The sequence below is a fragment of the Polistes fuscatus genome, unplaced genomic scaffold (assembly GCF_010416935.1).
Source record: "Polistes fuscatus isolate 324 unplaced genomic scaffold, CU_Pfus_HIC Scaffold3, whole genome shotgun sequence".
Lineage (NCBI taxonomy): Eukaryota > Metazoa > Arthropoda > Insecta > Hymenoptera > Vespidae > Polistes > Polistes fuscatus.
This window is the reverse complement of record NW_025113107.1, coordinates 3,761,679-3,833,767: the sequence shown is the minus strand read 5'-3', so window position 1 is coordinate 3,833,767 and position 72,089 is coordinate 3,761,679. Positions and strand designations below refer to the sequence as shown.

General features: G+C 36.7%; 1 long non-coding RNA gene across 1 annotated transcript; it reads right to left on the bottom strand.

Moving 5' to 3' along the window:
* Positions 1-22,132: 22,132 nt before the first annotated feature.
* LOC122520144 lies at positions 22,133-45,546 on the bottom strand. The gene is made up of 2 exons (XR_006304447.1): positions 44,699-45,546; positions 22,133-22,486 (listed from the first exon to the last, which is right to left on the bottom strand). It is a non-coding gene; the product is annotated as an uncharacterized LOC122520144 (long non-coding RNA).
* Positions 45,547-72,089: the final 26,543 nt, after the last annotated feature.

Genomic DNA, 72,089 nt, shown 5'->3' with positions numbered 1-72,089 from the left:
CTTTGGCAAAATAAATAAATAGAAGCTTTTGTATACGCACGCTGTTCACGTTGATTCAATATTTATCTATTTCAATGCTTTCTTCTAGACTTTCACTTTCGTTTTTAAAATTGTGAATATTTTTCGTAGTCACGAGGAACAAAGCTTAACATTTAAATATAACGAAAAAACAATACATTTTTTTTATTTATCTTTCCCTTTTTATTGAAATTTTATTATTCTTTTAGATTTTTATTAAAAGTTAACAAAGTTTTTTCATTCACAAAAATTGATATTGGAAAATATTCAAATAGTAAAAGAAAAGAAAATAAAGAAACAAAATAGGAATGCTGTTGTATTTGTCTTTCAAATGGAGAATCGATGAACGAAAAGCAAACGTTTTTATATGATTAAAGAAATATTGACCGGTAGGAAAAATCTTTCGTAATACGAATCACATCACGTAGTTACTTTTAGCCGAATAGCATAAAAACTTCATGCTAGCAACAAGAGAGTGAGAGAAGATCATAGTATCGAGATTTCTCGCGGTTCGACACCCCGTTCGAGTGCGGCTGCCAATCGGAAGAGGGTGTGGCCACGTAAAAAAAAGAAAAAAGTTTTCCAAGTAGTCTCACCCCTCCGAATTGCCTGTTACCCTCTTCATGAGATTCTACCCCGAGAGACGACGCTATTTGTCAATCGTCGAACAGATTTGAAAGTGCCTGCAGCAATGCAAACCATATTCCAAATGCTTTGAGTAATCGTTTCACGATCGAAACCTTCAATAAATGATTGAATCAAGACTTGAAACTTGATGGAAGAGAGAAAGAGAGAAAGAGAGAGAGAGAGTGAATAAAATTAATATATTGATTTAAAAAGATAAAAAAAAAGAGAGAGAGAGAAAAGATATAACTATCGTCACATATTTATCATTCAACCTCTGTTTGTTCGAGAAGATAAATTTAATCGAACGCTTTTGAACAAATTTGAACGAGAAAGAAAGAGCACATACAGTACAATGTACGTGGGTGGTTTAAAAATAAACAAATCAAATGAAAAGAAAAAAAGGAAAAAAAAGAATAATAAAAATGCAGTAATATACGGTGTTACCTCGCGATGGTTGAATATTTTGGCTATTTCAAAAATGAACAGGCACCTTTACGCGTCGATGGAAAGGTACGCGCGCAGTGTCTGCTACACACACCATCGGTATCTATCAATGAATCGATCGAAAAACAAAGGGTAAAAAAAAAGATAAAAGTAAAAAGGGTACTTTTCACGGTCCTTTTTTTGGAGAGATCGTCAAGCCGACATCCGGTATTCCGATATGACATTCTGCCTTTTCGAATGTCGTCTCGTGAATGTCGAAAAAAAAATCGGAACCTGCACGGAAATTAAATGGTAGGAGGAACGCTGAGCAAACGGAAAAAAAAGAAAGATATATATAGGTATATAGATTTCAACGCTTGCCAGCTATACGTATTCTCGGAGATTATTTTTCTGAACTGATAATAAGGGACGATGGTAATAATAAAAAAAAAAAAGAAAAAAAGTAAAAGATAGAAAGAATGAAAGAAAGAGGGACCGACCGAGTAGGAGGAAATGAGGAAAGTATGGAAGGGATTGGAGCGTTGGTAGCAGTGAGGCGTGATATTGATACTCCACCATTTCTTCGAAGGGTGAAGATTTCCTTTCCCTTTCTGCCCCTTCCAATTCGTCCACGTTCCTTATTCACTCTCTTTTTCACTCTAACCAAAGTCTCGCTTCTTTTAACTTTTTATAATAAAAAAGAAAAAAAATAAGCTACGCGATACAAGGAAAAACGAAGGAAAAGAGAAAGAAAAGGAGAATATTTTGATAGGAAAAATATTAGAGAATCAAGGACGGAGACGTGCACGAAAGTGAGGGATCTAGGATCAATTTCTTATGGGCAGGGGGGGGGAGGTAGGAAATCACGATGGATACTACGTCTGATTCGTGGTTTGACTACGGTAGAACCTTAATTCGACGTTCGTCGTGCTTTCAAGAAGAGAAACGAAGACCAGAAAAAGAGAAAGAGAAGGAGAGAGAGAAATAGAATCTCTTCTTCATCCATCGAATTTTCTTCCCAACTTTCTTTCTTCTTTCCCTTCCTTCTTTTATATTCTTACCCCTCATCGTTCTTTCTAAGTTTTTCTTCTTTTTTTTCTCTCAAAAGAGAGATTAACGATTGTCTGCTTTACTCGTATAATTGGAAAAGTGATAGAAAAAAAACTTACGAATTCTTCGCTCAACGAGAGAAGAAAAAGAAGCAGAAGAAGAAGAAGAAGAAGAAGAGTTGTTTCTCTTTGTCTCTTTCATTTCTTTTTCTACTATTATATTTCTTTTTATTGTTTTCTTTTATTTTTATTTTTCTCTCTCTCTCTCTCTCTCTCTTTCTTTCCGCCGATCTCATTTAAACTTTGCGTTCACTATAAAAGTAAATAATGATTACATACTTGTTTTCTCAACGTTTGTAATTTGGTATTTATAATATTATGACGAGAGATATAGTTAAAGTGTGTCGTATGTTATAAATTTCATTTCGTATTTTGATGCTCGCAGGTCCTAGGAGCAAATGTATGTAGGTATGCGAAGCGGAAAACTTTCCTAATCGTACGGCAGTAAGTATAAGGGGAAGGAGGCCCTTCCCTTCCCTTCGCTTCGCTTTTATCGTACCTCAAAAGTTTCCAAAGTGGTGCAGGATTATGGCCGTCGATAAAAACTGTGAGGGGGCTGTTGCCGAGAAGTGGTGGGGTGGTGGACCACAGGGAGGGATAGATCATCCTTACCCAAGATATTTCTTCGAAGGGATTTTCTACGAAAACGTAAGGGTCAATGATCATACAGGGAACTCGCACCAAATTTTCCTCGGATACGTGATAACCAATTGCGATATATAATATGTACCGTGTTCCTAAGAGCGTGAGATAATTAGCTAATATCTCACGGTGCCAATAATATCCCCTCCCTCACTCTTCCTTTCCTTAGATAATGTAACTCGTGCTAAAGTATAGTCGAAATGAAACCTAATTATTGGGACATTATTATCGATCAATCGATATATTATTCTTTCGTAAAGACTTTTTTTTTTGTATTAAGCTCCTCAGCAGCGAAGTATTATAAATCCAATTTGAAAAAACATTAAATTAATCATTAAACGTAGAATAATTCAGGCTAACGCGTACATAAATCTAACGTTTAAAAATAATATCTCCGCGCAAGATTTGTTCGCATTTTGCACGGCAGTTTATACCTACGTATCTAAACCAAGATAAGTTAATTTAGAAAGCTCGCTCGAAGTCACCCCTCCCTTCCCTTCCTATATGCTCTCCCACCTATCCACCTTCCACCCGCAGTTGCCGTAATTGCATCTGCGTTTCGCTTTCCTATCTCTCTCTCATGCCAGAATGAAGAAAATACGTTCGCGTTGTTGTAAAGCGTATCGCGTACACGCGCGCGCACGCGTTCGTGCATTTTTTTCTTTTTCTTTTCCCGCCTCCCACCCCATCCCCCATGACATCGAACTTCCGTGAGTTTAGCCTTACGGTGCGGTGAACTTCGTGTTATGATATCCACTACTCGTATATTAAAATCAGCTAGCTCGATCAGCTTCCTTTGCAACTGCAAAAAGGCCGATTCGACGTTCGAAAGTCACGAAAAGTTCAAATTACGACGACAACGTTTGCCGAACTCTTTGACTATGAGGAAAAAGTAAATTTAATGTTGAAAGTAAATTATGTTTAAACAACAAAAGCTTGCATTATAGTGACGTAACGGGGGTAGGGGCGGGGGCGGGAGAAAACAAAAGTTCGTTCGAAGAAAGTGAATTAAATTCGTAATTCGGATTATATAGCAAAAAAAAAGGAAAAAAAGTTCATAAAATCTGGCAACAAACAAAATCACCGAAAGGACGAGAGGAAAAGTGACACACGCGGAGAACGGAAGTTGGTAGGTAAAAATTTTGGGGCGTTTTCGTCGACTGCTAAACTGGATTCGGAAAGAGAGAGAGAGAGAGAGAGAGCGAGAGAGAGAAAGAGAGAAAGAGAGAAAGAGGAGATATGAGGGGAGGGTTTGGGGTTGTATTGATCCGTGCTGAACCAAGTGAGGGGGTGGCCTACCGAAGCGGTAGGTAACTTTAGCTGGTGAAGCAACAAACGAAATTCCGACGAGCTTTATGGCCTTAACGAACGAGATTCGCGATTAATGCGTTTCCAAGGGTCGCACAGGGGGCACCACTCCGAGTAGTAACAGAAAACGAGAGCAACACTTCCTAGTTGCAACACTGGAAACAACAACAAACCCGCAAACCCGAGTAAGTCCGGTTCCGTAAGTCTCGTATCGTACAATGAGAAAAGTTGTAAGAAGTAAACGAACAAATGTGTAATATGCAAAGTAAAAGAAAAAAAAAGGAAAAGAAAAAGAGAAAAAAGAAAACAAAGACACAGAAAGTAGAAAACAAAACGAAACGAAACAAAACAAAAAAAAAGACACTGTAGGAAAAAAAAAAAAAAAGAAACAAAAGGAAGCAAGCACGAAAGCTTTTATAAAGCACGAGGAAGTGGGAGTATACGCGGCACGAGTCGAGCGGTTACTTTTATTACCTCGGGGACATTGTAACTAACACCGACACGCGGCCCAGCATGAAGAATTTTCGTTGAAGAAAAGGGAAAGAATAGAAGAAGAAGAAGGGGGGAAAATAGCTCTAAAGCTAAATGAGGAGAAACGAGAACGGGACACGTGAGAGTTAAACGTGAGACATACAGTCAGTTATTAAGCGAAACGATTAATTGGAATATTTTACCATTTGTTATGTATTCGTATGTATGTGAACGTCGATCTTTACGAATAAATCGAACTAGTGTTGGTTAAACGATTACCGAGGATTATAAAATAATTTTTGTTATTTTTTAATTTTACTCATATAAAAAAGTTCTAATAAATTTATATATATATATATATTGTATATTTTGACCTAATTGTAAGATTGATGAGTCGTATTGTTAATTTGAGAAAACAGGAAAATGACTAGTTCGAAAGATTATTAATACTAAAATAATATTTACTTATCGTTAATGAAAGAAGAAATAGAAATCTATCTCATTCGATATAATATTATGTTATATCTATGATATTCTGATCGATTAATACGTGAGACTATTTGATTAGGGTTGAAACGAAATAATACGGGAGAAAGTCACGTACAAGGTTTATTGCGATATTTCCTGACGACTCCGATAAAAAGATTTGATTAGATCGCGTGTTGGTGGAACGTGTTATAAGATCAATATCTTAATGAATTTCTTTCGCTAATTATAGAAACTTTATATTAGTCGTTAGATGCAATAATAATCTTGCATTTGTAATTATTCTAATTAAACGTTAGAGTTATCCTAATCAAGACAATTTAAGATCCCAAAATAAAGCCTCGTATCCTTCTTGGCCTAAGGATGACATCGTCACGTGATTTATTTGTCCCATAGGATCGATTAATCGGCAATCGATTATGGTAAAGGTTAGGAAGAAAATGGAGAGGAGTGGACGATAGCAGAGCTGATTTGGCGCGATCCTAGGCCGGTGCATAGTCTGCACTGCGGATAAAGTCCTTGGGACCTCTGGGAGAGAGCAAGATAGATAGATAGGATAGACAAAGAGAGAAAAAGAGAGAGAGAGAGAGATAGAGAGAAAGCTATGTCGATATATGCTACGTCATCGTTTTTAGGTAATCCACGAAAATCAAAGAAAAAGCAATATATTCCGATAAAACATTACAGCTCATTATCGGTTTATCCTCGATAAAGCTATACGCTTGAAAAAATATTTTTAAGCAAAAAAAAGTTTTATTTAAAATATCTTTTCACCATTTGGTCGAAATTTATTGATCATAAAATAATATCAGTGTATCATAATATCATTTAAGTTTCGGATAAATATAACCAATACGAATAATACGAGAAAGAGCAGGTAGGTAAAAACGGTTAATGACGATGAAACGTGACCAATCGTAGAAAGTAACAATTAGGTCGGCAACGTCGCTACTTAAGAGTCTTGTCCTTGATAGATAACTGCGAAAGAGGTGAAACCGAGGACCATTAGACAGAAGAAAGAGATCTGCAAATTAATCTGGGTCAAAAGTTTCGTTCGAATCTACATAAAAGAACAGATCGAATGCGTGAACGATGATCAATACGAAGTCAGTTCTTCGAAGGTATTACAAACACGAGATCTCAGAAAAGCCGACAGCTTTAGCTTCTTTTCAATCGAATAAAATATCCTTGTTAACTTGGCGACATTCAAATCGTTAAGTTAATATTTCGTTAATTACGACGACAATGATAACTCTGTATTATTTGTATTTTCGTTCGTTTCTTTCTTTTATCTACAAACAAATAATTCCTCGATATCATAATAATATCATCGATGATATTTTATTCAACACTTGAAATCAGATATTCAACTGTAGATTACTTCCCACCCCCTCCCATTCCCGTTCCCAAAAGCAATGTATCAAAAGTTTCGTGCAAATATTCGCCGGGTTATTTTTCTCTGGAATTTCGATAGGAACCATTTGAATCGTTTAATCAGGGAATCATTCGTGCGTCGAGTTCAACCCAGACGGCGAGCCGGTCGGATCGATTAGCCACTTAACCGGCTCATCCAACATTCGCCCTTAAATCTCGAATTTTGTGGCTCTCTTCGATTCGAAAACTTCGAAACGAGAATTATACGGCCTTAATCCGATGTATCGAACAATCTCGCTATTCTACTACGTGATCTTCGACGAGGATTTTCTGTTCTCTCTCTCTCTCTTTCTCTTCAATCCTGAAAACAAGTTAAAAACAGATAGATAGGTTGCGAAAAGAAGGAAAAAGATTCATCCTACGGTTTTACAGCACCTAAGTAGTTACTTTTACAACCGTCCCGAATGTTCGTGTGATTGCTGTTAGGAGAGTGGATATAAGGGAATCTAGGTGTGTCCCTTGTCGCTGGTTGAAAAGAGATGGAGAGATCTAGGGTCGAGAAAAGGGACGATACTGTTTCCTAGCCACTGACCTAAATGGACCATAATCCCAGCCTGCTGACTGGTCACGACTTATAAAAGTGTATTTATTTTCAGATACACGGGGATTACTCTATTCCAACCTATCGGTTAATGATTTCAACCCGAGTTTTTTTTTTCCCCCGAGTTATTTTTATATTTTCTTTTTAGTTAGATAATATATCGTCCCACTTGTTAATAGTAATTTCAAACGCGGTTATTATTACGGTTAAATGATATTGAAAATCTAATAGTGTTTTACCAAATAATAAGAACGTGGTAAAAGATCTTTGAAAGTGACTGTACTCGGTAACAGAGAAGGGTCAAACGATCGTGTGTGTCTATAAGCTATATAACATGGGTTTGAAGTAATGGTTCCTTTGAAACACGATTTCCTTCTAGCCTTTAACGGCGTCTACGTGTCAATGGGTAGGTCACGCGCTTACTTCCAATCGCGTAGCACCTCAACACTACCTTCAAATCCCTCTTTCCATGTCGCTCGATTACTCGCGATGATATACGAGTATATATTATACATATGTATGTAAGTAAGTAAGTAAGTAAATAAGTAAGTAAATACTTACTTATACGTTTACACGCAAAAAGAGAAATTTTGTCTCTCCCTCTGATGATGGTTAAAAGAAGATCACAGAGTACGATTTGGAAACTGGACCCTCTGATAAATCTGAAGACATTCGAGATGTTAATCGATAAACACTAGGTGCTAGAAGGGGAACTTTGGCCAAAGGAAAGTTGTTTGATGAAACACGAGATAGAAAATAAAAAGTGTTCGGTTTCTTGTATTAGAAAAAGTGTATCAAAGATTGGTGAAAGGATTGATATGTGTGAAAAGAAATTTGATCATTTTTCCACCCTTGTGCGTAACCTTAAAAACTGATAAAAAGTCAAACGTTTGAATGATAAAACGAAGTATAATAGAATAAATTATTTAACACGAGTCAAGAGTACAGAAACCTATGTTTAATCAGTGACAGGATGAATCGAGATATCAAATTTATTTCTGGCAAAGAGCATATCTTCGCGTTTTATATTATGATTATTACATTTTCGTGCTGGTCGTATATCTTGTATTGCACATACGAGATTCGACAGAAAAAATGTACAATCATAGGTGTGCGTTGCAGGAGATCCTTTAGGATAAAGCAACGCCGCGGTTAAATAAAGGACGGAATGCAGCGAGCTGAGAAAGAAGGGCTGGGCTGCTGGTTTTGACGGTAAAACTTACGGAGAAGTGGGCGTACCTGCACGTACTACCACGGACAGAGTTTTCCTGGTCCGTTTGGCCCACTATACACACTATATCTCTCTCTCTTTCTCTCTCTTGTACTCTCCTTCACCCCCTACCCCTTTCCATTCTTTTGCACGAATAAATATTAAATCCGAAGCTCGCGGGGATCCTATGCACCCTTCTCTTTTACTTCCTCTCACCATTCCCTTTTTCTTTTCCCGATGCCATGGGAGACGAAGAAAAAGAATCCAACGCCCCATATGCAAAAGGCACAGAACAGGAGTCTGGAATATAACCGGCGAACATTAAAGTGGGCAGGGCGCCCGTTCCCGCTCCACTACACGGGATGAATATTTCAAGGAAAAACCCGACTGTTCAAGTCTGTACTACTATTCCTCGCGAAAAATCGAGGAGACGTCGTAGTGGCCAGCACGTAAGATTGCCCAACAGCTAACTCTAGCGTGAGGTAAAAAGAACGTGAATAAGTAAGACGGAAAATGTAAAGGAAAAGTAAATAAAAATTCGATGAAGAGATCCTCTCCTATCCCCCTCCCCCCAACGTGTGTTTCCATTTAATATTTTTCTCCGAAATATGTCAAGGAAAGGAAAGAGAAATAGGAAAGTTAAAGAGCGAGAGAGAGAGAGAGATTGAGAGAGACAAAAATTCCAACCCCCCTCACCCCTATATAATTTGATCTTCTATCGTACGAGAAAAAAATTTCCAATTGGCTTTCGGCAACGAATTGTCAAGGAAGAGAAATTTTGACAAGTTCTCTCTGATTCCATGGAATCGTAATAGGTTGTTGATCGAATTTTCGTCGATGTGATAAATTCGAAACGATTTTTAGGTTGGACGAGTGTTAAGGTACAATTTTAAGGAGATATCGTTGAGTCTCGGATTTGTCATAGGTATGACTATACCAGGCACGAAAATTATCGTCTCCTGTCACGTATTCTTACAAAAGCATCGATTCTATCTACCATTCGTCGTTCACTTGAATTATTGCGTATCCTGTTATCTGGAATATTCCCGAGACAGCTCGGAAAATATTCGAAAGATCATCGTACGCATCCTCGCGCGGAATTTAATTCCCGACGACCTATTTTCATATATATATATATAGAGAGAGAGAGGAAGAAAAAGAGGATAGTAAGCCTTCGACAAATTGAAAAAACAAATATCGAAATGTGTGAGCAACGTCAATTTATCTAAATCTATTATTCTTTATGGGATAATATATGTACCCTTTTTTATAGTAAGAGATTTTATTCAATCGTATATCTATCTACAAGAAGAAGAACATATTTTGATTAAAGTTATGTAAAAAAGAAAAAGAAAGAAAAACCTGACGTTAAAGAAAATAAGGTAAAAGATGGAAAAAGTAGAATTGTAAGACTGGCTGATAAATTAAAATTACGATGTGAAACGCAAGCAAAAGGACTATGCACCAACGATCAAAGGATTCTCTCTACGCGGAGACTCGAGAACCCTTCATGTCATTTACGACCAATGTAAGTCACGCGCTCTTACTCTCTCTCTCTCTCTCTCTCCCTCTCTCTCTCTGAGAACCATTAAATGTCGTAGAAAATACGAGAGAAAGAAAAAAAGGGCAACGCGCTCTTTAGGTCTCGGTAATTCACAGCAGGGCAGTCAGTCAGTCAGTTGCAGCACTTTCGATCTCACTCGATTGTTTTGCCAAAAGAATTTATATTTACAACGTAATCCGCTTAAAACTATTTTAAAACTATAATTAATAATAATAATAATAATAATAAAAAACCCCTTTTCAGTTTTATACACGGTCGTATTACGAGCTTTAAAAGAACAAAATGAAATGGGAAAAAAAATTAATCGATTTTAATTATTACTTTGTAATTCGTTTCAATCAATAAAGAATATTAATTAAAATTGTAATTAATACTAATAATGGAACGAAAATAATAATAAAAATAATAATAATAATCGTCTAGTCGACAAAGTAATTACGCAAATCGACGTATATGAGAAAATAGATTTTATTTTTCGGATTATATATAATTTTGTAAGTGTACGCTAAAGAAAAACAAATTAATAACCAAGGAACGAATTAAAAATTCACTCTTTAATTATTATTATTATTATTATTATATACCTTTTAACTTACATGAATTTTCAGGTCAACGAATGAAATACGTACGCGTAGAAATGAAAAAAGTAAAATGTTAAAAAAAAAAAAAGAAAAGAAAAAAAGAGAGAGAAAGAAGAGGAATGGCCAGAATAAGATAGAAGCAGAGCTGTTGGTGCTGGTGCTGCAGTAGGAAACAGACGAAATGAAAATGTAAAGGGAGGTTTCATAGCCCAAGATCTCACGCAAAAGCCAGTGATATTACCGGGGATGTTAGAGGCGGAGTTTAAGACGCAGGGATGAATGAGAAAGGGCTTGCAAGTGATAGAAGAAAGAAAAAGCCATGAAGAGGTAGAGATAGAAATGAGAGGGGGGAGAAAACGAAAGAGAGAGAAAGGAAGAGAAAAAGAAAGAAAGAAAGAAAGAAAGATAGATAGATAGATTGAGAAAGAAGGAAAAAAGGGTAAGAAGTAGGAGGGTGGGAGGGAAGGGGTGGATAGAAAGGAGAAAAGTTCATACATGTCTGCAAACGAGACCACAGATGTGCTAGGTGATAAGAGACGATGGAAAGTGGCTCGTGAAAAGAGCCATCGCGATACAACCTATTTGCAGACGGAAGGACGCTAGCTAGCTGTAGCTGCAGCTGCAGCTGCAGTTGCAACTATCTAGGAAGTTGCTTCCGTTGAATAAGCATTGAACTTGCTATAAAATGAGAAGTGGAATGAGGAAGAAAAGAAAGAGAGAGAGAGAGAGAGAGAGAGAGGATAAAGGAAAAAGTGAGTTGTATGGACGTTTAGAGGAAGAAACGAGTACTTACTTTATGCGATCGCACGTTTAGATCGTACTAACAAAGTGGCCTACCTTTTGCAATTTATTCGAGTGAGAGATAAAAAGAATGAGAAGGAAATAGAGAGAGAGAGAGAATATACGTTTCTTCTTCGGTTCAAGATTTTCAATACCTCATCGAGCATCTCGTTTCGAAACACGATTGAATTTCCCATCGAACGTAAAAGATTTCTGTTTGATTCTTCAAAGAAGAATTCTTTCAATTTTTATTTCAACAACATTCATGTCAAAACTGCAAGTTGTTATAATAGCGTTTAGAGATGATTAACAATGTCAAAGACAACTTGACAAAAAAAAAAGGAAAACAAGTAAATTTTATTAAATTTTCATATTCCTCGACAGTTTGGTAAGCAGGTAAATAATGATTAAAATTTCATAATGTATGGGAATCGCGGTTGCATTTAACACTAGATTTACGGATATTTTGTTCATTATTTTTTTAATAACTTACAAAGATTATTTGAATGGCGGATTGAGTAAAGGAGAGGAATTAATATTTACGTATATTTCATTAAATAACTAAAAACCAACATATGTTTTTAAAAAATAATATTTAAGTTATATATATATGGTAAACAAATTTTTGTAATGAGTCAAATTGGCTCAGTCCGTAAATCTAGTGTTAAATGGGTTTGAGAAAATCTATGGTAAATCTTTATCGATGGTGATCCTAATACCGTCCGAAGAGTTCCCCGGAGATTCGCGCGTATTTTCGTTGGAGAAATTAATTAAGATTTTGGTCATTTCAATCGATCGATAGGTGGTAAATAGATAGATAGATAGATAGAAAGAGAGAAAGAGAAAGAGAAAGAGAGAGAGAGAGAATGTTAGTAAGACGAAATGGAAGCTTTCAAGATTTGCCATCTTGGTAATTGAAAACTGGCCGGAGTTTCGAGGCGTGGAACGTTTAATAGCCAAAGTTAGTCGCGTTTCTATGCAAATTAAATGCTTATAGCTATCGAGAGGTGAGATCCGTAGGTTGTTGGTGGGGTACCGGTTACTGGTTTCTGGTAGTGTTAGTGAAGGTGATCGCTCCCCTTGTTATTTATCAACCCAGAGGAGGTTCTTGGCCTTCTACTCGTAACGCAAGTAGTTAGTGCCAGTATCCTGCGACGAACAGGCAACGTGTGCGGAATAACGATAAGCTTCTAATGCCACTGAACAAGAGTTCATATTTATGTGTCTCGCATGTACGTATAAGCTCGTATGTTCTACCTTTTTCTATATAATATAGTGAAAGACGAGAGAGAAAGAGAGAAAATGACCGAGTTCATGCTTTTGGACCCAACGAAAACGGATAAAGCACGCACCGTTCTTCTCTGTCCCTACCGAGGTTAACCCCTCTGTTAAAGGATCATTTTGGGAACAATGCTCGTCGACAAATTCAAAATGGAAAAAGGTTTTACCAAAGTATTCAACCGTGAGGAATCATATTGAATCATTTGTGTTAATTAAAAATATAATTAGTTAGTTCATTCGTTATTTATCTCGGTGTAAAGCGTTGTAAGTCTTGGAAATATTTAAATTCAACTAGAAATGATTACTTTGGTTAATTGAAATACTATGTACACAAGGGCAACACGTGATCGTGATATTTAAAAAAAAATTCAATCAGTACTATACACGTGCTAGTTATATTTAGCTATCGTATTACAGAGTAGTTCCCTCTCATCAAGCTAACAATTTTAACTCGGTCGTTATTTCGATAGATAGAAATCAAGTCTACATTCTTCGTTGACCCCGCCCAATAAGGAAGAAGAAAATCGTATGGCCATCTTAAATGGGAAAAGGGGATGGATCGTCGTACAACAACCCGTTTGGAAGTAGGTACTGTTTACATTTAACTTTATTGCTTTCTTGGCTAAATGCGTTGTGTTGGGCTGAGTCACATTGCGAATAGGAAGAGATGAAAAGGACATTAAAACCCCTTTCGTGAGGTGCGGCTATCAGTTGTCTCTGATCAGTGTCCCCAACCTTAGAAGAGAAGGAAAATCGAGAAAGAGACAGAAGTCTTGAAGGGTGGTAGTTGCGAGAGAAGTTAGAGCAAAGAAGAAGGGGTGCCTTAAAGCGTCAGCCTATTCGACTATTCGTTTTTCGAAGGCACCCCTTGGTAACACCAAAGTAGAGTCCGTCAGGACGTAAACATAAGCTTGTTTGAGAAGGCTACGCTTGATATCAGAGTAGGTCTCCCTTCGAACACGTGCGGACCAGCAATATTCTTTTCCTCTACGCCAACACGATGGCCTATGAACGATAAGAATCGGCTCGTTGGAGTGCCCTTCTTATTCCCTTCAATCGATATATCCAACCACCAATGTTACACGCGTCCAATGTTATAACGAAAATAAAATAAAAGTATACACAAATAACTTTGACTTCTTTACTTTTCTTTTCTTTCTTTTTTTTTCTTACGTTAATATGTACACAGTTTAAATGTTGAATATTTCTTATCGTCGTCATTTTAATCGTCATAACAGATGCACGTTCATTGAAAAGCTCTTCCATTTCGCGCTACTACCGAAGATCAATCGATATAAATTATACAAGCTTGTCTACGTTGCTCGGAGGTACCTCAATGGTTAAATTCAAAAGTTTTGAAGCAAAGTTCCCTCTAGGCGATGGGAAAATGTTCAGCCGCTAAATTATCGAATGCTTTGCCGTGGATTCCGTAATTTAAAGTTCCTGAGAAGCTGTACGCTCGACTGCCGGTAATGTTCCTGAAATTTGTCAGCGATAAAGCTACCTTGAATCGGCTGTGAAATATTAATCGAGCGTCTTGATAAGCTTACCAAATACGAATTATCGAAGATTATAAGTATGATTATCATTTTATATAATGGAGATGATTAAGTTCATCTAACGTAATCCGTGAACTACTCGAAATTATAATCACAGTTGGATAATATTTAAACGTACGTTTGTAATAAATAAAATTCTATGCCCTAATTATTCTATTATTCTCTCGTCGATGTTATATTATTTCATATGCGCAAATGAAAATTACATTTATCGAGAAATGTTATCGCAGTAACATAATAAGCATACCTTTCGTAATTTTCCGTTAATAAGTAAGAATATTAAATAAATTAAAGCGAATTTACTGTAATAACGTATAACGTACTACTTTTATTACATTTGTAATTAAATATATTTGCTGAGGAAAAAATAAAACAAAAAAAAAATTCGAGATTTAGAGAAGTCCGAGTAATATTCATTTCGTCATCAAATTAAAAATATATTAAATCAATTTAATAAGTTTCTCTTTGTATAATTACTTATGCGCAATCCAACTCTTTAATTGTAACTCGTTAAAACCTACAGATATTAAAATTAATGATCAAATTCATATACACATAAAATTCCACCGTAATTCGCGTGCGCGAATTTTTGGACGATTATCGCAGGGTTTTGATTGATAAAAGAAAAAAAAGAAAAGAAAATTAGGAATTGTAATAAATAAATAGAAAAAGGATGAAAGTAATTAGGAAGATCATGATCTTTGTTAGTAATGACGTCGTATTGTACGATAATCGTTACGGAGGTTAATCCATTTACCGGTAATGTTATCATTACATTTCCAGGCATCAAATCATCCTAGAAAATTACGTGAAACGATCGATTGGTACAGTTTGCAAAGAAAGAGTGGACAAGTAAGTAAATCCATTACGGTCTACCTTTGCCGGGGACAAAAGAAGACAAAGAAAAGAGAAGAAAATAGAAAAAGAACTAGAAGAAGAAGAAGAGAAAGAAATAACGAAATCTCTTGGAACTCTTTACTGAAGAGAATAATATTACCAATAATCAACCAATCGTTGAAAAGAAACTCGATCTCGTACCTCGAGCGTGAGTGAATGTGTATTTGTCTAGTCAATGTGTGTGTGTGCGTGTAAATATATATTTCCATACATAAGACAAGAAGACATCCATAAAAAGACAAGATGACGAGAATAAGAAAAAAAAACTGAAAGCAAATTCTCGTAACGATTCACTTTCTCATTATTTTCTCTTTCGACGTAGAGAAAAATAAAAATGATTTCTCTTGTTCTTTTAATTTTCCATCATTTCTCACATTCATCGAAGACTTTTCAATCTCGTCCTATTCTTTTATTTATCTCTTCTACATTATTCTCATCCCAGTCTTGCATCTTTATTAATTCTCTGTCCGATCGTTTCTTTTATTCCGTAGAAAAAGTATGTCATAAACAAATGAGAGGACGATGAACCTGTGAATAAAGAACGGAATTAGACTTGTAAAAGTACGATACAAGAGGAATTACCATATTTAAATCGAGGAGTAAAGAATACTGAAATATCCTTTTTATTTTGTATTTTTCTTTCTCTCTTTCTCTCTCACTCATTTCATCATCATGATTAAAGTAATGAATATCTTTCAAGGAAAAAGCAAACTTTCAACATAAGTTAGATTAAAATTGACATATATAATATTATTCGTTCTCTCTTTCCTCCTTCCGTAATAATAATAAGTTCGAGATAACGATGCGTTATCATAAAGAGAAAAAAGAGAGAAGAAAAAAGGGGTTGAAGTTTGAGAACATGTTTTTGCGGAAAATCATATCCGCATTACTATATACCGAAATAACCGGTGCGCAGATATGAAAGTGGATTTAACGTTTTCCGCGCGACTTGACACACATCCCGAAAACGATCGGCAACCGTGAACGTCCGAATATAATCCGAAGGTTTATGATTTATGCGAACGTGATTGTGCGTTTCATCGCATGGCGCGATGATTGGAATCTGTGAGCTGGTTTGTCTATTATTGGCAGCACGCTGATAGTAATGACTACGTATATACAAGAACCCTCTTCTGCATTCCCCTTTTAACCCTACTACACCATCATCCCTCAACTCTCGCCACTTCTTTCCGTCCATTTTCCAACGGTTAAACGACTGCACCACAACTACGGATGCATAAAAGGTAAATCATTCCTTTCGCAATGTTCGCTAGACTATTATTGTCAATTAGAACAGAATGAGATAATTGTCGATCAAAGAAACTGACATTATGGACTCATTTTATAATGTCATTTGATTTGAAGTGTAACAATATTGTTGATAATGAAATATAAAAAAAGAGAAAAAAGAAAAAGAAGAAACAAGTAGATTATAAAATTTGTCTAACGTTCATAAGCGTCGTTACAAAAGTTTCTCTCGTATCCGGATTATCTCTTTTGTAGATTATTATCACGCGCTAATTCGAAAATGTTAAAAATCGCGAAGCATTAAGCCGACTTCAAAGTAAAAACCATCTAGTCTCTCATAACTTTTCAAGAGATTGAGAATATTTTCCTTTTCGAAATGCCATTGAAGTTTGAGAAAACCGAAAAAGCTTTGCAATTCAATGGACTATTTAGTACGATTGAGAAGTAGTCGTCGGATAATTAATAAGCGCTTGCCTCGCGGATTAAACAAAAGTTAATTTTCTATTTTCTCGCTCTTTCCCAGTAAAGTAACTGTCTGCATATGTACGAAGGGAAAGGGCAGGAGGGGAGACGGGGAGTAAAGTAAATCCTAGGAGTTTGACTTTCTCAACCGAGGCAAGTAATGCGAGCGCGGTTGGGTTCTATACTGGTAAAGCTTTTGTTAGAAAATCGTGAATTCTTTTGTAGAATCTTCATCTCTCATCTTCTTTTTTCCGTCCGTCCGTCCATCCGTTGTGTCGAGGTAGCTTTTATAATTTGATCGTCGTCTCTTTACTTTCCTTACCTTTCTACCTTTCTACCTTTCTTCCTTCCTTCCTTCCTTCCTTCCTTCGCGTTTTCATTCGCAATTTTCTTTTCCCCTTTGCAATCCACCTAACCACTTGAACCAAAGCTTTCACTCCACCCACCGGTGAAGCTAGGCAAGCAGTGTCGTGCTTCAACGATAACTTAGTATGCAAGCGTCCCTCGCGATTCCACCACGCGAGTTTGCGCATGCAAATTTTCTACAACTCGGTCGCGTAACAAGCAACGGACTCGAAACCAACGTAATAAATTAACTGTCCGATCTCTGTTGCTGTTTGAACTCACGCTTCTCAACCCCAACCACCATCCCTTCTTCCCCACCCTTTTTATCTCTCTCTCTCTCTCTTTCTCTCTCTCCCCCATCAGCGCGCACTTATTGTTAGTAGTTTGCTACTAGAATTTCATAGCAAATTTGTTGCTTCTTTTAATACTTCAATCCTCTTACTCCTCCTTCTCATCCTTCTTAGTTTTCATTGACCTACATTTCTCAAGCACCATTAGAGAAACTACGATCTTTAAAATTTTTCTCGAAAACGAACATACTCGGTTTCTAATCATTTTTCAAATTATAATTGAATTTTTGAAGATTTTCCCTTATTACGAGTTTCAAGATTTGTAATATCTCTTGAGCCCTAAATCGTCGTCGTCGTCGTCGTCGTCGTCCTACTAACCGATAAAATGCAATTCAAATAGGAATTCGAACGTAGTAGAAAGGGATCGTAGAGAAAACTCCTGACGAAGGCAGGAATCACGAAACTTAAAGGGCCACCACCACCACCACCACCACCACCGGTGAGGTTCCCGTGCACGCTAACTTCCCTCGAATGGGTCGATTTTGCCAAAGGCGAGCCTTTCGAGGCCAATAAAAAGAGAAAGAAAAGGATGAAAGAGAGAATAAGTGCATAACACGTGAGAAAGAGAGATATTTAAGCTTTTTATATCAACGATCGTTTAAGCTCGTTTATGCTCGCTCAATTGGAATCTCGCGATCGTTGAAAATTTTCATTGGATAAAATCACACAAAAGAAGAAAAGAAAGCATATCATATCTCGCTACTTATATTTCATCGTTATTGTCAAAAGAATTTCCTCTATTCTTAAGAAATTCATTTATTATAATTGTATACGCAAGCTTATTTACGAAGTTTCATGCATAATCGTCAAGTAAAATGAAAACATTAAAAATAAAAATTAAAAGAAATCAAAATAATGATATATATATATATATATATATATATATATAACGATAAAGAACTTTTATCTTTGAATATATATACTTTCTATAGAATGTATTTTGCATTTCTCATGCAAAGATAACGTTTAATACTTTTAATTGTTATTAATAAAGCAATACCAATGAATAATAATTACGTTCCACCGTCGTCTATTGTGATATGATAATGATATCTTTTTTCAATTAGCTTTTTTTCAAATGTTTAACAAAAGTCAATTTATTACGATGATACATTATCATATCTATGGTTACGAAATAATTCCTTTCCTTTCTATTTTTAAATAATAAAAAGAAAAAATATCTTACGTGCAGAAGAACCGTGAAAACCGTGAGATTGTTCGATAAAGCTAAAATAGAGTTTATTCGCAGAGAGAAAGTAATCATTTTTATGCACACCATCTACGTTAGTTCACGTTTTAATAGCACTATTAATGCTCGAATAGACACGTTAATACCGTAATACACGTATGAGTACATTTCTTCTTTAATAGGTCTGTAGAATACGTCGTAAAAAATACATTGAGATAATAACTATCTATCTGATAAGCTTCCATCCCGATATATCAATACAATTTTCTTGGATCTTTCGTAATATAAATACACGTTGATAGATCGTACAGTAAATGCATCCGATGCAACGTGTTAGAGAAAAAGAGATATATTTATAATATTTAAAATTTAATTCACTGTAAAAGTATTACGACAAAAATGTGTTTCCTTTTTAAATGATATTAATAATATACTAGAGATAGAGATATAATTTTATTTTCCTTTTTAATTTTCTTCCTTTTTTTTCTCTCTCCTTCTTTTTCTTCTTCTTCTTCTTAACATTTCGTATTCGTACTAAAAAATACTCAGGAACGATATTCACGATGAATATAATAACGGAGAACGTCTCCAAGAGTATCTCTTTTGTATGCAGATACGATCGACTCTCGAGTTTACCAGAACGCTACAATGCGTTCGCCTTTACATCTGTCTTTTACTCGCTCTTTCGTTTCTTTTTTTTTCTTTCAACCTTCACGACACTTTCCTAGCCTTTTCTCTATTTCCATCATAGACCCAAGCTCTCGATTCAATTTAACTCGCGATAAGATCGTACGTTTCTCTAAGCTTTCGACTTGGATAAATACGAAGGTCCAAAGGGAGAAGACCTTGGCCCTTTGTACACGTCGATAGGTACATTCCTATCTAGAGAGAGAGAGAGAGAATTTTCGTAAAAACATTCTAGACGGGAAAGAAGATTAGATTTTCCAAGCGGTATATTTAACTATTAAGAAAATTCAAGAAGGGCGTACGACCCCTTCCGGCTATTCAAATTGATTTACGACCGATGTTATTCATTTGACGTAAATAGGATAGCCCTTTTTTTTTTTAACAGAGTACCGAATGAAAGTTATTCCAAAAGAAAATGCTTTTATTTCTTAGCGAAAATTTATTTCTTAAACACCTTAATTATATTAATATTAGATATCTATTCAACGTTTACTAAAGGCACACTTTATTTCAAAGTTAAATAATTCCAACAATTATATATACAATTGTGAATTCGAATGAATAATATTAAATTTATATTAGCACAATGATATTTTGAAAGATAAAAATGAATAAAGAATCTTTCTTATTGACATTTTACTCGGGAGATATCAAGCTTCTCGAACCAATCCCTAAGACGATTTCAAACAAAATTGGATCTCGCTTATCAAGAGAAAGAAGAGAAAGGGAAAGAAAAAAAAAAAAAAAAGTAGGAGAAAAGAAAAAAAAATAGCGAAAGAAAATGGGCTGTGTGGAGCAGCTGACCTATCTAGAGCCGATCGGCGAATAAAAAAAAAAGGAAAAAAAAGAGGAACTTACGAGAAGGACAACGATGAAGGCATTCGACCTATCTCTAGACCCTCGTAAGCGTATCGTATCAATTAAAATTGGTTCCGCTTTAGGTCAAAGCAATTTCGAAACGGACACAAAAGAGATTCAGTAAGAGTTGTTGGGTAAAGTCGAACGAACGATCGATAAGGTTAAAGAAGGTACAAGAGAGTAGTATCCCTAAGAAAAAAAAGGATACAACGAGTTAGATCGTAAAATAAAGATTTCAGTTAAGAAGGCTAAGGGAAGTAGATAGTCTTGTATTTGAAGGATTTTCCTTTCTTTGTGTACCTTGCAGTTATATACAAAAAATCAATGTGGACCCATATCAGCTTTTAACATCTAACATCGTGACTTTTTATCTCATAGAACAAGTTCTCATCCTACTTAGTCCTTTTCAACAGGCACATTCGATATACGCGTGATTCGCACGTTAGATGTTATGATACATATAAGAAGCGTGTATTCGCATGTTTATATATCTATGCGCATATGTGTTTGTGTGTGCATGCGTATTCTTCTATGGGTAGAAGCATGGATGAGAGAGGCGGATCGGCCAGGTTCAACCTGAATACTGATTCTCGACTGACGCATACATTATCTCTCGTGGATAAAAGATATTTGCATTTTGATGGACCGCGCCGAGTGCATTTGACGTTTCGTATGCATTTTTCACGAGTGCGTGTACGCGAGCGTATACGCGCGAGAGCAACAGAGAAAACGAGGGAGAAAGAGGGTAAGAGAGAGAGAGAGGGAGAGAGAGGGTGGATGGTTCGCGAGCCTCTGGATAACTCGTCCTTCCAGCCGCTCTTTATTTATAGCAGAGGATATATATATATATAAGCGAGTATTTTGCGTTTATTCGTGCCGTCCTTACGACCCTTTTGAATATCACCGCTGAGTGTTTCGCTGCTCTTACGTAGAGAGACGAACGGTTACTTTTCAGATCGTCCTTGTTCGAGAACTTTTCATTATTACCACTACTCTTTATCATTTATTCAGCTGTTTTTTCTCTCTCTCTCTTTCTTTTTGTTCTTCCTATTTGCTCGCTCCGTATAAAATTCTAAATTAATGAATTTACTTATAATTTACTACTTAAAAGATCAATAAAATATCTTTTTAAATAGATGTATTACATCGTCCGTTAAAATATTTCACAAAATCCTGAAATTACGATAACTACACTTGTATATATATATATAATTTGCCAATATTATATAACAGAAATATAACACACACATACAAAATCCTTATAAAATATCCGACGAAAAAAGAAACACATTTCATTAAAAAGCGAATGATGAAAATACGATAGTCAAGTTGTTCCGAACATGGAAAATATTCTATTAAAACAGTAGAATCTTTTTTACTGTTATGTATATATGCTCACCTCTCTCTCTCTCTCTCACACACACATTCTTTCTTTCGACTAAAAAGCTCGCGACAAAATCAATTGCCGAAATTGCCCGGGGTCGAAAGCTGGATAAGCGCTGGGATAGCGCGTACAAAGGTACGAAAAAAGTGGCAAATTGAAAAATCACCGACGCGTAAGAGTACCGTAAGTGAGAGATGTCGTCCTTTATGTCACTATCTCCCTTCCTCTTTTTCCCTTCGATCCGAACTCACCACTTTTCTCTCGTTCTATCTCTCTCTCTCTCTTTCTCTCTCTTTCTCTTCGTACGCTGTGTTTAAAGCTGCAAGGGTAAGCACATACGCATATTTTCAAGTGGATTCTACCGTCTTTCATCGAAAGAGGAGTGAACCCCCATAATACATATAGCAATAACGTCTGCAATAACCGATAATTCAGATTCAAATCCGTTTCTCGACCCTTCGCGATAACGACAAAGGAAAATCTTGCGATTTTTCACCCCTCTGAGAAAGAAACGAGAGAAATATACAGGGTGGAAGGGAAAGGGAAGGAGAAAAAAAGGAGATTATTATTCGCGTTACGCGCGTCCAAAAGAAATTCAAACTTACCATTTTGTTGTTATTGTTGTTGTCGTTGTTATTTTTTTTATCTTTCTTTGATGTTTCTTTTTTCCTTTTTTTCACTTTCTTCAGACCTTCTCGTAGTTTCTCTTTCTTAGTTCGTAGGGACTTACCGAACTTAGACACGCGAACTATATCAAGTAAGTATTTGAATCGCTAATGAATAACAATAATAATCACGCACACTACCCTTTGCTTATTTTACACAATTTCTCCCACGAATCGTGTCATCACAGTTGTCATAGTCTTAGTCGTAGTCGTAGTCGTAGTAATTGTCGTAGTTATCGTAGTCGTAGTCGTAGTCGTAATCGTAATCGTCGTCGTCGTTGTCGTTTTCGTCACACTGCACTTTTACGTCGATGTAAATGCACCACCGTGGCAGTCATCCGTCGACACTCGTTTAAAACTCTCATGACTGAAAACAGAAAGAAAAAAAGAGAATGAGGATTAATAATAAATAATCGAGTGCTTGGATATATTAAATAAAACATAATATCGTATCAAGTTTTCATGTTCTTGTGAACATGAATGCGTGATGAACAATCTTCGTGATTGTAAATGCGTAAGAGGTTAAACGTAAAGATAGACAGCAAGGATAAAAGTGAAATTGTTCCTTCCTTTTCCTTCGCTCCTTTCATTCGCACAACTGAGAGAGAGAGAGAGTTAGAAAATATTATTCAAAGTGAATACATAAATATCACTGAAAAGATAAAGGAATAAAGTACACGAGGAAGACTTAGAGAATTCCTCGTGAGAAATTTACGAGAACCGAAGTGTCGTGTCGCGCGAAAAGAAGGGACGGACAGCTTCTTCTCGCTTAAGGGCAAAATTCCGTTAACAGTCACGGGCCTGGGATCCGAGAGAAAAGGGAAAAGGGAAAGGGAAGAAGAAGCTTAACAAGCGACGGTAAGCTTTCTCCAGCGAGATAGAAGCATTATCCGTCTTTTACAAACGAATAATCGCGGTAAAGTTTCTAGTAGGAAATAATAAAATGATTCCTTTGACGCATGAGTACGGATAGTAGAAGATGAAAAAAAAAAAAAAAACAAGAAAAACCCCACCGATGGACCAAGGGAGAAACGAGCAAATAAGCGAACGTATAGAAGAGTTGAGTTAGAGGGGGGAGGGCTCACGATGATGCCTGTGCAGTAGTTGGGAGGGTAAAACTCTGAGTAAAACTTGCGAACCCAAGGGAACGCTTGTGAAGCTTTACAACTTCGACAACCTTAAATCGACAGAACTACTAACGCGAAGCCTTCTCTCGTACTCGTTGCTTTCTTCTATAAGGATGGAGAAAACGAAAACTAGGTGGATGATGGAGCTAAAGAGAAGAGAAAAGTAGGTACATGTACTCGATACTAAAGCAAGAACGATTCGGGAACCTTTTCGTACCTTCCACTGCGATGAGAAGCTCCGTTTACTGCTACTACTACTACTACTTATTGGCAAGTTTTTCACCATTTGTAACTTTTTGATCATAACGTGTATGTATGACGCAACAATCGTCTATGGTCTTTCACCCTACGTTATCGGTTCACCCTAAAATATAGACACGCGAGTAAAGGTAAGGTAAATGTCCTTGACCTATAAATACCTGCGAGTATGGATATATGTTTATTGTGCGTGTAGGAAAAAAAAGGAAGAAGGGGAGAAAATCGACGAAGATAGTGGAGTGGAAACACGGTAAAAGGAACGTAATTAAATTTTACAGGAAAAAAGATAGTTAACGAAGCTAACGCGATTACCCTCTTTTCCTTTCCTTCCCTTTCTCTCTTTCTCTTCGAGGAATGATACTGGAACATTTATTTACGTTTACGTTAACATGGAAGACACCGGTTCATGGTTTAATGACTTCTAATTATATGTAATAGTGATGCATGGTGAGTCGGAAAAGAAGAGAACTGGAATACTCCACGCTGAACGAGCATGAATTTACAAGGGCTTCTACATTGTTCAACAACGCACGACCGTTCATTTACTGTGTTTTTACATACCATCGTCCTGTCTTTTTAAATGAAAGATTTTATCTCTTCGCTTCTATCGTCCTTCTAAATATATATATAGAAAGACATTTAACTGGAACATCGTTATAATTGTCATCTACGTTTAATTAACCGAACATCATGTCGTTAAAATTACAAATTGCTTGGGTCAATGTGATCTAAAACATTTAACGCGCATCCAATGATAATTTCTCACCCTTTTACGATTTCATGAATTTCCAAAGACAATAGGGAGAATCAATCGGGCCACGCCTATAGACCAATCCCTAACGATTTACATGTTCGAACAAGTTGGAAGAAGGAACGATCGACAAGGAGGGACCTTGATAACTTGGACTCCCTTCGAAATTCTGCCGCGTCTGCCGGCAGTCCGAGACTAATTTCCAGTAACTTCCGAGCCACCATCCCTTTCGCTGTCCTATCCCCTAACCCTCTCTCTCTCTCGTTCTCCCTTTCCGACCAAAAGACAGACAGACGTCTCCAGAATTCCAGAAAAGGGAGAAAGAGAGCGGAGCAAAAGAGTCGACGTTCCGCGTTAATTTAATGAAAAATCGACATTTCTCTTGCGTGCTAACGTCGCACGATCGCAACCCCTTCTTTTCTATCCGAGGCGTCGAAGAATCACCCTGCCGAAGGAGTCAAAAGTACGCGCGGAATTAATGGCGAACATTCCACCCTCTCGATCGTCTCGATAGCTAACTCTTTTTTTTCTTTTCTTTACTCTTTTTTTACTATCATATATCACGCGTAGATATACACGTATACACCTTTCACTCGTTGTATCGACGCAGAGTAAAGAAAAGAAAAAAAAGAAAATATGAAGGGAAGGGTGAATAACGTTAAAAAAAACACAGGTAGATATGCACCGAGAATGTGACAATTGAAAAGAGTGCGAGTCGTGACGCACAGCATGTGGAAATGAAAAAGAGAAAGATGCACTCTGGATAGTAGTCTGTCCCCAAGGATGGAAAAGATAGGGACAGGGGGTAGGTACTGGGTTCTGGGATTGAGTAGACTCGGAAAATACCTAGACACACCCCTCGAACCACCTTCCTCACCCAACAACTCCAGACCCGATCCCTTGTTTCGAATCGAAAAGTCGCGTCGGGGGTCGTGACGTTCATCGTACGAGCCTCAACTACCCCTATCTCGTTCCCAACACCCTTTCCTTCCTTCCTTCCTTCCTTCCCTCCCTCCTCCCTCTCTTCCTTTTTTTTCTCCGATACCAGTAGCAACAGCAACAGATACGCCAGGCAGCAATAGCAGCAGCAGTAGCAGTTCTCTTCTCGAGTTTTGCCAGCACAGCTCCGTGCTTCCAACGTAACGTAACGTCATCGTCCCTTCGAAAGAAAGAAAGTGAAAAAAAAAAAAGAGAAAAAAAAAATAACTCGGCTTGTATTTCAGTAAAGAGCCAACCCATCCGCGTGCATGGACAATGGGACGAGACGCCCTGGTAGACGGGCCGACAACGCCCTTTCTTTCGACACGCGTGTCTGCGTTTTATACGGCCGCAGTGTGTGAGTACATATACCTTTATCTCTATATCTGTATCTTTCCCTCTCTCTCTCTCTTTCTTTCAGTCTCTCTCACTCTCGCACAAAAAGGGGGATGAACACGTTCCTCCTTCTTTCTCCACGCACCAGCGACGGGAAAAAGGGTGACACACTCGTCGATCCTCTTCTCCACTTCCGTCGCGTCGCGTGGGTTGACTCACGCATACAACTACACACACACACGCACACACTCACACGGATGATGATGGATGCATAGTCGTATACAGTAGCGTAGTGGAAAACGATTTGACGAGAGGTAGAAGCTTTGACATTGACTTCGAACATCCTGCTCCTTTTCTCTTTCCAACAACTCGTCATCGTCATCATCGTCGTCGTCGTCGTTGTCGTCATCGTCAAGGTCGTAAATTCGTGTTAGTCTCGGTTTAAATCGGCCGCTTGGCATATACCTACGACGAGACATTGCGGATTTAATGAGTTTGCTTCGACTCCCTTCTCCTCTCCTTCGAAGGGAGTGCATCCGTGGATAAAAATTGCATAGACTTCTGTCGTCCTGCCGATACGACCGTAACCAGAAATGATATTTACTTCGAAAGCGAGGAGACGCCTGAATTGGGTGATGGTTTGAGGGATGCGAGAGAGGGAGGGCCAGAGAGGGGGTACGGGTGGAGACCGAGACGGTATCGCGATTCGATGCTTCGAGGCTTTCAACTACGGGGGTTGATTTCAGTTGGGGTGGATTTTCTCTATAGGTCTCGCACGCTTTTTTTCCCTACGCCCCCGCCCTCCGCCAACCCGTTCCTTTTTTGAAGTGCAGATTTTTCAGGGAGATATCTTTTTTAATTATACCCCTACAACGTATGTATGCACCGTCGGCGCGCTGCATTTATCTATACCGTTAACGGCGGGTTCTCGCGAATGGTTGCCAGTTAATTTTATTAAAAAGTTTCTTTGCAAATTACTATTAGCTCTTTTTATAGCATTGTTTATTTTATATATATGTATGAAAAAAAAATAGAACGCAATATTTAATACGATTCTTAACGATTAATCGGGGGCGGGGAGGGAGGAAAAAAAAGAAAAGAAAATTTTTATCTTTGGTATTATTATATAAAATAGCAGCTACGGAACAACCGATTGTAATAAATTCTATTTCGATGATATCAATTAACGTTTCGAATACAAAAGGAAGATAAGATCTTAAGGAACTATCACTTAGTAATAATATCGAATCGAATTAGTGGTATAAAGTTATTTCACGATTTTCACCCAGTTTTCCTATAGCCCTAAGGCATCGTCCCTTTTCAAACTATTGCTGGCTGGCTCTACGCCACTGTATTTCAAGAGACTACTCTACGTGGGCCGTGAGCATTTACGAAACTACAGGCATTCGCACCTTTCGTGTATGAGCCGAGTAGAGTACGCCTAGAGCTGAACGTTGCGAAACGGGGGAAATATTCACGGCTTCTTTTGTCTTTTGGTTCATCCCTTCTCTCATCCCCCTTCGAGATACTCTCTTGCTCATCCCTACAGACGACACTTGCAATCTCGCAGACTCTCATTTGTTCTTCTTCTACAATTTTGTTTTTTATCTTTTCGTTTTTTTTCCCAGTCAACGAATACTCGAATAGTTTATTTTCTTTTTCTTATCATTCGGATAATTTCGATTTATTATTAATCGCGTTAACGTTCGTTGTGATAAATAAAAGTATCAACGTAGAATTCGTATGATTGGAAATGAGAAAAGGGAATATGGGTTGATAGGTGCGCAGTGAAAGATTCGTCGATGAAAATGAAGGAAGAGGATAGGTAGAGGCGAGAGGGTGAAACTTTCCGGCTTGCGTGAAACAAAAGCATCGTATAGGAATTTCTCACTCACCCTCGTACGAGCCAAAGCTTTTTCTCGCGTCGCGTAATTTTTTTTTCTTTTCTTTTTTATTTCTTTTTAGAATGCGAGACGCATTACTGTGTAAAATCTTTCCTCCCAAATCATTTCCATTTACTTCCGAGAAGTTACAAAGTTTAGAAACCGGGCTTCATTGTGTTAATTAAGCTGTCGTGCACTGGTACAAGTGAAAATTGTTAATTAACGTAAGTTAAGCTCGAAAGTTTAGACGAGAAACATTTTCAATAACGAAACTTTTGTTTTATACAATGACCAAAGTTTTACGATTTCGTATCCATATATTTATTTTATGCGTTGAACGATATTTAAAAAACAAAGGAAAGAATTATTTATTTTTTTTATTGAAAACCAAACATTTTCCGCGGCTGTACAATCGAAATTAACAAAGAAAAACGTCGTCGTTCCTTGTTCGTACTCAGAGATTCGTCACGCGTTCATCGGGTACGATGAATTCATAATCTCGAGGATATTTTAGAAATAATGAGTCTCGTGAATATTATTATATCTCAAGCTGAAAGATATCGAATTGGTGAATCTAATGGGGGGGGGGAGGATGGATTGTATAAGTACGGAGAATGCGTATTCATTGATTTCTTTGCACAGCACAAAACTCTTTTCCCCTTTCTTTCTCTGCTTCTCTTTATGAAATCTGTCATGGTATTATTTTTTCTTTTTATTTTTTATTATTTTCAGTATTTTTTTTTCTATCGAATGATACGGGAAAAGAAAAAGATCACTATTGTTGGAGAGTCGCACAATATAAAGTAATGAGTTGCTTGATTCGACCTAAGAATGGATAGAATGAGAAAGAGAGAAAGAGGAATGGTGGATCCTCCCGAACGGTTCACCTCTCCCTAAATGTAATAATAAATTCCATTCACGAGTTCCCGACGTATTCGATTGCGGCCGATATATATCCGTGACTATACCGGGTGTCTCGTTAGAATTGGCCCACTGGCTACATCCGCAGAAACCTGACGTGAGAACACTGCAAACGCAACTATACAACTTCTCTGTATTAGTTTCTTTTTCTTTTTTTCAAGAAAATCTGATAAAATATTCCACGAGCGTGAAATTTGCTCGTTTAATTTCTACGAGCGCATATTGTTAAATTAACATGCTTAATCTAATCGTATATATTCGACTTAATATAAACGGACGATGTATTAGACGACGCGAATATAAAAATGAAACAAGGAAGAGGATGAAAAGTTGATCGAAAATATTTTTCCCTGTACCTATACTTTTTCAAAATAAATATGAACCCGTAGAGAGAAGAGGATTTCAAGGAGACGATCAGTCATACGTTATATCCGTGTGACGGCCGATCATTTTTCTTCTTGGAAGTGCATTGCGACTACTGTACTCTATGTATATATCCATTTACCTACCTACCAACCTACCTATCTACCTACCTACCTACCTAGCTAGCAAGCTACCAACGTTACGATATCCAAATAAGAATATCAACTCTTTGTCGGTGAATAAGAAAAATAATCGAACAGTTGAAAAAGGACAATGAGAAAATAATAAATATAACTTTGTAATCCGAATATCATAAAAGGTGTATCGATTCGTCGACAAGTAGGCATATTTTAAATGATAACAGGAATGAATCACGCAGATTGAAGACCAATTCCTTCAATAAAAGATATCCATTCTTCTACAAAATATCTCCCTCCCCCCCCACCCTGAAAAAGAGAAGAAAAAGAAAAGAATAATAATAATCATTCTTGAAAGCGTCTACTCGGAAAAAGAAATGGTACTGTTAGATCGAATGTCCCATGGTGGCTGTATGAAAAAGATGAAAAGCAAGAAGGGGGAAACGAAACGTTGTCGTCGTCGTCGTGAACGTTCACAAACCTTCAAGTAAGCGCTACGTGTTCTTCCATATTCGGCAGAACCGAAAAGCTTTCTCATATATTAATGATACCCAGAAGCTCGGAGGCCGGCCATTGTGTCGGAGGATCTATCATCGAGGATTTGATGGGTTCCTCGTTGGTGAATCTCTATAATACCCAAGTTACAAGAGGTTCGCGCTCACCTTCGGCCGCCCCTTGACAATAGTTCAATTAGTTCTGGCTTAACGGGTCTCTCAGTTCCGGCAACTCGTGACCAGAATCTCGGACAATTATTTTTCTTTACGTCCCTTTTTTTCTGACTTATCTACTTCCCGAATTTTTCTATCATATTTATTTTCTTCAAATTCTTCGACGTTTATATTATATAACGTTTGAAAGTAACGATCTATCTAAATTTTCCTCATCGATGAATCGTTGAAAATTGTTCATCGACAATGATCTTAAGTGACAAATATAATCAATGAAGAAGACATTATTCTCTATTTACATTTTATTACAATTAACAAACTATTTTTAAATGTATCGTATAAAAGAAAAATATATAATATATAATTACATATTTTATTAACGAATAATTCAAACAATTTAAAATGAATCAATTAACCAAGTCGTTAAGTTGAATCAATGCCAGGGGTAATTAGAAACATTAAGAGAAATATCGAGAACGTTCAAAGGATTAATCGTGATTTTCGAGAATTAAGATAGACTAAAAGGACTAAAGGAGAGGAAAACTGAAGTGTACCGACAAGTCGAGAGCACCTTAATGTGTTTACCTCTAGCAAGTGCCTATCCAGAAGCGTCTCTAGGAAATGAAATACCGTTGCGTACGTAAACGAGCTGTTGGAGTACTACTCGCAAGTAAATAACGAACTTTCTTGGCTCGTATAACGCCTTAAACCGTTACGAAGAGCTCATTACAAGCGTTCATCTTCCACTTCCTGTTTACGTTCCAACGGTAACGCGACATTCTCAACGTTTTCCTTTAGGAAAATTTTAGTCCGGGTAAACTGTAGCACGCGCGTTCACCTATGACTTTTAATTCAATAATTAAAGCTTGTATCAACGAAAGTTAAATGTTAACGTCATTACTCATCGATTCTCTTTCTCGTCTTGCGAATATATATATTGTTTTATTTATTCAACAATTTTGACTAGGATACGTATTCAAAAGATAGAAAGTAATTAAGAGAGAAAGAAGATAAATTAAACGTCAAAGAATAATTTTCTGCAACGACGACGACGACAGATAAAGTAAGAAATATTCTTTTTTTACGCGACAAGGATTTATGAATGCTAGTGTATATATACTTTCATTTGAATTCCAACGAAAATTGTTCTTAACCGTGGAAACGGAGTGTGTTGATAAAAAGTTGCTTATAAAATGAGACGGAAAGGAGACTAAAAGTTCGGACAATTACGTACTGTCAACGAACTTAAAAATGAATTACCTAAATACTGCGAAATAAATTGTCACGTGTCACTAGTATATTTAATAGAAAAAGAACGTTTTCCTGGTCTGGCGTTGTTTCTATTTTATTTTTTTTTTATTTTATTCGAACACGTTGTCACAAATATTTTTGAACACGCAAAGACAGATCAGAAAATTAACTCGGATCTATATTTTATACATATTTACTATTTTATATTTGATCTTCTCGACTTTGAGTCTATTAATTCAGTTAAAATACGTAACACGTCAACGTTGGTTGAAAAGCAAAATCGAGAAGTGTATAAGCTCAAAGGAATTTTATTCATAAACGAAGCGTCCTTTAAAAATGATTAACGGGTAGTGGAGGGTTGAGAGGATAAAGCCTATCAAACGAGAGGACGATTCTCTTATTAATTATTCTTTTTGCAAGCTCAACTTAAAACGGATCGAGCCATCATCGCTTTCCTATATCCAACTTTCTGTTCACCGCACAGTTCGTTTCTCGGTTAAAACCATCCTAGCAGGAAAAGCAAGGAAAAGGAAACCGAACGTACACGAATTATACGTCAATATCTAATTCGCATTAGTGCCGATGAAACGCAAACGTTTCAGGACGCTTTTAGCACAGGTCATCATATATTCACACACACTGCTACCAGTTTCCCTTAAGTAGCTAACTCACTTATTTTTGACGTTGAAGAGATTATGAAAATTTCACTTTGCGTTGTGTACGTTTTAAACTTGTCGAACGAATAATAAAGAACCAAAAAATTATTGATAGTTAACTTCAATTTTATCTTTAAAATTATACGATGTCATATATACAATAATGTTGTTTTTTTATAAATATATTATCTTATCGTATTATTTTCTGATTAGATCTTTTAAATTTAACAAGATTCTCTTATTCTTATTCTTATGATTTTTCTTCCTCGATTAAAACGAAATTTGAATCCTTGAATAAACTTTTCAAATGAGAGCTACTTTCCCTCAAACGTTCGTATTATTATTATCAACCGAATGAAAAAAGAAGAATCAACTTTTCCTGTCACCTGCTACTCGACATTCTTAACTTGAAAGTTCTCACTTAATTCCCACCGACTTTCTTTCTTTCTCTTCTCGTTCCTCTCTCTTATTTTTTTCTTTTTTTTTTTACTAAGCTCGCATTTTCTCAATTTTTCCGGCCCCCATTATCGGTCGGATTACTTAGCAGAAAAGTTTTGCCGAATCAATAAAAGTAATTAACTTTTCAGTTGAATCGGATAGGACTGTTTAATTCGACGCATCCAACAATTCTCGTGTTATCTACGAATTATCTTGAAAATGATTAAAAAACGAATAAGTAATCGTTTAAAAGTCCGATATTACTAATATCCTTTTCAGCTTGAAAAAAATCCTCGCAGGAAGTATTTTATTAAACGAAGAAGATTTTCTAAAAAAAGAAAGATAATAATCCGAAAAAAGAACACGTAGTTGTACAATACGGTTAAGCATTGGGTACAAAATTTTCACAACGAAATATCAACTCTAAATATTTCACGGTTAGCGGCTTATAATAATAATAATAATAATAATAATGATAATGATAATAATAAGAGTGTATTATATTATGTAGAAAAGAAAAAGGAATCTTTCGGGATTCTACATCTTTTGCATAAATTACCGCCGTAAAAAAAAAAAGAAAAAAGAACGTATGAAAAATTTGTAGGGGGAAAGAAGAAAAATACAGAAGAACGAACGAATATAAATAATCAAATGATGATGCATCGAAAGATGAAAGGGCCATATCTATTTTGAGATTTGGGAGAGATAAAAGGCAGATACGATAACAGATTGGCCGTGGATGGGTAAGCTCCTAAGCCTAAAAGAAGGAACAGGAAGAAGAAGAAGAAGAAGAAGAGAAAGAGAAGGAGGAGGAGGAGATTCTTCCATGAAGGTTTGGAATCGATCTAAAGGTGGTAAAAGAGAAGAAAAAAAGAGAAGAAGGAGAAAAAAAGAAAATGAAGAAAATAAGGGTCGAGACCAAGAGATGGCTTATGGATTCTTTGCCTTTTCACCCTTTCTCCACTCACCCTCCTTTTCTTCTTCTTCATCTCTTACACTCCCTTTTTCCGAAAGTTTCACGCGGTAACCCTTCGAATAAAAGGTTGCATGGTGTCGGGGACAGTCAGGTCGTAGACGTGATTCGAGAGTTCGCTTGGAACCAAGCTATCCCCATTTGTACGGGGAATTACATCCGCTATGTTAGACGAAGATCAAGGAAAGAACAAATATTTCAATGGCTGTGTTCACGTTATCAAAGACGAATTAAAAATAAAAGTTGAAAAAGTTAGAAAATCGTTAATTAACAAGTGTTCGATGTAAACGTATAACGTTGATTAGGATAATTTTCATATATTAGATTGTACCAAAAGTTCGTGCATTTATTGTTTTATTAATTATTATAAACTGTATAATGGATTATTTGTATAAAATTTAATTTTGAAAATAATAAAAATCGCACGAAATTTTGGTTCACCCTAATATACCGTACCAACAGAACATATCAAATTTCATCTACTTCATAATGATTGTTCCCAGCGAGGTGAAGAAATGATAATCAATATTCATGATAAAGTGATTCGAAGATGAACGATAATGAGGTGTAAAAGGAAAAAGAGAACTAAATCGAAAGATTTCTTACGGCCGATTTAACGACGTATCTTCGTTTTTATTTCAGTCGATTTGACACGTTACCCCTATCGATGTTACTAATAGGTCTTTTATTTCGCATAGAAATACATACATAGATAGCTACATATATATTTGTACATCGATTATATAGATATACTTACGTATATAAGATTTATACATTCGAAGAAGAAAAACATTATTCTCTTTTATCGCTAGTCAGTCCGTTTCAACGTGTTACTAAAAGGAGTATCGAAGATTGATCGATGGTAAATTCGTGATTTTAAGACATGCGAGAATTTATGCGTTAGGAAAAAAAGGGTCTGAAAGAGTAAGAGAGAAAGAGAGAGAGAGAGAGAGTTGGAAAAAGAGAAAAAGAAGTGGTTGATAAAAAGAGACGAGCAGACTGGAAACGACGAGGTTTTCCGTACGCGACAAGAGTTTACCCCTTTGGTCCTTACAACCCTTGGCACGCGGCACCCTTGCTGTGATTTTTAACGACCTTCGTCGTCGACATTGTCGTATGCAGTAGTCGTCATCGTTGTTGTCGTCGTCGTCGTTGTCGTCGTCATTTTTTTTCTCTCGAGGACGTAACCGTGACGAAAGTAGGTTCAAGGTAAGCGCCACCGACTGCCGTATGATTTATGAATGGGAAAGAGGAAAAATAACGCGCGGCTATTCGAAAAAAAGAAAGAACAAAAAACATAAAAGTAAAGAGGGGATAGAAAAAAAAGAAATAATAAGAGGAAAAGAGGGTAAAACTCGCGAGCAAGCTGCCAAGCGTTAAAACATTTTTGTTTGAATAGACAATACGTTAAACAAACGTGAAACTCACTTGCTTATATGTGATACGGTTTACCTGTTTTTATCGTACAAGTAAACGTACGAAGTGTTATAAAAAAAAAACAAAAGTGCTTTTTTGATAATGCTCATCGTCAAAGTACTCGACTTTTGAGAGCTTTTCGTTGAAAAAAATAAACAAGAAGAAAAAAGATGGAAAGAAAAATCGAAAGTCCCATCAAATATTACATATTAATTACGTTTGCATTTTTATAGTAATTATATAATTATATATTTATAACGAACATCGTTGATCATTACATTTTTGTTGGACAATAAATCGAAGAAATGAAAAACATTTCGAAGATAAAGGATCATTGAATTTGTAGCATTCTCTGTTTATAAATTGAAAAATCGAGCGATAAAGAAAGATAAAAGGGATTAAAATCGAGAAATAGAGAAAGAAATAAAATGATAAAGTGCATATAAAGGGCACGAATTGCACGCTTTAGTCCTTTGCGTTTCCAATGAAATTGTTTCTCGAACAAACGAATGAACGAGCGAACAAGCGAAATGAAGCTTTGATCTTTTCTCTTGTAACGTGACATATGAGTACCTCGGGTGAACCGACGACGTTGGATATTAATCGTAATCACAATTCAATTTCGTACCAGTCAAAAGAAACATCGTTCTTCCCGATATAACAACGCTAGAAGCTTTAGCTAGCTAGTTCTACGTCCTACGTTTTACGTCCTTCGATCTTCGTCCTACATTCGTAACCCGTATTTGATTGCAAATTTAAAACGGGATCGTTGAAATCTGAAAATTGAATTTCCATTCGTTCGGAAGCAATTAATTTCTATCCTGGCGAAATGATCTCTCTGTGAAATACCCAAAATAACGTGGTCAAATTTTAATACTAATTGAAAAAAAAAAACCTATAAAATTATCCTACAATTTGTATGAAGAACGATTCGTGGAAAAAGTAAAATTGTAGTAAAGCAAGTATCCCTTAAAATCATTCACTGTTAAGTTTATTAGATTTTTTGTTTTAAATATTATTAAATACAGTATCTGAAATGAAGAACATTTATAAATAAATACATTAGTATAATTTAATTGTATATTTAATGAGTTTCATTTGAAAGCTTTATAGATAACAAGTCAATTAAACAAATACGAAAATACTTTAAAATTGTACGTGTTGGGATAATTTTAAAAAACAGGAAGAATAACAGTTATCTTTTTCGTGTTTAACAGTTGGTTGTCCTTTGTTTTTACTGTTATTTCAATGTTTTTTAGTATCAAAATTAGTTAACACCTATGAAAGTAAGAATAATAAACAAAGAATACTTGTATAAAAATTACACATACATCGAGTAAACAATTTCGATCTGTAATTTTATTTAATGAAAATGTTCAATTAAAAATCATCGCTGATCCATGAACGTTAAAAAAAAGATATATTAGTTTAAACAATCCAAAATATTAATAGAGTACAGTATTGTGTTCAATTTGCCTTAATTGATTGATAATTAATTAAAGAAAATGTATATTGTTATCCAGAAGCACCGAGTATAAGTTCGACGTACCTTCCTCTTTGAAATCCAACGATAAACTAATTAAATAGTCTTCTATTGAAAGTTCTTTTATTGAATGTTGTTTATATGACTTTCCGAAGTAATAAATTCTATTTATTCCGAATACTTTTTTTCATTAAGTATACATATGTAGCTTTCGAAAAGTCATATATAAACAAAAATCAATAAAAGAAGTTTAAATGACTTCAACAGATGACAACGAATCAGTTTACTGTTAGATTTCGTTTAAATACTTAACTTAAAGATTTTGTTTCTTTATTAAACACATTAAATATATAATTATGGTATATAAATGTATCTTATTTTTTAAATTTTCTCTATCCCATCGATAATTTTCAAGCAAAAATCTGGTAAACGTAACAATGTACGATTTAACAAAAAAAAAATCACTCGCTATATGTAAGCCTGTCGATAGTTTAAATTAAAAACGAACAATTTATTTTCTTCCCCATGTTCACTTTAGCGGGGGAACGGTGAAAATGTTTATCTCAAACGATAGATCGAAGAAAACCCGAAGAAAATCTAACCTTCTATCATTCTCTTTCACTTTAGATTCTTTCCCTTCTCGCGAAGGTAAACGCCATATTTTACAGTATCAATCATAGCACGCAATAAACGGCTCCGTGATATAAGAGAGTGAGAGAGAGTGAGAGAGAGAGAGAAGGGGGTCAGGTTGCCAAGATACAGAAGCAGTTAATAGCACTATTACATCTAGGCTGGCCGGTTTCTAAACCGAGGCCAGGAAGGAAGGACACGAGGGCTTCGTGCACGTGTACGAAGGGTGCTAAGAGGGAGATAGATAAAGAGGAATAGGAGTAGGAAAAGGAGGATTAGAGAAGGTGGTAGAGGGGATGACGATGTGCCTTATTCGGTGCCCGAAGGGACGATGTCATCGCAACGTGCTACCAGCTGTGACATAACGTATCACGATGTGCAGGAACAACCAGGACTAGTACAACGTTGTTGCCCAACGGGTGGCCGTCAAAACTGAGCCGTTCGTTCAATAACTTGTGATTTATCGAAAAAGAGAAATAGAGTGAAACGAAGAAAGAGAGGAAAGGTAGGAGGAGAGGAGAAAATATTCGTTCGCCTGCAACACCGTTTTAAACTGTTATTTTTTTGGTTGACTCCTCTTCTAATAATAAGCTACATACGCCGAAAAAAGATATAGATTTTTTTTATTAAAGTCCTATAATCTTTTGGTAAAGGAAGGGGCTGCTCAAGGTACGAGGGGAAAGGTAGGGAGGATTACCAACATGAGAGATTTATCAGACATTAAAACACTATGTGTACTCTATTTTACGTTTACTTCAATGAATTCTCGATTGGGTAAATAAATCGGGTGGTGTTTTTAGCAGCTTGAGGGATCTTTGATGAACGAGTTTAAGTACTTTTAGAAAAAGAACAGGAAAAAAATAGAAAGGAAAAACACAGGAAACGTTTTCAATGTGTTTCGTGTGCTAGTTTTTCGACGTTCTTAAGGTATATATAATATGTATGTGAGAAGTTTTGTCTTATAGAAAATCTAATTTGTCATAAAGAGATTCAAAAAAGATCTTAAATCATTTTAATTACGCTAATCTCGTCCTATGGGGCTGCGATTAATTTTGAAAAACTAGGTGACGGTTATGAAGTTCTAAAGCAAAAAGAACATTCTTAGGATGGTTTTTGAATATGCTAGGTTAGGTAGGTACCATGTTTGCCTTACTAGAAAATTTGTTGAAGCACATTTTGAAGTAGCACTCGCGGGAACAGATCAAAGGCTTGCTTCCTCTTGGCTGGATGAATACGCGACGAAAGTTTATCGTCCAAAGTTATAAGCTGTTTCTTAACCTCGATTCCGAGGTATAAAGGGAACCGTCGATCGTTATAACAACTTTTTCTCCTGTGTTACGAAGAAGGCATACCTTTTGAAAACTTCCTTTCGTATATCGAAAGTGAATCATTTCTTGTTGCTCATTTTCTCTATTCCCCTGGATAAATATTTACAAATTATTAATTATTAACTTTCTAAGTAACAAGTTTTCATAATAATATTACTAAATGAAATTTTTGTAAGATAATAGATAAAAAAAAAGAAAAAACGATTGTCCCTAATTGCAAGAAACAAATGGATAAGATAAATAGTAATACGTTAAAGTACCTGGTTTACAAATTTCTAATGAAACAAACTCGCTAACAGATAAACGTATTTTTGTTTCCGATGTTATAAAAAATTGAATACAAAAAAATAAAAAAGGAAAAAAGTCTAGCAACAAACGTACGCATTGAAAATACACATTTCCGTTTTCTGTATCGTACTTTATTGTTTTCTTCAGATAAAGTTTAAAAACGATTGAGAATAAAAACAGTCTGCAATACTGAAGTACTATTGGCAGATTAAACCGTCGTTCATTTGCACGTCTGCTACTTGAAAAGTAATTACCCCGTTGTCATCGACAGACCACCACCACCATCATCAGCATTGGACTCGAATCGCGAGGGGGGAAAACACAATGGCTGCGAGAGGGTGAGCCTCTTCATTATTTTCCAATACTTTTACTCTACGAATCGCTATCTCTCTAACGAAAATAAGAGAGAGAAATAGATAAATCGTTTGTTTCGTTGCTATATATCCCGATACGAATCAAATGCAACACCGATGAAAATTTTTTTTAACAATATATCCGTTGAAGTCAATTGAACTAAACCGCTAGTTAACTTGTGCAAAAGTAAAACCACTATTTTTATCTCGAATCTCGATAGAATAAAAATATAAAAATATGTAAAAAATATATATATATATTCGTAAGGAATTATCATTTTTTATAAAGTCCAAAGATAAAAAGAAAATGAATTCCGCGTTATCTTCGTCGTCCCGTTAAAAAAAAAAGATCAAAAGAAGAAGGTCAAAAGATAAAAAAATGATTGCGTTTAATAATGTATCCTTAACGCAAGACTTGTAATCTGTATCCTTTGATAATATTCAGGTTCGTGCAACGAGAGAAAAGGATCGAAAGCAAATGGTCATGACCAAAGGGAAGGATAACACTGGTTGGATAATACCATTCTTTCACGAAGCAAAAGATAAGTCTTTTTCCGGTACGAAGGAACCTCATTCGGAGAAAAGACTGCATCCTATTCTACTACGCTGAAAACGAAGAAAGTAAGAAAGCTCTATCTCTAGTGGCTGTAATTCTCCAGAATATCAGTGAGTCGTTAATTCTGATAACGACGAGCAGTTGGATCTTTTTAGAACATCGTCCAAATCGCTTGTCACTTTAGTTCTACATGGTAAACATCAGGGTCGATCCTATCATGCGATTCTTTACGATTTCTTCCCACTTTTTTTGGGTTTTTTCTTTTTTCTTTTTACTATATATCTGATTGACCCATAGAGATCGTTTTAATTAACTTGATTTATTTGTTATTTTTTTTCCATTTTTTATTTTTTTTTCATTTATACATCGATTTTTTACCTCGCAATTTATTCCACAGGTAAAAGTGAAATATCGTTACCCCCATATCAAAATGATTTATATTTTATTTAGAAAAATAACGATAAATAAAATAACCTTGCTATAAAACATTTTAATTATACTACTTGTGATTACATAAGCGAAAGGAAAAAAAAAATATTTGAAACGTCAATCAAGTTAGATCGAGCAGCCACACAGGTACACACACTGTATACAGTATACCACCTACCCACCTACCTACCTACCTACATAATATGCACACGATAAAACGTAGCGATCCCTTTTTCCCTTGGATTTCCTATTTCTCTCAGGCGAGTAAACGTTTCGAGCATGCACACTTTGAAGTTGCTCGTTGGTTAAACAGCCCGCCGGGCCAGAATGGCCACGTTGCCTTCGAATCAAAATACCCTACAACTGTATTTAGAAGAGATTGCCTGATATATCCAGCTTTCTACTACGTGAGCACGGGATACACCACCATGACAGATAGGAATGAGCATTAGCAAGATTTAACGAACGTGCGCTCAAAATTATATTAGACTCGCGAGGGTTCTAAAGACTTGCCTGATTAGAAGTGAAATCGTGCGATAGAAGAAAGTAATCGTATAGAAACGAATATATACGAATTTGTACTTAATGTTTTCCTTGCTCTTATTACGTATATATATATATATATATATAATGTTCTTTAAAAATTGTTATAACATTTCTTGATAAAAAAAGAACAATTAATTAATATCATAATGATTATGAATAATAATAATACGTATTTAAACTAATACTTTTATTCGAAAGAATTTTATTGAAAACTAATACAACGTTAAACAAAGTTCGTCCGATTTCAAAGAACTTAGAAACAATAAAAAAGGCCCTTAACATTGTAACCTTTGAAAATGAACTTCCTCTATGCTTAGTTTTTTTTTTCTCTCCTATTCCTTCGCGAGCAAGCTAAAGAAAGGCACCTAAAGCAATTTCGAGGAAAATCGAGGCAAAAGCTTGATTACCAGCGTGACTAACGAGACTTCATTCTTTCGTTTAAACGAGAATGGCCCGATCTCGTTCGAACCTACCTACTATCTGAGCGTAGAATCGATTTAGCAACGTGGAGTCGGTTTGCTTGCTAGCAGCAGTCGGCCTCGGCAATTCCTCGACAATGAGAGAGAGAGAGAGAGAGAGAGAGATCGATTTCACATTTGTAATCGGGCGAACGCGACGTCAAACATTCTCCTCGAAACTCATCGAATATTGCCTTCTTCTCTCTCTTTCTATCTCTCTTTCCAGTTGATAAAAAGGTACAAGATAGACTGATAACGAAGTTTGAAAGAAGAAAAAAAAAATATCCGACAAAGAGCATTGTTAACGGTTACGACAACGTGGATTCGCGAATACATTGAGTACTTTGAGATTTTTGAAAGAATCCTTTACGTCGTTATTTTACCTTTTCGCTCCTGTCACAATGAAGGATAAATCAAATGAAAAAGAGAAATTCGATTATATTAATTCAATCGTAACAGAGAAAAATCAACAATTAATTATCTAAATTGGCTCGAATTAATTCTATACGGCACTCGAAAAAATTGGTTATAGGAATAAAAATGATGTTAACTATGAAAAAAAAAAAAAGATGACTTAAATTTAAGATAATAATGATGTATACATTTTCCTTGTGTATACAACACGGTAAATATCTTAAGCCTATCACTTAAGATGTTCAAATAAGAAGGGAAAGGGAATGGGGGAGGGGAGAATGAGATAGAACGAGATAGAAGATGGTGTAACAAATTGTCGTAAAATCGATAAGTTGTACCGAGAAAAGTGATACTAGGTACAAGAAAGGGTGTGTCAAAGTTTTTTAAACGAAATTCGAGAGAAGCTCGTTTCTTTCCTCCTACTCGCACCTTCTTCCTTTCTATACTTCTTTCTTAGGGAAGAAAAAGAAAGGAAAAAAAAACAAAAAAGAAGAAGAAGAAGAAGAAGAAAAAAAACACCTAGGAGAAAGGTGGAAGGAAATTGATGAAGAGGTTATATACCCTCTCTCTGGTTAAGCTGCTCACGAGAATTACATACAAGTATCATAATTACAAGCGGTGATTTTGGAAGCCGTGTTAACGTGTCAGTTCGGTAAAAATCGAAGGATTTCAAAGGTTTCGATCGTGTGAGCCAAACGGGGAAAGAAAAAAGGGCGAGTATTAAGAGTTAATTCTTCTCGCCTTCTTTACTTCGTTCGTTTAATAGGATATTCGACGCGAGAAAATAAGGGGTTGCTCGTGAAACGCGAGTGTGTGTGTGTATGTGTGCGTGTGGTGTAATATCATTGAAAAAAAAACGTTTTCTTTTCGTTGTTTTTTTTTTTTATCTTCATAACCACCATATCCTATTTTCTTGCAGCTAATTTAAAAAGTGATTCTAATTACATTATCACGATTAAAACATACTTAATGTTAAAGTAAACAAATAAATGTCATTTATAAAACGAAAAAAAAGGCATGGAGTGTATTCATCAGTAACATTTGGTTTATAATTATGTAAATATGTGAAAGATAGAGAGAGAGAGAGAGAGAGAGGGGGGGGAAGAGAGAGAGCAAATTTTTATTATTTATCGCGTTAAATCGTTTTCCCACGCTATCAGCCAAGCGAGTAAATCATATTTGCATTCTCGTTTCTACTAGTAACGTGAGAGATATCGAAAATCCATTACGTAGCCGGCCAACAGCAGCAGCAGCAGTACCAGCAAGGGTAGAAGCAGCAGCAGTAGCAAGCAGGCACGATGCGGGCTGCAAGAAAAATCGTGGTAAATGCAAACGGTATAATAAATTTTTTCCCTTGTCCGTTTAAAAACCCTCTCCGATCTATGCAATTTAGCGTAGAAAGAGGCAGCGGCAGCTCTATCGTAAAAGCAAGAATGGTCAAGCAAACACTTTAAGTACAATTTAATGGCTCGTTACTCTTGAAAACTCGCGAATCCTTCTTCTTCGATAGTTTGCTCGTACATATATAAAAATATATATATATATATATATATATAGGTATGTATAGATATGTATACATGTTTCCGTAATTATGAACAAAGTATCATAAATTTTAATAAACCACAAGACAAACATTTTTCGATCGTCTCGTATCTGATTCCCTTATTCATACATTTTCTAAAGTAATGCAAATGTTTACGAAGAATGACTTCGTCATAAAATAATCGTAGGAGGTAACTCATTGAAATAAGTGAAAATGGACAATAGGAAGCCTCTACTATATTTATACGTGATTGCTAAAGTAGATAGGTGGTGAGGGGCATCAGGTGGAGTGAGTGAAAGATCGAAAAAGAGACAGAGATATACGTTGATAGATATAAAAGAGTAAAATAAAAAGAGAAAGAAAGAGAGAGAGAGAGAGAGAGATACAAGTAAAAGGCAGTAGCTGGAAATTCGCGTTCACGATGAAAAGGACACAGAAAAGAGATACACGAGCGGTTGAAAGGTAGTCAACGCTCGTCGGGGGTGTATTCTTCTTCCTGTTCACCTTCGTTTCGCTTCGTGCATGCCTCCTGTGCTGTGTGTGTATGTGTTATGAAAAGGTTTGATATGTCGACGAGGGCGATGCTATTTGATACATAAGTACATACGTCGAGCAATAAGCACGGTAAATACACTGAAATCTCATATTCCACCCTTCTCCGAGACCGCCCCACGCATCCCCTTTCCGTTTCGCTGATAAAAAGGATAGCCTTGCTAGCTGTGCTATTTTTATTTATCTAACTTCAATTATACCTTTTGCTTGTACATCCAATAACACGAATTTTATTATATATTATATTATATTTTATTTATTATTTTATATATTATAAACATTATTTTACGATCGTGAATAATCGTACGATTGGTGCTATGTAGAAGTTTAAATAAAATCTGTCAGTATCTGCGATCGAAATAAAATATATGTTATCCTGATACATTCAAAATAACGTATATTTAGAAATATAAACAATAGCATAAATGATTATCTTGGCTATGCAACCATCGGTTTTTTGAAAAAAGAAAACATCGCAAAAAAAAAGTTGAAACGGGACTTGTCAGTTTTTTCTTAGTTTTACCTACTTTAATAATCATTAAAGAAAACTTCTTTTCTTAGGAAGTGCTCGTAAAAAGACGGAACGAGAATGTAAACGAATTTCGTATGGCAAATTCGCTTAACTACACGGTCGTAAGACGCAATGCGACAGCACGGATGTAGGCGCGAATAGTGTTTCTATAGTAGGTAGAAAAAGAAAAACACAGAGAGAGAGAGAGAGAGAGAAAGAAAGAGAAAGATAGAAAATAACTTTTGGCTGGCACCTTCCTGTGTAAAATGTGGGCCACCGCGAAACAAGCGAGCATGAATAAAACAAATATGAACGTTTTTATCGTTCGTATGCGCATCTCTCTCTCTCTCTCTCTCTCTGTCGTTGATTTTAATTAAATTTTAATTATCGTTGAACGAGCAAACGAGCAAATGCGAACCGTGAAATAAATATAAACAAAATATATAAAACACAAGTTTTTTTTTTTTTATAACAGACCTCGAAATGGTTCACGTTGGTAGAACTTACAGCAATAGTGTTTTCCTTCCTAGTCGATGATATTTTCGTCGATCTCCTCGTATTCCAAAAGAACACTGATAATAACACGATACATGTATGTATATATGTATATACGTATATATAAATATCTCTACATATATATGATATATGTTATATCACACGTTATACGTTACAGCAAAAATCGCGCGCGAAACCATCGAGTACACGTTCAAAAACGTACCCCGAGAAACATCCAAAGTTTTTTCTTCCTTTTCTTTTATCGATTTATTTATTTAATACAACGATTAAATAATAAAACACGCACTGAAAACGAATGTCTTCTTGTCTATCTCTACGACGCGGCAATATTTTTTTGGTTAATTTCACGCCACGAGAGCACAAAGCGCGTGATTGTTACAACGAAGACATTATTTCCACCTTTCTCACAGTGCTTGCTCTCTCTCTCTCTCTATCTATCTCTCTCTCTCTCACACCCTTTCTCTATAATACCTTCCTCCCCCTCTCTTCCGTTGTTATAAAAAAGAACAGAGGAAATATCTTTCTCTCTTTCTTTATTGTTATTTTCCAAAATATTCTGGTCCTTTTATTCTCTTCTCTTCATAACTCGGTCACGATTCGTAAGGTAGAAAACGTCGGCGAGTTCTCGCTCGACCGCCATCGATCCCACGAAGCTTGCTTGCTGCGCGAGAAAATGAGAGAGAGTAGGTAGGACAAAGAGAGATTATAATGGAAAATTAGTGTGGGAGAGATGCACAGTGTGAACGTTATATATGTATGTATGTACGTATATATCTATATCTTTATATATATATATCTTAAGATTTATTTATTTACCCGCGTGGACGTGTTACCACGTTCCTCCTCGTCATGTTTTTTTTTCCTTCCGTCATTTTCATAAACACGAGAAAGGTGTTGAATTTTCTTCGACATTTAAATCGATCAACGATAACAACGAAACAACACAACGAACTGCACGATCGAGTTAAATATATTCCCCCGACATGTGCACGTACAGAGGAAAAACAATCATTCCAATCGGTACGATTATTTTAAATGACTACTCTTTCGTAAGTTGCTGCTGCTGCTACTGCTGCTGCTGCTGCTGCTCTCCTGCAGCCGACGTAGGACATGTGATCGTTTAGAAAGTGGGCCATGTTAATTCAACGTGAAATACGTTTGTATATGTGAGGATAAAGGAGGAAAAACTTCTAGTTCCATCTATCTCTTTCCCTTTCTCTCCCTCTCTCTCTCTCTCTTTCTCTCTTACACAGATACACGCATATCACTTGTGTTATCGAAACGTAACGTCATACAAAGTGTCAACTTATTTCTCTGAACATTTTCGTTAATAAACGAACCTGGAACACGTACGGCGAACACCTTTCTTCCTTCAGAGAGAGATCGATAAGCTTCTCTTTATTTTTCTTTCTCTCCTTTTCTTCATTCGAAAGAACACAAAAACACGAACAGTACGAAATGAAACGTGAGGATTACGATAAAAAAAATTGAACGGGGGTTAAAAGAAAATAGAACTTACTGACTGGACTTATCCCCCGTTGAAACGGAAAAAAAAAGCGGGGACGTTATTTAGCGGTAGGTCACACACAACCGCGGAGAGAAAAGGCGCGGAATCCCTACGCTCGCGAATCGGTCGGGTGACTGAATCGAGCGACGTTAGAGGGGGGAGGGTGAGGAGTGAGGCGGCGGTAGAAGCGCGCCCGCCGAAAGGAGTGGGGGTATACAGAGAGAGGGGAGAACGAAGATACACCCATGCCTCGCGCATGCGTGTCTCTCCCTACTATCTATTTTCTCTCTCCCTATTCTTACGGGTTGCCAGCTACTACCACCACTAACCAAACCAACCACCCACCCACCCATCTAGTTTTATCCTTGTCGCACTCGTTTACTCTCTCTTATTTTCTTTCTCTCTCCACTTTCTTTTTTTCTTCTCTCTCTCTCTCTTTCTCTCACTCACCCCCTCTCCCACTCTTCTCCTTCTTCTTTTTCTATTACTTTCGTATCTTTTTCGTAGCTTTTCTTCAACTTTCGTGTGATCGGATAGGTAACTTATTTTCTTTAATACTTATTGCTTACGAAGAAATGTTTAACATTTTAACACAGAGCGAGTTGGAAAGAGATGGAGAGAGAGAGAGAGAGAGAGAGAGAGAGAGAAAAGCTATAAATTAATTTAACGTGTTAAATAAAAACTCACTCTTTCTATTTCACAATTATTTTCTTCTCCTTCCATTCTTTTTCTTCTCCTTTCTCATTTTTTCCTACCACCCTCCCTTCCTGCAGTTCATTTTTCTTTCAGCTCTATATAATTTTTGTCGAAAGAGAAAAAGAAGTAAAAAATAATATCGCCTGAAAGAGGGGAAATAGAAACGAGGAATCAATGCAGCGGTGACACTTAATTGATATATCGCGTTAATCACGTAGAATTTGAAATTCGCTGAGAGTGGATTTTATATTCCAATAAAAGTGCATCACAAGCACACAATGACTGCGCGTTTGATATACATATATGTTATATACGTTTATATAATCGTGTATGTATTTGTATATGTAACCATCTATATATGTATTCTCGTAGCACTGTGTAAAAGCTCATGGGACATCTACGAGCGCTTTAAGAGCGGACCGCTGGTCTAGACGAAACATAAAGCGAATATTTCGTTTAATATTTAACACCTTTTATGAAGATCGATGTTGTAGGTATTGGATATTGAACATCAACGTTGATATCGCTATCGCCATAGATAGAGAAAGCGAATATTTGATCATGATATAAGTACGACAGGTTTTCCTACTAAGCTTTGTTTGTTCTCTTTCTCTCTTCCTTTCTTTTCTATCTACCTTTCTTTCTCTTGCCCTTTTTTATTAATTTTCTTTGGCCCTTTTGTACTCGTTGGGACAGATAGAATTTGCAGAATGTAAAGCAGAATGGATCGCTTACGATTTAAAGAATTTGAATATCGTTACGAGCGGAATACTTTGCTAAATGACGGGGATACTATTAGCGTGAAAATTCGTGCTAATTTTATCGATTATCTATTTTCATTACTTAAATATTTCATTAACCTACTTAAAGATATATGTTTGAATGAGAGAAACAGAGAAAGGAAGGAGACCGCTATATATAGTAAAAAAATATCAATTCGAAATAAACATTTGAAAATGAAGGACAACAAACGATTTTTCTATACATTTTTACGAATATATCATTGGATGCAATATTTTATTAATCATGTGACCGACATCGTCCAATTCGCGGTTAATGCATTTATCTGAAATATAAAACAATAAACAAATTTAACACACTTATACAATCTTATTATCTTTTTATCCAAACTCAATTATAATCGCAACAAATCATCGTAATAATATATGTATAATACATCGTTTAAGATCGTCATAATAGCTAACGTTGATATACGTAACACTACTTCTCTACGTTTAATTTGTAACAACGATCAAGTTGTCAAGACCGACACGTAGCTAGAGAATAGTGCAACAATAGCCGAAAATCCTCTCAAACGGCTAACCATCCGCCCACCTACCCCTAACCCCCAACCCCTCTCTCCCTCCCACCTCATCCATAGCATCCACGCAGCATCCAAACGTTCGTCGAATTTCTCCGACTGCTTGCTGGTTGTGTTGTCCGACTCTGGTGGTTGTTTTGTCCCTGCGTATATGAGAGTGCGATAATCGCGATACAACCGGCGAAACACCGGATGCATAATAGTTGACAGGCTCGAGCATTAGTCGCGGTCGAACGGCTATTATAGACGCACAAGGCGTTGGCTGAATACGATCGATAGGTCGTGACGTGTCCGCAATACTCGACGTATTTTTGAAGGGCCGGGTTTTAGTTCTGTGACGAATCGATTTGTTTCCAGGAATTCGATTATATGCGATTTTCCACCATATTCACCAATTTCGTATTAGTCCATCGAGATCTTATCGTACGCGTACTTCTTTTTCACGATGATTTCGAAACAATTCAATAATTACGAATTGTTTTTTTTTTTTTTTTCAAGAAAGAAAATTATCAACTTATCATTTCGAGAACTTATCTCGTCTAAGTTACGAATCATATTTACACTTTCGCAAATTCGTTTATTACTTATGCTTCGATCGAAGTTTCTCTATATTCGAGAATATAGAGAAGAAAGATATTTAATAGATTCTCTTGTAGGATTCGTGAAAAAATTGGGCCGTTGGTCCGACTGAACCGGGACTCGAACCCGGATCTTCTGCTTTTCGAGCGACTGCTCTTTAACCATTGAGCTATCCAGGGCCCACCGTCCATCTCCTCACGAATGCCTATTTAAGTTTGGCTTGGAGGCGCTCGCATCCCACACTTTTATCTTGTTTTTTTTTTTTTAAGAAGAATTCGTTATGATTTTCGCATTTGATCATCATCGATAGTCACTGTCAATTTAACGTGTTATTTTTTGGGACAATAGTAAATGGAACGATTGACGTTTTTAGCGATATAACGCACAGGCATGATTTTTGTAGAAAGAGATGCATGAATATCACTTTGGAAATTCAAACCAACGCGAGATATTCCGGTTGTGTTCACAAAGCAAATTTACGCGAAGAAACGAACGATGGAGTAAGTGCGCATGCTTGTGTGTATGTGTGTGAATGTGTGTATGCACGTCTCTAGCTGCATTGAATGTATTGCTCGTTGTATATTTATAAGTACGTTGCTAGGAGTCTTTGCGTGAACGGTAGTCGATGGTTTTTGTACCGAACAAAAGAAATCCTTATACCGAGGTAGGAAGAATCCTCTCTCTGTGAGATACGCTCTCTACCATCGAAGGAATACTAACGCTATCGCGTTATATTTCCGTACCTTTGAAAATCGCAAGTGTAACAGAGCAACTGGGATGGAGAAACGGTGGATGCTTTCTTCTTCCTCCGTACTACCTTCGATATTCTGTCAAAAGATTAAAATAGAACGGTAGGTATGTATGAATGTATAGATAGTTTGTTAAAAAAAATCGTGTTACCATCTTTATCACTTTATATTTATTTTTTCTCTCACCTTCGTCTTTTACAACCTCTAACGAAACGATGAAAATTTCAAGATATCGTTTTACGAAGTTAAACATTGTCGAAGCGAGTAGTAAAACTACAAGGGACAAAATTAAATAACCGAGAAAAAAGGATTAGTAAAAATGTGCGAACAAACTTCCGATACATCGAACAGGCAAATCGTTTCGTTATGTTTGCGGACGTAAAAAAGTACACGACATGTATATATATATATATATATAGTCTACGCAAAAGCGAATTATTCTCGTCACCTCTGTGATTTGATAGAAACGATTGTGGCATGAGGGAGTTGTTCCCTATCTATTCATATACATATGTACGTACACGTGCATACGTGTACATAGTCGTGTACGCTCGACCATCGGAAATAGGATTGTCTTCCATGAGCCTTTATCCGATATCGCGATTCCAACACGATATCCTGAATGAATGAACGAACGAACGAATGAACGAGACAAGCGAACGAAGGTACACCGAGTACGAAACAAAGAAGCTCAAGTTTTAATTAAAAACCATTCAATTACGCAGATTCTCTCTTCGTATACTGCTCTGCCATGCTCACTCCATTGCGATCGTCTACAGTCTATCTGCAAAATAAACACGATTGTCTCAGTCATTACGTAAGCTAGAACCATTTTCTTACAGGATCATCCAAAAAAATTGTCTAAGAAATGAAGATCTTTTAGAAGGGTGTGCGAAAACCGGACAATATTTTTCTCTCGGATCATTTTTAAATCCTCGTTAATATACCGGATAAGATTTTAAATGGAGAAAGACACCACAAGCGAGTTTGATAAAAATCTTTTGCAATGAGATTAAGTAGATTTACATATATCATTCGATTTCTACCATTCCTTACACTTTTGCCACAGCAAAATAAATGGATTCTGGTGCACGTACCTACGTTGGTATCTTCTCTTCTTCTTCTGATCTTATTCAAAATGCTGATTAGGCAAATAACAAGAAGAGAAAGGAAAAGAACAAAGAGAGGGATAGAGAGAGAAATGAAGAAAGTACATCAGCAGAGGTAAATCCTCCGAGACCGTACATCCGGCCCATTTCTCATCCGTACTGCATAATTATTTTCACGCGTAGAAGTATTCCATCTTTTCACAGTCGCTTACGTTCGCATTTCGTCTAAACCGTCTTTTCCATTAGTGATTCGTCCTATTCCAGCTACTGAGAGAGAGAAAGAGTAAGAGGTAGAATGAACGGGTTGCAAGGGGTCGAGCAAACGTAATTAGTCGACGAGATCGGACCGAGAAAGCGTGGTTGTAGCTTCGCAGCCCATGAAACTCCATTTTTCCAGCAAAAAGATCAGGGTCGAGGAAAAACCGTTCGTTCGGTCCTTCCTTCCTCTCTTTCTCTCTCTTTTTTTCTCGTACACGTACCACACATACACAAAACGTATACATAGACTGCTTGGTCCGACATCTTCCTTCCTTCTCTCTTTTTATTTTCTCTCTCTCTCTCTTTTGTAGCCAACAACCGACTCTCTCTCTCATCGTTTCGCCAAGCTTTCTCTCGCTCGTACCCTTCGTTTTCCTCGTTGCCGCCGCAGTGTCGGTATTTATAGCACCGAGAAACCACAGAGCCTCGGGAAAAGCTGCCCAGCAGGGTAGAAATTGCCGGCCGAATCGTCCACGAAACTATCCCCCCGTTTTCTTCTTCCTACCTCTCTTTCTCGACGACGACAACAACGACAACAACAACGACAACAACAACAACAACTACTACTACTACTACTACTATTACTACGACGACTACAACAGTCCGAACGAGTTTCTTCTTTCTCTCTCACACCCACACACATACATACACATACGTATACACAATCCTAGCTTCTTGTTTTCTCCTTACACGCATTGCGGAAGGAACGGCAGCGCACATGGAGCCGTTATTTTGAGCTAAAAGCCTTAATCGCCGTTTTTACTCGTTTTCTTTTCGGCGAAGAAAGGAATTACCGAGCAACGCGGACGTTGCTACGTACTTACCTTCCTATTGCAATAACTACTACCTTCGACTTCGTAGCCAGCTTCGTAGAAAGCTCCGAACGAGCTCATGGTTTTCTTTCACCATGAAACGAACCAACTTCTTACTCAACCACCATCCTTCTTTTCTTTTTCTTGAGTTACCCGCGTCTGTAGTTGAAGGGCTGCCGCATTACGTCGCTTCTATCTTCTTCTTTCTATCTTTATAACGTATATTTTTCTACGGTGAGACTTCTTAAACGCCATGAAAAACCGACTTTGTAATATTCTTTCTGCTCCTTTCCTTCCTCCTTATTTTTTCTTCTTCTTTTTACATCATCGAATCATAGAATATGAACAACGTGAACCGTTTCTGAGCCATTTACACACACACAAATATAGTATTATTATTATTAAAGTATACGAAACATCGGTATAACAAATGAATTATTTTATTATTTATCGTCAGGTTTATTAACTATCCCTCTTGTTTTTGGTATCTTTCGTAGATTTTTCATACGTTATCACCGGCAAATACGTTTCATTTAATATCGCGGTTTATGTTGTTGGTAGTTTTACCCCTCCCCCATCATGGTTAACGATCCTCTTTTCGGGAATGACCGCAGACAAAAAAGAGAGATAGAAAGAGAAAGAGAAACGTAGAGAGAGAGAGGGATATTTGAGTAACATCGTTCGCATGTGGATTCACCGGTATTCGTATGAGCGAGAGAAAAGAGCGGCAGAGGGAAGGAGGGAGGGAGGGAGGGGGGAGGCAGACAGAGAGAAAATGAGTCCATCGTCGAGGACACGCGTCGACGCTCGATTTCGACGCTTGTTTTTCCGGTGGCGATAAAATTTCATTCGTAGCCCAGCAGCCACCCCGACACCACCCCCAGACCACTCCCATCCTACTCGATGATAGCTACACGCGGCAATATTCACCATCCGCAGCCGACTAACCATTTACCCTTCCATTATTTTCACGAACATTCCAACGGTTAATATTGGATTCCTTCCAAGTATTTTCACAATTCAGATGGCATCTTCACCTCCTATCTTCCACTTTTCTTCTCGTGCCCAATATAAACGGTCTTTTGCATATCTCTAATTGCGCTTCTATTATACAGAAATGGTAGAATGTCTTAATGAATTGGTCCCTTATAAACGTGAGGTGGTGTCGTCGTTTAAGCGATATCGTTGCAGCAAAATGATACGAGAAAATTGAAAACACTAATTGTAAGAGAGAGAGAGAGAGAGAAATACAACAATCTTTCTAATGGGGATCAGTTTTAATAATTAATAATTACTACTTATACTTCTATTTAATAGAACGAATCAAACGTTCTACGAAGTATACAATTTAAACGTTGCGTTTGTTATTCCAAGAGAAAAATAAAAATGTAGACGTTTTCTTCTTGAACATGGAAAAATTTCCAAGCGCTCGGCGGTGTCTACTCTGTTGGATAGAAGAAAGACGTTTCAGCATTTTTATAACGAGTTGAGAGTAACTAAGATTCCAAGACGCGATATACTCGTGCGCATTGTTGCTTTGACATTCACTCGAGCGCAGACACGGCTGAACAGGTTCTGAACAGGTCTGAACGTACGTGTACTTGTGGGTACATGGGCTCCTTGCTTGTACGTTGTTCAGACGTATTCTCGTTACATATACTTCCACCCCCTCCCCCATACATAAGCTTACCGCACATGGCTAGCCAACAGACCCTCGGTTATCGTAGGACCACTCGAGACGGCTGTTAGCATGTTGACTTAAGTACCTACAAGGATTAACAAACCAGCCACTTTTTGTCCGGCGGCTCACATTTTTACAGAGACGAGGGACGAATCTTAATTATGACCTTACCATCCAGTATCTTAACAATGGTTCTCTTTCCTGTTTCTACTCGCTGATTCTTCTACTCGCTGCTACATGATAAATAACTTAACGAGTTTCTCTTGTTATTATAAAGGAACAACTTTAGTCGGAGAAGTAACAAGTTTCCCAAACAAGTTGTAAGGGCCAAAACTTTCCTCCGGATATTTTTCTCTTTTTATAATATATATGTATATTTATATGAAATAAAAGGAAAAAAATAGAAGAAGGGATCACGTATACATGTAAAACGTCTTTGTTTTCCTCGAATTTCCTGACTCTCGGATGTCCAAAAGTTTCACGCGAGAGAACGGGGTCTTCGCGTTCGAGCATAGAAGGTAGAAGTAGATGGGCTGTCAAGTTAGCGATGTTTCCTTTGGGACCCGTCAAACCTACAGAACGATAGCAAACCTCCTTTCCTACGGCCTCGGATGTCTCCGCACTCCCTCGGGGCCAGTGATAAAAAGCAGGACCAGTCAGCATTCGACAATGAAAGAACCTTTACCATTCTCGTCTCTTTCGACAAAAGGTTTTCATCGTCGGTAGGTTTCGATTTCTACGACAACTCGTAAACTTCTCAACGATCATCATCGGTGATTCGTGAAATAAAAGAAAAAAATAATCATAGATAAAATTTTCACGCTAGACTTGAGTAACAGTCTTAACAATTTTCAACGTTCAATTTTGTTGCAAAATACAAATGTTAATCCGTATTAAATAAAACTTATCCATTTATAAACGAGAAAGTAATATTTCATTTAGCTTTGTGAAATAATTTAATCGAGAAATGGTAAAGCTTTGTCTATACTGAAGCATATCCAATTGTAACCGTGATAAATCCAAATGGTCGACAGCGATATACGTTCGTTCGTCGAGAGAAAGAGCAAATACGAGGAACGCTCGGGATGGCATAGAGCTATAAGGAATCCGTGAATGAGAGGGCTTGCTTTCACCCCTCTCACACCGCTCCAGGTCACGATGAGTAGATAGGATTGGAATTCGGAGATTTTGATAATAGGGGAATAGATGGGTAGGAAACTAGGTAAACCGATATCCTTTGTTAATAGTATATTTTGGCCGATTGCTCATCTGTCTGATTGATCTAATGAGAAAAAGACTAACTTACTAATAATCGAATAAATTGATCTGTCGAATTTTCATTATTTTTAATAAAAAGAACAACAAAATAAGCGAAAGTTAAACTAACTAAATCTATCGAATAATTTAGAAAGCGTTATTTAAATTATTTTCTCATTGACGCCATGAGAGAATTACTGATCCAAGAAGACTTCCTCCGAGTAAGTTCTCATTTTGTCATACTCGCAAAAGCTTTCAATCACGGGCCAGGTATCTCCGACGAAAGCTCGAGAACTCGACGCGCTATTCATCGGGATGTGTGAGGGGTTTTAAGATGAGAGAGAGAGAGAGAGAGAGGAGAGGAAGATTTGAGGAAGGTAGAAAAGAGATTGGGTAGCACGTCAAAGCTTTTCCAAAGATTCTTTACGGGATTTTCTCGCGTACGTCGATAAGAATACATTATCGTCGTCACTCGTGGTAAGATCGCGAGTTGGTTGGTTCTCTTCTCTTTTCTTCTCTTCTCTTCGTGTAAAAAAAGTCTGTCGAGAATAGAGGAGAAAGAACACATGCATCCTTGATCGATTACACCGTTTTATTTCCTCGACGTGGGATACTTTATCGCGATAACTCGTTTGCTAATCGCGATTCGATTCTGTCTTCGAAGTAGGAAGAGACAAACGGTGGAAGAAGGCGTTGAGAATTCACGTTCCCTTCGGGTTCGTAAGTTATCGTTCTTTACCTAGAAGGAAGATAGGAAGAGAAGAAAGAAAGAGAATGATGGTTATCGGATTCCGGAATAAATAAAGTAACTTTTCCATTAAAGACCGTTTAATTAAATTTTACCGTGCAAGTACGACGAGCACCGTCATTAATCGGAAAGACGAAGACTATATATACACGTAGAAAAAGAAAAAAAAGAGAGAGAGAGAGAGAGAAAGAAAGAAAAAAGAAAGATTAGACTTCAAGCAGAGAATGTAAAGACAGTTGCCAAAAAGACATTTCACTTTCTTACCGTTCCTTTTTAAACCCTCACCCACTCTTTCCTAGTTGTACACGCTTTTCTATACTTGTAAAAGCAAGAATTGGGGAGAACAAAAAAGAAGAAAAAAAGAAGAAGAATTTCATCAGAAAAATCTTCCAACTTTTCGGTTCAGTTTCTTCTCCTCGTGTTCTTTTATTTTAGCAATGCGCACCCGATTTTCCGAGGCTGTATTTATAGATTCTGTAATCGTAACGAGAGAAACTGTGCAGCGACCGATTCAATTTCGCACCCGGCTGAAACCGGCAGCCAGAGGAATCCAAAGGCCCCTGCGTTGAGAGTTTATTTGAGAATCTAGTTACCGAGTTTGTTCGTTCGAACGATTAATATTACGAAACTTCTCAATTTGGCGAAACTATGGGGTACAGTAGTGGGGGGGGGAGAATGCTGGTGAAGGTTGCCGAGAGTATGAGGGTTAGAGAAAGGGATCGGTGGAGGGGCTGGAAAACAGTGATATCTGAAATCGATAATGTCATGCAGCGTTCGTTGCACTTTCCTAGGGAGCACACTGGTTAGGTTACCGACGCGTACCACGTTACAGCCAACGATGTACGATTGTTCGCTAATTACTAATCATGCTGATAATCCTTTGATTTAGTATACCCGAAAGTAGCTCTGATGATACTTATACGAAAAACAAATTCGCGAGCTCTTGATTACCTTATAATATAATCGATATACAAAAAAATAGAAAACAAAAATTTAATACGGTTACAAGCGATCAATTATAACGATACATTACGAAACACGAGAAAATAATCATTTTCTCGTTCTTTTACGTTCTACTCTATTATATAGAAAGAGAAAAAAGAAAAGCTGTAATTTTAAGCTTAACAATAGATCAACAAACGTTGTGGTAACATAGTTAGGCGGAAACGAGGCCGGATAATGAAGGTGAATATCGCTCGTCGCTCCTTTGATGCATCGTTTGCTTTCATATAACGTTATTATTGGAAAACGATCGAACGGGTATTAACTCAATTACAATTTTAACTTGGTGTTTTCGAGTATAAGCGATTATAAAGTGTCAGATGTCTTTGTCATATTATCTTTCTCATTCTTTTTCGAACCGTTTTCTCTCTCTCTCTCTCTCTCTCTCTTTCTCCCTTTTAGAATCTTTTTATTCTTCTTTTTTTTCTACGTAAGTTTTCTTCTTTCATCCTCGACCAGAAATAACAATGGCACTTGGAATAATGACATTAGGAAGGAATCGTTGCGATGCGATAGAGTAGAGATTTACGTTCGCTTCCATCATTCCGCTCAATGACGCGTCAAACGCAATCAGACTAGAGATTATCTCAAACGAGGCCTGGAGGTTCGCACTTCCCATAACTATATCCTACCGATAATCCAACCAATTATTATAGTTCGCAGCGCGACAACACGATCGAAAAGGGCTTCAGTCAGTTGGACTGAGAAACATCTCTCTGAGATATTATTTCCGGCTCGTCTACTACTACTAATACGCCCACATCCTTTCTTCACTGCCTACTTAACTTTGAATTACGCGGAACATTGACTACGTGACTCTACCACCGTAAGGTAATTTCCATACTCAACACGATGACGACAAAACCGGTTACGTTTTGTGGAAGGAAAATTGATGAGCGGAGAATTAATATGAGATTAAAACAACGAATCATCGTCGCTCTAATGGATATTAACATCGAATTGATATTATTTGATAAAGTAACGGATACCTACTCTTTCTGTCGTTGTGCAATTATTTATTAACGTTAAACATTTTTCTCTAAGAAAAATATAGAGTATAATGGCAAGGGGTAAAGGAAACACTTAAAATATCGTAATAATATATAGTTTCAATTATGGTTATTAATAAATATACAATAATTGTAAATACAAAATTAAAGCTTAGCTTTATTGTAAATCTGTTGAAACAAGATAATGACCATTTATTATATCAGACTGAAACAAGATTATCACGTCTAACTTCGATAGCCGTCAAGCCTTACGTGGTTTAATCTAGGACAACGATAAGACGTATAATTTGTCACGAAATTACTCTTAATCATTCTAATAGAAAGTTTTAGTTGCTGCTGGCTACTATCATTATATGCTAACGCGCCAATCATTGTTGCGCCAGTATTTCGCGTGTTTAGATATATTTTAACTGCTTCAGATGATCTTTAATCTTTATAGAATAATGTTTGTTATTTTAAAAGCGTGTGAAATATTGAAATTACTTTTTATACTACAATAGGACGTTAGTTATAATATCGAATATTAAAAGTGAGAATATTTATCGTTGCCTTCTTTTTATGTGTTTTTTTTTTTGTGTTTTCTTCTTTTGTAAACTATTTTCCTCTTAATTACAATTTACAAGGTGAATTTGTCGTTGACTCGACTGACCGTTTTGTCGAAACGTTTTCAATCTCGTAAAAGCGTAGTAACCGAGAGAACTAAACTGATTCCTCGTACTCTGGCCTAATTGGCCAAGCCCCCGCTTGATTATCTACTTCCCTTTCGTATACGAGAAACAGGCTGGTCTGTCCTGCTAGTTTCCAAATCACTCGGCGAATCCGCCTCTAATTAAATCTTCCCTCGAAATGTCTCTCTGTCTCTCTGACGTTGGGTATATCAAAGATTTTTGCCGGTGTAACTGAGAATATCAATCCGTAAGGTGATTAAAAGGGGAAATGTTTGAAGTAATACAAGTCTACGAAATAATCCATTAAAAAGTAATTAAAATATTCATATTACTTCGTTCTATCAAAATATTTCCACGTATTACAATTTTTTCCCCTGAAAAATATGAAAATAAGTAATAGGAAATACTCGACACACATTTTTATCGTTTTTAATAAAAGCGGTAGACGATTCGAAAATTTCGATTATATGTATATTATTATATTCTTATGCATATGTATATAATATATAATTCATAATCTACTCTTTCTCATTAACTACATCGGTATTCCTTCGGCAATTAGTAGTTGTTAACGAAATTGGGCCAACACTGTGAGAATAATGAAACGGTTGCTTGATATTCAAAGGTTCGTTACGAAAACTGGAACGCTCGATGTTCCATGTCGATGATACTGAAAAGAAGAAGAAGGAGATGGAGAATTAGAAGGAGGAGCAAGAGGTATGAGGAAACAAGAAGGTGGTATAATCTGATATTACAACGACAACGACAACGACGACGATGAAATACGATAAAACAACGTAAATTTTTACAAAGAGAAGAGAGAATGGAAGTAAAGAAAAGCCAGTCTTTCGAGAAGTTTTTTTTGAATAGCGGATAGAACGTACTCGACATTTTTTACTGCTGGTGGGATGGAAAAAGCAAAAAAGAAAAAGAAAAAGGAAAAAAAAAAAGAAAGGAAGATCGAACGTAAAAGTCGAATAAAAGAGAATCGATCTTGAAGAAAGGAAAAGTAGGCAGAGGCTAAATTTGATTAAATCGCGTCGGCTTCGAGCGAGTAACTACGTTAGAGAGTTGAAATCGCGTTAACTATCGAGGCTCGTTGTCTTTGTTGCCTGTAACGACCAGCTTGGTAGACTCGATCGGATCGATCGACAGAATCCTCTAATTAAATTGCTGACCCTCTTTTCTCTTTTTTCCTTTTCCCTTTTCTCGTCATTTTCCATTTCAGTCTCTCTATTTGTTTCTCTATCTCTCTTTCTCTCTCTCTCTATCTATCTATCTCTTCTTACTCTTTCTCCCATTTCCAATCCTATTTTCGTAATTAAAAGGAACTTCATATAATTTCAACATTCGTTGTTATTTTCCCGTTTCCATCGTCATTTCGCAGTTTTCTGATAGTTGTGCCTTCATCCCTCTGTGTGTTTGTTCGATAACATTCCAAGTAGGTAAAAGAATTCAATAGATTCAATGGAGTGAGTGTACTTAATGAGTCATGATTAAGTACTAAACATTAAACTTTCACGAGATATGCTTTAGTTTGATGAAAAGTCTGCACAACGTATTTACTTACATCATATCTTTATCCACGAAATAGATATAATATTATACATTGTAAAATGTTTCATATTTTGATAATAGTCAATAATGTATATATATATAAAAGTACGATATAATAATAATAATAATAATAATAATAATATAACAGGAAAACCGATATCTTCGTCGGTTCTTCTTCATATACTGTCAGGAAAGGGAACATTTATTTCTGATGAAATCCATCGCGATGATTCAAAGAATGAAAATCTCAGGGACGAGATAAACGACGGATCATAATATTTCTGCGTCACAATGGCGGAACGCGACGCTTGCCAAGCAGATTTTCTTGTCTCGGAGCCAACGCTGTTGCGTTATAGAGACTTCTATCGTCTTTCTCTGGTTGGTCTGGTCTTGCCTGGTCTGGTCTGGGGTGTATCGTAGGGAGGATCTTCCTTTTCCCTCGATTTTACCGCTTGCTATGTGAGTTAGAATGCTTGGATAGTCGTCCACCAGTATCGGATACCAGAACTCGTCTATTTATCGACTATTCTCAAAGTGACTATCTCTCTATCTCTATCTCACTCACTCACTCGATCATTATATCTATCTTCCTTTTCATACTTCGAGAAACACACGGACTACCTCTTGTTCACTTTTCTCCCCCCCTACCTCCTTCCCCCCTTACTCCAACTCCTTACCCTTTCATCGTTTCTGTTCCCTCAGTCAATGCGGATACAATTGTGTGCCTGTAATTATGCACGATCGTTCGCCTGTAAACTCCGCTATTCACCACACTTGGATGCGTGCAAATACATCGATTCTCACCACGTGGAAGTTTCGATAGTTACGGACCGATAGTCAAAACGTTCTACTTAAGAAGGAATATCTACGAAATTAGTTGCAAATATCAATCACAATACTGTCTTCCCTCTTACTTTGTTAAAGTTAATAACGTATTTTAACATTAAAATAGAATTATTTGTTTTAATATTTTTTTTTTTTACAATCGTTGAACGTCAATAAAGAAATGATAAATTATTATTAAATCGAACAACGATGTACAAATTTGATATACTACATTCTGTCTCTCTCTCTCTCAGCATGTCAAAATCTGCTAACCCTTCGACAAGTTCAACTTGATTACACTAGCGTCAGTTTAACATGATTAAATCCCTGTAAGTAATTCATTCGCTACCTCTATCGTATATATCCAGAGAAAGAGAGAGGAAGAGAGAAAGAGAAAGAGAAATAGAGAGAGAGAGAGAGAGAGAGAGAAAGTGGGAGCAGTCGAGTGCAAGAGATCGGCTTCAACCGATTTCGAGTGTAATTAGCATGAAGATACGACTACAGGCAAGATAACAATACCCGAGTTTCTCTACTATCGTTAAACGCATTGCTAGCGATAATGACGTTCACGATAATAACGACGACTGAATATTTATTTGTATGTAAGTATATATATATGTACACATATACATACAATTAACTACCGTTAATATTACTATTAATTAACGACCGTATTATATTCTCGTAAAGCTTCCATAAATGACAGGACTCAATTAGTTTCACGTTTCTAATGAACATTCCACCAGAGGCGATCCATTTTCTTGTCGCGTTTCAATGAAAATCTACTAGATTACAAATTAATTTTGAATAATTTCTTTTTTCTTTATTTTTTCTCATCATTGCAAAATAAATCGAATAAATTCAATCTGAGATTCATTTAATTAAAGTTTTGAAAATTGATGATATAATTTGATTTTCTTAAATATCTGTAACAGTTATTTGATTATATATATTGGAAATAACGTTTAAGTTGTCTCTAAATAGAACTGATATTTACAAATTCTAAGAAGAAACCTTGGGAGCATGGTAGTACGTTGTGGAAGAAACTAATCTAGTAGGTACGAGTAGAAAATGTGGACCACTTAGGAAGGTTGGCTTGGTGCCAACTTCAATCCCTGCACGAGCATGCCAAGCTGCCTGCATTCTAAGCGCACCTGGACGACTTCCGTCATTAATAGATTATCCGGTAGTGGCGTTCATCTTAATGTTTGCTATCAACTTGTAACGCTTAGAGAATAATTTGAAGTGGACTATAGAAGCTACCGGTACAGGGACGACCGAAATTATTTATCTCAAGGTTAATTACAATTTATTTATTTATGCGTAATTATTCGGATTGTTTATTAATCAATGAAATTTCTATAAATGCATGAGCAACCCTCTTACCTCTGCCCCATCCCCGCCACCACGTGATGAGATCCGAAATATCAATATTATTTCCAACGTCGTGCTTGTAAAATATAATCGGCTTGAAAATACTGTCGGAGCTAATGGCGCTGCATTCGCGGTTTTTTTTTTTTTTTAATATTCGTTACGAAAATCTAATATTCGTATTACAATATAGATAATGGAATTAATCGATTGGCAATAATTTAACAATGTTATTTCGCAAAGTAAAATATACTATGTAATGTAATAATAATAATAATAATGATATTATTATTATTTATATTATTTGTAATAATTAATTTATCTTTTATTTGTTTTATTTTCTTTTATTTTCAGATAAATTATTATTAATTAATTACTTTGCTAACTTACATTGATATTTATCGGAGAAATATACGCTCTCTCTTGTATCCTGTCTGCGAGGCTTAATAATGATGCTTAAAAAATTACAGAGCGACTCACCTGTTGCATGTAGTAGAATCGTCCAGTATTTTACTTAATCCTCCAGCTAAAGAAAAGCCTGTGGAAGGCAGCCATGATTCCAACCTTTCCCGGGATGTTTAATATCACGTTTAAATATGACTACTTTTCGCGAGTTAGTTTTCTTTTTTTCTTTCTTTCTTTTTTTGAGATGCGAAAATCTCATCCCGCCTCATCTTTTAATCTTTTAATTTACTTTTACACTTATTAAATATACAATAAATACATATTCGTAATAATAATGATGAATAATTCTTAAGATTAAACGAATTTAAAAAAGATCGATGTGGAAATAATATTGCATTATTACGCACGATTTACGAATGATATTTATAGAAAACTTTTGTTAGTTAATTAATAAGAAATTCTACGTAATGAATCATTTGCTGATTCTGTAGAAGCACGTTAATACGTAAGAAGGAAGCTTGCTTGGTATCAGTTATCGATCGGAAAACTAGTGAAGTTCATCGTTGAGATAAAAGAAGATACGAAAAAGAAAAAGACAAAAAGGAATGAGAGAGAGAAAGAGAGAAAGAAAGAAAAAGTGTGAGAGAGAGAGATAGCTGTATTCCAATTCAGTCACACCTGCTTCCCGTCGTTTCTTTTCCAAACCTCTTCTTTCCTTTTTTCAAGCTTTCCCTTCTTCCACCTCCTCCACCGCTTCTTCTTTTTCTAGACCAGTCTTGAAGAAAAGCTGCCTAGGAGATTTTCTTTCCACCCGTTTCAGCTTTTCTTTCTTTCTCTTTCTTTTTTTCTTTCGTCATCTCTCATTTTTCATGTTTTCTTTTACTTTCCAACACGACTACCACCTCTAAGGCCTCTTCTTCTTTACACCATTCTCTCTCTCTCTCTCTCTTTCACACACACTCTGAATTTGTGTTGTAAAATCCGCTTCTTCTCCTCCCTTCAATCAGTCTCTTCCATATTTATGCGCCGACAGACACCACCAACCACCACCACGATAAAATTTTCCGCGAAGTTCAAAGCGGACTACATTATGTTAATCTGTCAAGAAGGGTGCGACGACACTGGGCTAGAGAACCAACCCAGCGACTTTTACGTAATTAATAATCACAATCCATAATGATGAGCGCTGTAGGAAAAGGATTGTACGTCTTTCTCTTTCCTTCATTCCTTTATTTTTCTCATCTCAGTTCAGTTATATCGTCCGAAGAATTTTCTACTTTTAGCTTTCACGCGTTGAGGATTAAGAATATTACGTTTCCAAGTCTCCCTTAATCTCACTTTCTCTTCCCTTTTCTCTTTCTCATTTTATCCCTTCGTTTCTTTTCTTTTCTTTTCTTTTCTTTTGGTTTTGCTTGTTATAAAACGTGAGCGGATTTCGTCACGTAAAAATCACGATAAAGGTATCCACGTCGTAATCACGTAGGGAAGCTTTATAATAAGCTCTTCTCTTTCTCTTTCGAATTTTACTTCGCGTAAATTGCATCTTATATATGTATATCTGTATATATTATTTACATATCAACAACGTGATCGTTTAGTTTTTGTATTTTTCTTATAAAACTACGAACGCTACTTTAAATTTTGAATTGCGTTAAAGCGAACAAGCAATCATATACAACCGATCGAATTTTCCCCGACAAAATGGTGGAACCTTCAACGTGGAACCCTCGAAGGTAGGATGGAAATATTCGTACGACGAAATATTTAATGTATCGCTTTTGCCAAACCATTTTCGTAGCCCAGGCCAACCGGTCGGCCGTTCGTTCGTTCGTAACGGGAACGAGTACTTTAAATTGTGCCTGTGTATTCAATATATTTTATGCAGTTTTACGAATGAGTTGCGAAATCATACTTCATCCTTTAATGTTCTTTTTTTTTTTACGTTTTTACATTTTCCATCGAAAATATCAACGATAAAACGTCTACGCACATATTTTCTTTCGACATTGAGGATAATTATAATTTTCACATTACAAAATATACATTTTATATTAATTATTTTTAACAAAATATATATCACATTGATATATTATAATTTATCTATTATTGAAACGAATCTCCGGTTTATTAATATAATTACTTAAATACTCGAATAGGTTTATCACATATATGACAAACTTCTTACTTCCGAATATCACATTTATCTTCTATGCAAATTATTTGATAAACAGCCGTATTCCGTTATAACTCGGGGAAAAGATCACTCGACCAGATTATCTCAAATTTAATTACTACTTGCTCGTGTTATTTTAACGTTATTTCATTCCTTTCTTACACGTATTATTTATATAGATAGAATATTTTACGATTACTTTTAACAAAAAATATCTACACTTGGACGGGACATTCAATGAAAATTATTCTTGAATTACGTTCGATAAAGTTGGAAAAAGTTTGAGCTTATTTCAAATTCGGAAAGAGTAATAATCGTATATGTATCTAGTAAATGCTGAGAAGATTAGTCTGGTACGACGACGTTGAGCTAATAATGCAACGAAGGCGACCAATGCTTCGTCGTGCCCAACCCTTTCATTGTTATTATCTTAATACGATGGTGTAAGGTCTAGTACCGTCTGACCCGCTCTCGTTGTAACGAGATTAGCATAATACCGCGAAGCCCTTCTCAGAAGTCTGTTCTCTCCTCTCTCTCTCTCATTCATTCCCTTTACCCTTCGTGCCCTTTAACCACCTCTCTCCGTCCTCTTGTACCGCGTAAGCTTGTGTCAGACAGAAACTCGTCGTTCAAGTTCCTTCTACTAGGTAGTCTCACCTGCAAACTTCAATAACTTCGTACTTATGTGTATATATTGAGGGAAAATCTAATTCTCCACAATTAAGACAGGTTTCAATTTATATTTATGATATTTTTCAAATATTTCTCCTTGATTTATATCTTTGTTTTTCTTTTTCTTTTTCTTTCTTTTCAACAAAATTGCATACCAATGCATTTTAATTTAAGATATACATTTAATTACGTATCTATGTCATCTGTTTAAAAGAGAAGGAAGGATATTATAGATGATATAAATGCAAGTGCATCGTAGAGAAAATATATTTGACGAGGAAAGAAGGAAACAGCAGCAAGAAGCGTTTTGCATATTTAATGGCATGGTCGGCATGCTAGCAGCGTGGCATTCGTAGAACACGGTCTATTTATTCTTTGACCGGTATTTAAAAGTGGCCTCTTGGCAAATTAATTTACTAAATCCATCTCATCTCCGAGCCAGGAAAATAAGAGCATAAACCAAGCCGAACGTATTTCATTGGTAGTAGTAGTTGTAATGGCAGTTGTGGTATTACTCGTAGTAGTGGTTGTGGAGAGTTGATGGTTGTAGTAGTAGAAATAGTAATAGTAGTAGTAGTAGTCCATTCCATTGCTTTAATTATTCATGGCTTGCGAGACACTTTGCTAAAATTAGCGTACCAGCCATAATGTTAATGAATTTTTCAGAGGCAAGAGAACGGACTCTCTCTCTCTCTCTCTCTCTCTTTTGAAAGTGCGTGCCCGTGCACGAAGCGTGCCCATTGCGCGCGTGTAATTACATCCTTATGATATTTTCAAATGCAAAAACACCAACGTATGTACATAGATTTATTACGCGTATTGGTAATTTAGTTTTAGTCGATTTCCCACTTTCCTCCCCTCCATTTCCATTTTTTAATATTCCGTTTAGTATTCAATTCACTCTCGTTAATGACCAAAAGGTCTCCTCTCATCGTATCGCGTTAATTAAATCATCGTTAAAAGCATCAATAGACTCTCTCTATATATCAGTACTTAACGATCCTATCAACTAACATTTCTAATATACGATTAACTTGGTCGATTGAAGGTAATATCGAGTCTCACCTCTCTCTCTCTCTCTCTCTTTCTCTCTTGTACAAATTTTATAATTAATATACTTTATCCGCTTGTGATAATCGGTTTATCGTTGAACCTTTTTCATTAACGTGACAGTTTTAAGATTGTATTTAACAAGGGACGAGTATAATCATCATCGGTTCTATTCTATTTTAAAATAGGTACCTCGCATATTTTTCATCCATCGATTCTTTCTTTTTTTTTATTATCTTTTCTATCCGTCTTTAATACGAAAAAAAACAAAAAAATTAAAAAGCACAATAAAGGTAAGGAAGATCTTAATCGAGGAAAAAAAGCGTGAGCAGGAGGATAGGTAGCATTAGTACTATCGAAACATCACGCGAACCATGCAAATTCAAAAGACGACGACGAAGACGATCCTCGGTCCGTTCTAATTTATTTTTTTTCATGAAATATTTTTCTCGCGATTTCGCAACAACCAACCAACGGATTACGGTTTAATCTTTTTGCATAATAAAGGAAATAAGGGAGGCGGGACACAGGGAAGATACGTGGTTTCGCAAAGTATATCATATACTAAATGGCACGGGTTATTTGCTTTTCGTTCCGCATGGGTTAGCGTATATCGCGAGATTATGAATAAAGTATGTATATAGAGATAACGAATTATATAATACGTTGGGATAACGATCTACTTATACCGAGTTTACGTTGAATATCTCCCGAGTTTCTGCTCAACCGTAAAAAATGTAGAACTTTTTTTTGTCTTCTTCATTACGTCGTTCTCGAAACATCCAAATTTCTTCATTCAATGATATCCTTTTATCTTTCGTTTTGAAAGCAAAAAAAGAGAAAAGCACACACACACACACACACACAAGTAAGATGCATTGCTGCATATCTTTCACTTCCTATTTTTTTTTCATCCAGCTCTTCCTTCCACTTCTTTCACTTTTGCACGTCGGCCGGTGCCATTAAGGTCGTAGGAACGAAAATCGTCTCTCGTTTTCAACGAGATTAAATTTCCGGAGTTAATCCGACCCGACGGACTCTTAATTCGATGCCTTGATTCGTCGTCGTCGTCGTCGTCGTCGTCGAGAAGCTTCTTCGTCTTCGCGTAAAGTGTCTCTTAATTCTAATCACCGGAATACCGGTGATAAGTAAATCTTCAAAATTAATGGAGTCCATTGTTTATCGAGTATTCGTCTTGAAAAAGAAGAAGAAGAAAAAGAAAAACAAGAAATAGAGAGCCCAAAAAAAAGAAATAGAAACAAAAAGAACGGAGAAGTGTATTGACGATACTTGAAACCCTAATCGCCAGGGATCATATTTTATTCGTGTGACTCGCGAAAGTCTGGAAACACTCAGGGGCGCGTTAGAGCATCGTTTTTTTTTTCGAGGGTGAACGCTCGACTTAGACGATGACGAGAGATAAAAAAAGAGAGAAAAAAGAAGGAAAGTTACAGAAGGAGAAACAGATACTTTCCGAGGATGAAGAAAGAAAGGTAGGAGGTTAAGTATCCCACCTCCTCCCACGGTTTTCCCTGTTCTTCTTCAAAACCGACGAGAAGATATACTCGAGTTTGGAGTACCTTTTCACGCCTAACAAAGGTCGTCGCTTCGCATCGAGTTCCCCTAATCGTCGGAAAAAAAACCCTTCGAGATAATACTTATTCAATCTACTTCGTTAAATTCTTTTTTCGAATGCCTATACAATAATTAGTTAAAAAAAAAAAGATACGAAAAGAATCAATTGATATTATCGTTATAATTTGTACGTACAACCTAAGCAATATTATTCGTCCATAAATCGATCTTACGTGCGTGTGCGTGTGCGTGTGCGTGTGTATCATGGATTCATGATAAAGACGACATACTCATTTTCTTGGACGATCAATCCTCTATTTTCCCCGATAGACGTTCAACAATAAACGAATGCGTGGTCACATACAAAGCGCATAGACATCGACGATATCTCCTCGAGCATCGGATTCTACCTCGAGTATTACTTGTACGAAGAAATGGCCAATTCACAAGGGTATACACATCGGCTAGAGACATCAACTTCCACTTCCATTCATCAATTATTTACCCTCCTGGAGCGACTGTCACGAAGAAGTCCATGAATGTCACGCAGCTATCGTTCGATAGCAACGTGTATACTATCGGACGAGTTCGAGTATTCGATCGAAAGAGAAAGAGAAAGAAAGAGAGAGAGAGAGAGAGAGAAAGTGAAATGCTCTTTCACTCTTTTTCTTTTTTATTTGATTTTATTTGATCTTATTTCGCTAACAAGAAAGCAATTGCAATATATATCTACCAACGGATACATATAAATTGTTGTTTTCGATTTGTTATAAAATATAATAATAAAATCAAAAGTTTCTCTCGAGATAGAGAGAAAGAAAATATAAGATAAGGTTAAGAAGAAACAAAGAGTCGAGATTTAACGGGGTAGCAATTCGATGCTCCTCCTCTTTCTATCTCATCTCGTCTTCTTCTTATCCAAGTGTTTTTCTAGAGTCCGGGAGAAGGTGGGGAAGAAAGCGAAGTGGTTGACATATTGCGAAGCTAGGATGATCGACAAGGTGGTACTCGAAGTGAGAGACCCGAGAGACACTCCAATTCTGTACCGAGAGAATCCTAAACGGTGGATCACGATAGTGGGAAGGGTCTATATAGCTGGTGGTGTGCGTGTGTATTAGAAAGGAAATAAAAAAGAAAAAGAGATAGTAGTAGGGAAAGAGGAAGAAGATGATGGCTCTAGCTTGATTTTTCTTGAACTCGAGAAGGACAGCCGCGCCATAGGCCAGCGGGAAATAGGCAAACGAGATTTAACCCCAGGGTGGTGGTTCTCTTTTATAATGAAGACCGATGACAGTCGGGGCTCGGCCCTAGTGGTACTGCCTCTCAAATGGAAGGGGTGTCGACTCACCCCAGTAAGTTGTTGGTTAGGATACGCCAAGGCTACTAGCCGAGGCCATTCATCCTGATTAGATGCGGTCTCCCACGGGAACGAGTCGGGAATCTGTTGGTTGACGTGCCGGAGTTATTCGTCGGGCCACTGAAAAAAAGGCTACATCAGGAAGTTCTCCATCGTGCTAACTCGCCCAGGAAAAAGGAAGATGAATCGGCGATGACGAGAGTCACCGAGCTTATCGTTCATTTTTATTTTAGTCGATGAACTTCTTTTTTAACGATTTCACAGATCTCATTTCATTTCCTTATTTCCATTCATTCCCTCCTAATCGAAAATATTGTATTATCCTCTATTTACAAAGATTTTCTTTTATTCAAAGTTTTTACGTTCCATTTAAATACGCAACCTTATCTTAAATTAATTTCGACGTTCGTTTTAATCACGTTAAAGAGTGCTGTCACATTCTGGGAATTTCCTAGCCCGAGCTAGCTCACATTCGTACCCGATAAGTAGAAACTCTCGAGAAACAATAACGTTACGTTGACTTGAATTTTCTGCGGTAGCGAAGTCAGCATTATTTCGTTCCCGCGAGTCTACCACACGAAGTGCGAGGAGAGGACGAAGAAGTCAACGAAAGAGACCACGAGAAAGAGAGAGAGAGAGAGAGAGAAAGGATAGGGGGTAGGAGTTTGCCTTTCCAACCGTATTATTTCCCTTGCGGCACTTTCCAGTTCTCTGTCTCTCTCGTATGTCGTATCACAAGAAAAGAAAAAGGAAAAGAAGAAAAAAAGAAAGAATAAGAGTAGAAGGAAGAAACGGAATAAGAAAAGAAAGTAGAGTTTGGGCCAGCAGGAGAGTTACGCTCACGAGTTTTCCCGACTTGTTTCTCGCTTCGTCCGAGAAACAAGGGAGGCAACGAAGGGAGAAAAAGTGAGAAACGAGGAAAGTAATAGGTGGTCGGAGAATGTTGGAATAAGAGAAAGAGGGAGAGAAAAAAAGAAAGAAAGAAAGGGATAAGGAAAAAAAAAGTAAAACCGAAGCGAGGTCGGCGCGTTAACTTTCGGCACTTTCAAGTTTGATGGGATTCTCCTTTTTATTCTTTTCACTCTCACGCTATCTCTCTCTCTTTCTCTCTCGGTGGAAAGCCACTAGCGAGGAAAATGGAGGTTTTCTCTTTGTCGCGATATTACATGAGTAGAATCAGAGAGAGAAAAAGAAAAACTGGATCCCCTTACATATCACATAGTCCTGCAATTTTGTCGTCTTGACTATTCTCGCAAAGTCCTGGCTTGATACCAAGGAAAGCTTCTTTTCGTATACTTTCAGAAAGATCATTTGTTTTTGTCTTTTCTACGTTTATACCAACCCAAAAATCACTAACAAACACGTTCTACAAAATTTATTTCTTTATTGTTCTAACAACGCATTAGTTTTTCTTTTTTGCATTTTTCTCTCGATAATAGTATGATTATTCTCGATAACGATAATTACATGTTTTTTTCTCATTAGTGTGTTGATCAGAGACGATGATTACAGTTGACTCGAATTTAACAATACGTCGCGTCGCATCGATCGATCTGTTGTAAGCGTCGGATATAAAAAAAAAAATAACGCGAGACCATCGGTGTATGTGTCTCTCTTAGCAAACGTGATTTTAATGGAACCACTTACGGGACGAGTCGTAATAACGATCGAATCAATACCATTCTAATTTACATATACTGATACGATACGACGCTGATTACCCAAGGCAACGTGTGTCATTTTTGAATCGTAATACGAAAAGGGCCGCATTCGTTATGAAACCTATGGTGTGTCCCTAATGAGCTTTGGAATAAACAGCTTGCCTAGGAAATTACCCTTCCCCCCATTATTGGCCTAATTTAATTTAATCTATTAATTACTAATTGAAATTCGTTATGGATTCGTCATGAAACAAATTGACTCAAATTGATGAATCAAAATGATCAGAAAATGAAAAAGTAAAGATATTTAAATCGCTTGTGGTGAGATAAGAATTTCATTTTTTTTAAATAAAATATACGTTGCTGAAAAATATTATACATAACAACGAAACAATGTTCTGAGAAAATCGTGGAAAATCGTGCGTACATTTAACATTATACGATAGCATGTTATATAGTTGTGTTATTGTCGTCGTCGTCGTCGTCGTCGTCGTCGTCGAGTCGTTGCAGTTGCTTCACTCGGTTAGAATGGTACAAATTCCCTCGCGATTTTGTTATATTTGTCGTTATAGCTCGTCTAGTCGGCAGATTTAATATCACGAGTGTGTTGCTACGACGAACGACGTTAGGCAACAGCTGATATTCCTGTAAAAATCATTGTTCGTTTTCTATCGTTCGAGTTTTATTTGAAATCTCGTGTACGATAGAAATAAAAATTGGACCGTGAGGTGGTTGTGTTTTCTTGATTCACCACCAACGACGCGCAGTTGTCGAAAAATCTCGCGAAATTTGGCAATTTTATTCTACACTCGTGTTACAACACGTATATCGTATAAAATTGTTAACGTATGTATTCACACGCATGTATTCTTTTTTTTATTTAATCTCATTCATTTTAAGGGTCACACAAAAAGAAAAAAAAAAGAGTATTTTAGAGTATCCAGGTATTTTTCATAGATCAAAGTACGCCGATCGTTCTTGTCCGATAGCCGAAGTCGACATAGTAGGAACTCGTTCTTGCAAACTTCTCGTCTACCTTAAATCCGGTTTTAGGAACCTACGGAGGATAGAACCTCGTCCGTCGAGGTGGAAACTTTCGTCGTTAAGTAAAAGCTCATAGGGAGAGAGAGCAGCGGTCTTCTCTCTCATCTCCGTCTCTCCCATCCTCTAGCTTTCTATCTCTTTCTTTACTCTTACCCTTACCCTTACCTCTTTCTTCTCTCTTGCCACTGTCTATCTCTCCCTCAGTCTTGTCTCCATCTCTCAGGAAGACTCTCTCACGAACGGACAAATCGTCCTAGTCTTGGCAGACTTCCTCCACCTCCTCCTCCTCTTCCTCCTCCTCCTCTTCCTACCTTTTACCACGGAATTGTTCGTGAAACGTTGCCGCGTCTACGACAAATGTTAGAGAGAAACTGTGTGCACGTAACATTGCGAGTTAGATAGTTTAGATGTAGAGAGGGAGAGAGAGAGAGAGAGAGAGAAAATAAAAAAAAGAAATTTCAATAAAATATTACTTCTTTTTCCCTCCACCGTTGAACGGATTTTTTTAAGCCTATTTTTATTCATTATATTATAATGATTACTTGCAATAAAATAATAACTTTTTTGTTATAAGAAAAGAAAAAAAAACAATTACATGATTGTCGTAATACTATTCTTCTACTTTTTGTCATAAATTTCCGATAGACAAAAATATACAAATGCACGAAAAGACGCGAATTAAAAGACGCGATTATTTTAAAATCAGCTATCGAATTTACCACCCTTCTTCCAATTTTATTATATTTCGAAATTTGTAACCATTCTCTTTTCAACTTCTTCTTCATTCTATTTTTCTTTCTAATTTTGTTTTTCTTTTTAATTTTATTCACGTTTATTCTTAATTTTTGTTTCCTTATTTTTTTTTATATATATATGAACAAACGAGCGCACGTAGACGCATGCATAAAACATCGGTACACGAAGGACGAACAAAAGCGCTTTTTAAAGCGAATTTATTGCCACGCACCAGGGGTCATCAGTAGTAGAACGTACTTTCTTTTACTCACCCTGCTAGCCGCAAGCTTCAACGTCCTTTCTTTTCTCGAGTCAACCATCCCCCTGGCTCGCGACGCAACCAACCAACCCCCCTCAATCACAGACACAGCCTGCGCATTTACGA